At 39.1% G+C, this 61,642-nt stretch overlaps 1 protein-coding gene, 1 long non-coding RNA gene and 1 other non-coding gene across 3 annotated transcripts; 2 read left to right on the forward strand and 1 right to left on the reverse strand.

Moving 5' to 3' along the window:
- Nucleotides 1-36,986: 36,986 nt before the first annotated feature.
- On the reverse strand, nucleotides 36,987-58,348 carry LOC132534624 (uncharacterized). Its single transcript, XR_009546344.1, has 3 exons — nucleotides 57,837-58,348; nucleotides 40,300-40,463; nucleotides 36,987-37,480 (listed from the first exon to the last, which is right to left on the reverse strand). It is a non-coding gene; the product is annotated as an uncharacterized LOC132534624 (long non-coding RNA).
- Nucleotides 43,230-43,291, forward strand: LOC132534789 (U7 small nuclear RNA). The gene has a single exon (XR_009546490.1). It is a non-coding gene; the product is annotated as a U7 small nuclear RNA (small nuclear RNA).
- Nucleotides 43,474-43,867, forward strand: LOC103125442 (protein C10-like). The gene has a single exon (XM_060179204.1). It carries the CDS (start codon nucleotides 43,511-43,513, stop codon nucleotides 43,865-43,867), a length of 357 nt encoding a protein of 118 aa, XP_060035187.1. The 5' UTR covers nucleotides 43,474-43,510.
- Nucleotides 58,349-61,642: the final 3,294 nt, after the last annotated feature.

Raw genomic sequence — 61,642 nt, forward strand, 5'->3', positions numbered from 1 at the left:
ATATTTCCAATCTTTAATATTAATAAATATCAACGGCCTGACTTCACCTATTAAAAGGCACAGAGTACGAAGATGGATGAGAAAACACAACTCAACAATATGTTGTCTACAAGAAACCCACCTAACTCTAGAAGACAAACACAGACTCAAAGTAAATGGATGGAAAACTATCATAGAGGCCAATGACCCACAAAAAATGGCAGGGACAGCTATTCTCATATCTGAGATGATAGACTTTAAGATACTTAAATTTTAAAAAGATAGGGATGGACACTACTTAATACTCAGTGGATCAGTCAATCAAGAGGACTTAACAATTATTAACATCTATGCACCCAATGAGAAGCCATCTTAATATATCAAACATCTACTGAAAGAGCTACAGCAATATATTAACAGCAGCACAGTCATAGTAGGGGACTTCAACACCCCACTCTCTCAACTAGACAGATCATCCAGGCAGAAAAATCAATAAATACATGAATGAGCTAAATTAGGAGATAGATTAACTACAACTATCTGACATTTTCTGAGTCATTCATCCCAAGAAACTGGAAAACATATTCTGCTCAGGTCCACATGGGTCATTCTTGAGCATAGACTATATGTTAGGCCACAAAGACAGCATCATCAAATTCAAGAGCATTGAAATCATCCCAAGCATCTTCTTAGATGTTAAGTTAGTTGTTAAACTGCCGGGCTAGCTTTGCAGGTGGGAGAGAGATGACCAGGGACTCATGGCTGAACTGGGAACACAGTTCCATCTTTATTGAAGAGCGGGGATGCAGTTCAACAATCTAATCTCTAATCACAATTCTCTCCTATATATCTCCTGAGGAGGAAGTGTCAGGAAGAGGAAGTATGTAGGATTTGGGTTGGGAAGAAGGAGAAAGCACGTGAACCAGTAGGGATTGAAACCAGTGAAAACAATGATTATGTAAACAGACCACAGAGTCAAGCAATGCAACAGAAGGGTCTTAGCAGCAGAATATAGAAGCAGACCAACATTAAACTAACACTTAACAATCAGCAAAACATCAGTAATAGTCCCAAAATGTATAAGCTCAACAGTGCACTGCTTAATAACTACTGGGCCAAAGAGGAAATAAAGGAAGAAATCAAAATGTTTTGAGAGTTCAAAGAAAATGAAGACACAAGTTATCAAAATATTTGGGACACAACTAAGGCAGTACTGAGAGGGAAGTTCATAGCCATACAAGCACACATTAAGAAACAAGAAAAGGCACAAATAAACAGCCTGATTGCACATCTTAAAGACCTAGAAGAAGAACAATGGAATCCTAAAGCAACCAGAAGGACAGAAATCACTAATGTTAGGGCAGAAATCAATAACATTGAAAATAATAAAAGCATACAAAAGATCAACAAAAGTAAATGTTGGTTCTTCAAAGAATGAACAAAATCGACAAACCTTTAGCCAGACTCACAAAACAAAAAAGGGAGACGACCCAAATAAATTGAATAGTAAATTAAAGAGGAAATATCACAACAGACACTGCAGAATTTCAACATATCACGTGAGGCTTATATGAACAACTATATTCCACCACGCTAGAGAACCTGGAAGAAATGGACGATTTCCTAGATACCTATGAACTTCTAAAACTAAGTAAAGAGGAATTAGATAACATTAACAGATCCATTACAGCTAATGAAATTGAAACAGTTATCAAAAATCTCCCCAAGATAAAAGTCCTGGACCAGATGGTTTTACAAATGCATTTTACAAAACCTTCAATGAAGAGTTAATACCTCTGATTTTAAAAGTCTTCCAGAATATTGAAGATACTGGAATACTCACTTCTAGCTTCTATGAAGCCAACATCACTTTGATACCAAAAGCAGACAGGAACAAAACAAAAAAGAAAATGACAGACCAATATCTCTGATGAACATTGATGCTAAAATATTGAACAAAATCGTAGCTAACCAGATACAACAGTATATTAAAAAGATTGTTCATCATGACCAAGTGGGATTTAATTTTTGTAAAAAAAGATTGGTTTAGTTTTTGTAAATCAATTACCTTGATCCACCACATCAACAAATGCAAGACCAAAAACGACATGATCATATCAATAGATGCAGAGAAAACCTTTGACAAAAATACAACATCCTTTTATGATCAAAACACTACAAAAATGGAAATATATGGAAAATTCCTGAAGATGATGAAGTCTATAGATAGCAAACCTACAGCCAACATCATACTCAATGGAGAAAAACTGGAAGCATTTCCCCTAGATCAGGTACCACAGTTTTTAGGAGACTAGAACAAATGCTACAAATGTTTATCTGGAACCCAAAAAGACCTAGAACTGGAGGCATCACACTCCCAGATCTCAAATTGTATTATAGGGATATTATAATCAAAACTGCTTGGTACTGTGTCGTATGCTTTACATTGGTTTGTTCTAGCCCTCCCCCACCAAGAGAATTAGATCAGTCCAGTTAGTTTCACGGGCCTGCTTGGCCCCGCCCCGAAGGAACCCCGCGAGAGTTCCACAGTTGGAGAGTTCCAGAGTGACAGAGTTGCAGAATTCGAGAGTAAGAGAGGGTTCCAGAGTTGCAGAGTAAGAGAGAGTGCTTGCGCCGCCGCAAAGAGACAGCAGAGTTCTGTTTGGTGATTAGTTTGGTTTAGTTTATGAATCGTTGTTCCTGAATAAAGAAATAAAGCTTCCCTGCCCAGCCGTTGTCTCCGCGTCTCTGTTACCCGCCCATGAAGCTAGCCCGGCCAACAAGAGCCTCTGAAAATTTTAACAACAGTACTGGAACATAAATAGACATACTAATCAGTGGAATAGAATTGAGGGCCCAGAAGTAAGCCCCCACACCTATGGACATCTAATCTTTGATAAAGTTGCCCAGACTATTAAATGGGGGAAAGATGAGTCTTTTCAACAAATGGTGTTGGAAAAAATGGGTTGAAACATGCAGAAGAATGAAACTGAACCACTATATTTCACCAAATACAAAAGTAAATTTCAAGTGGATTAAGGACTTGGATGTTAGACCATAAACTATGACATACTTAGAGAAAAATATTGGCAGAATTCTTTTCTGCATAAATTTTAAAGACATCGTCAATGAAACCAATCCAATTACAATGAAGACTAAACTAATAACTAATAAGCATAAACCTATGGGAATACATCAAATTAAAAAGCTTCTGCACAGCTAAAGAAACTATTACCCAAACCAAGAGACCCCTCACAGAAAGGGAGATCTTTACATGCCATACATCAGACAAGGGGCTAATAACTAGAATACATAAATAACTTGCCAAACTCAACAACAAGAAAACAAATAACCCCTTACAAAAATGGAGGGGAGGACATGGACAGAATATTCACCACAGAAATGCATGAAAAAATTCTCCAAGTCTTTGATTGCCAGAGAATTGCAAAAAAAAGACAACAATGAAATTCCACCTCACTCCTGTGAGAAAGCCATACATCAGAAAAGGTAACAGCAGCAAATGCTGGAGAGTTTGTAGGGTCAAAGGAACCCTCATGCACTGATGGTGGAATGTAAATTGGTCCAACCACTGTGGAGAACAGTCTGGAGAACTCTCAGAAGACTAGAAATGGATCTAGCCTATAATACTGCAATTCCTCTCCTGGGGATATATCCTAAGGAACCCAACACACCCATCCAAAAAGATAATGTACACATAAGTTCTTGGCAGCACAATTTTTAATAGCCAAAACCTGGAAGCAACCCAGGTGTCCAACAACACATTAGTAGCTGAGCAAGTTTTGGTGTATATACACAATGGAATACTACTCAGCTATAAAGAATGGTGACTTCATTGTTTTCAGTCAATCTTGGACGGAACTTGAAAAATTCATGTTAAGTGAAATAAGTCAAAAACCGAAGGATGAATATGGGGTGATCTCATTCTCAGGCAGAAGATCTCTGTGTTGTTAATAAAACCATGCCAGTTTGGGGCTTCCCCCAAAGGGGTTTGCTTCTTGCTTCTGCAATTCCCACGGGAATTCCAGTCATAGCTATCGATATACAGGATTGTTTTTTCTCTATTCCCTTGCACTGACAAAATTGTAAACGTTCTGCCTTCTCTGTTCCTTCTATTAATAATGCCTGTCCTGCTGAAAGATTTGAGTGGGTGGTACTGCCCCAGGACATGTAATAGTCCTACAATTTGTCAAGAGGCTGTTAAATCTGCTCATTTTCCATATATTCCTAAGGGCCTTAAGGTTTTTCATTATATGGACATCTTAATATGGGGAAAATTAGATATAGATCTCTCTGCTCAACGTGATTTTATCTCCGCCTTAAAGAAAAACAACCTTAATGTAGCTCCTGAGAAGGTACAACTACTTCCTCCTATATCTTTCTTAGGCTCAGAGATTTCTCTAACACAGACTCGTCCCTTAAAACCTGTGTTACTTTTCCTTCTAATCTAACTCTTGCTTCTTTATAAAGTTTTCTTTGAAATATAAATTGGCTGAGGCAGTATCTTTATCTCCCCACTAGTTGCCTCCAACCACTGATCTGTTAAAAGGAGACAAACAGCTCTCCTCAAAGTGTACTTTAACCACCGAAGCCTCCTTAGAGCTAGAAAGGGATAATCAGGATCTCCAGGACATGCATATTTTTAGGTTCTCCTCCTTCTCTCCCATAAATCTTTTGATTTTTAACTCCTCCCCTACTGTGGTGGGGGCTATATATTAGAGTCATAGTGTTCTTGAATGGCTTCATACACCAGTAGGGGGAGCTCCAAGACTTCTTACCAAGATTGATTTCTTGGCATCTATGATTCGCCAAGGAAGAATCAAATCAATTCTTGTCTTAGGAAGGGAACCTGAATCAATTATTCTTCCGTTTTCTGTCACAGATACAGAGTGGCTTATACGCCACCATTCTCATTTTGCCATAAGTTTAATGAGTTTTCCTGAACAATTAGAAAATCATTTTCCTTCTAATAAAGGAAAATGACAGCCTCTTTACCTCTTTTGCCTCTACTAGTACCTAAATTTTTCTCTCAAGATCCCATCCTCTCTGTTCCCACATTTTTTACTGATGGTGACAAGAAGGGAGCTGCTGCCCTCATATATTATACAGATAAACATATATTATACAGATATACATATATTAAACAGATAAACAATCTCTTTACTGAGCTTCCATGTCTCTCTTTACTGAGCTTCCTGATAAATCCCTTCAGTACAAAGAACTTTATGTTGTTCTCCTAGCCATAAAGGCTGTACCAGAACCCTTCAACCTTTTTTCTGACAGTGTGTATACTGTTAACTTACTTCCATGGCTTGCTTGTTCTTATGTGAGAATTGATGACAACCCATTGTATCCTCTCTTAATTCAAATTGCCTCTATGCTCTGTTCTCAAACTCAACCACTGTATGTTCAACACTTTCGTTCCCACAGCCCTCTTCCTGGTCCCCTGTCCGAAGGGAATGCTGCAGCTGACCACCCCTCTTCCTCAGGAATTCTCCTAGCCTCTGTCTCTAATTCTGCTGACTTTCATTCCTTAACCCATGTTAATCTTAAAGGCTTTCAAGCTCTATTTCCTGATATTCCTCTGGCACAGTTGAAATGTACTCTTGCTACATGCTCCTCCTGTGAAGGTCTAATCAAGACATCTGCTGTTCAAACTCTGTAAAGGTTAACCTCTGAGGCTTAAAAGACAATGCTCTTTTCCAAATTGATGTCACCCACTTACCCAACTTTGGCAAACAAAAATATATGTTTGTCTCAACTGATAACTTTTCTAAATTTATGTGGGTGACAGCTCAGACTGGAGAAAGCTCAAAAAAGCTTATAAGCCACATGCTCTACTATTTTGTTGTAATGGGAATACCTCTTCAACTTAAAAAGGACAATGGGTCTGCTTTTACCAGCAAAAAATTTAAAGACTTTTGTTCCCTCTGGAACATTACTCACACTACAGACATTCCCTATAATCCACAGGGACAAGGCATTGTTGAGAGGGCCCATCAAACCCTTAAGGCTCAATTAAATAAAGAACAATGGGGAATATGCCCACCCAATATCCAGATGGCAAAAGCCTTAACTACACTAAACCTCTAATATTTACAAAAACTCGAACCAACCTCCTATTATTCTTCATTGGCAAAAACCATCCATCCTCCCAACTCTTAAGGTCAAGTGGAAAGACCCACTCGATAAAATTTGGAAAGGGCCTGACCCCCTGTTGACCATGGGGAGGGATTTACATAATCATTGTTTTGCCTGATCTATCTTCTTTTTACCTCGAGACCCCCCTGCCTGCAGGGTACATTAATCCTGCCAGTTAAAACCCTAGCAACCATTGCTACAGAAGATTTCTACATTCCCACTCTTCATTTTCTCCTCCCCCTTTCCCAGCCATCTCCATTCCTGACTTTCCACTTCTGGTTTTACCCTATAAAGCCCACTTCTGTTCCTGGTTTCACTCTCTTTTCTCTCCCATGTCCCGACCTGGAGAAGGACTGGCGTGCAAAGTGGAAGGTGGCCACTGAGATTTGGTGCCATGTAGCTTAATCTGTGCTCACACCTGACTCTGGGGCTCCTGCATGAATAAAGATTTATATTGTTGCTGCACAAGCCTGGTTCCTGGATCACCTCTTTCTCGCCAATGATGCTAGCCCGGCAGTCATAGGCCCCTTGAAATATACCCAAAAATAGATTTCTTGGCATTATCCAATATAAAGATCCCAAATCCCAACTGCTATATTCTTACATTTATGTTCTTGGTTATTAAACAAGTTGTTATGCTTTATATCTTGATGCATTTTAGACACCAACCTGACTTCCCTGGGCGGACAACCTCACCAGTGTGTCCTGAAACCCTACCTCCTCAGAACCCTGTCACACTAGGGAAAGACAGAAACAGGCTGTGGGTATGGACTGACCTGTCAACCATTTCCAGTGGGGAAGCAATTACAGAAATCAGACCTCCCACCTTCTGCACCCTAAAATGATTTTTGGTCCATACTCCCAGAGGAATAAAGAATAGGGAATATTCCAATGGAGTTGGTGGGATATGGAAATCTGGTGGAGGGAATTATACCCCTCTTATCCCACAATCTTGTCAAAAATTCTGACTAAAAGAAAAAAAAACAAACTACACACAGGGTTATCTGCTTTGAACAAATATTAATCTAGCTGTGCTAAAAACTTTCTAACTAGAATATATGGCACTAAGTTTGTATTTGTCTTTAAAAACTGCATTATGTTTTAAAATAAGAAACCATAAAGAGTATGGTTCAAGTGAAATAAAGCATTTCTGGAATGAGGCAGTGAAGGAGAAAATAAAATCTTCCACTAATTAAAAATAAAATGTTGAGAGATCACAGAACAGCCTCCAAGATGTCTCAATAATTTTTCCTGATGAGAAAAGTAAAAATTATATAGGCATCTTTAAACTTTATGAGAAATGTTATCACTTAACAGACACTTAAGTATTAATGTGAGTGTTCTGAATTATGTGAGACCCTTTGAAAGAGTCTAATGCTCTAGTTAATCTGGGTTACTATTCTGAAATATGTGTTGTAATATTGTGTTGTAATAGAAACTTTCAGGGCAAACATCATCTTGACTTTTGACATACCCTTGAATGCTAATGTGGATGTTCCAAAATAAGTGAAACCCACTCAGAAGTGTTCTGGTTGATTTTAGCTATTCTGAGAAAATGTGTCATGACATTGTGTTACAGTTGGGAACTTTCACCTGTGATCATTTTAAGTTTGTTATTTGAAAGGTCATTTAAGGTCTTCAAGATAATTTATGGAGAAATACTTCATAAACTAATTTATGGAGAAGTATGTTTATCATAAAAATGAAAAAATGAATAGTTATAAAATTTATGGAAGCTGAGTTCAAGAAAGGACTAATAGGAAGAGTTCCTGTTTAGAATTAAGTAAACTTTTAAGGACACATTTATAGTAACCTTTGTCTCAATTAAATTTTTTTCCAGCTCAATAACTCTTTTTTCTTCTGAGTGTGATTTGTTTCAAATTGGTAGATTACAATATTTGTAAGTAAATTAATATTCTCAATTATATCTCTCTGCTGGAGGTTATTATTTTAACTATATTTTGAAATAATTTTATTACTGCTTTCATATGTTAAAGGACAAAAGCAAAAAGTAAGTCAGTGAGTCCTCTGGAGGCTGTTCTGGCCATCAAGAATGAAGTAAATATATGACAGTCATGCACTTACAGTCAATAAGGACTGAGGGGAAAAAAAAGCTATTGAAAAGACTGTGAATTAGTTGTTAAAGTCAGAGCTCACATATACTGTGTATGAGAAATAAATCATAACTCACTCAATCTGGCCTGTTTGCAAAGGGGACACAGCAAGGGGTACAACATGGCATATAACATGTAGGCATATGGAACATATAACAGAGGCATCTGGAACATAGGGACCTGAAACTTAATCTTCAACATTTATCCAGGATGCATGAAGAATGACTCCCAGAAAACACAGTATTCCTCATCTCACCTTTTCTTTCTTTGAATTTAAGAGGAAATTATTGTTACTTCCTGAAAACTACTTTGAGTGAGCTCCAATCTCAACTCACCAAAGGTTCAGCAGATGAGGACTTCTCCATGACTCCAAATGTTAACTCCTTCCTTCAAGAACTTGTTAAGAAATCTGAGTTTCCTCTAAGAAGTATGTGAAACTATCTACTAGGGACCATTTTTAATGCCTACATGCTGTGTCCAGTTAGTCTAATAGCAACCATGACAAAAAGATCAAAGAAAATTTAATGGACTCCTACTTTGAACTATCACACAGGCATTCTTCTCCCCTTTTAAATCTCTTTCCTCACCTACAAGTGAGTGAGGCAATAGTTTCAGAGTATGTAGCTGGTCATTCTCCTGGGGTTAAACTTTTCCTATATGAAAAAAAAAAAAACTTCTCATTTTTGGATTGCTTTGCAAAGAGTGGTGTTTCTGATTTTGTAAGTAACATTAGCATAACATGCAATTAGTAGGCATTTGTATATGCCTACATTTGATGTATAAATGTGCTTGGATACTTAGTAAGGGTAAGGCAAGCACATAACTTTTTATTTAGATTAACTTAAGTGAAAATAATAACTGACATTTATTTTGTAATCACTGTGTGCACATGTTCAACAGATTATCTCCTTTACTCCTTAAGACTTGGAGGTGATATGGTAGCTGCCATTATTATAAATTAAAAAATAAAACAACACATACATCTAAAAGGATCTATGTATACTTATGTTCATAGTGGCACAATGGGTCATATCCCAAACTTAGAAACAACTTAGGTATCCAACAACAGAGGGGTGGCTGAGAAAGTTGTGATACATGTACACAGTGGAATATTGAACATTATTAAAAATCATGAGTTTACCTTCATCATCTCATCTTAGATAAAGCTTGAAGAAGTCATGTTAAGTGAGATAAACCAGAAAGAGGAGGAATATGGGATGATCTTATTCATAGGCAAGAACTAGAAGAACAAGAATAGAAAGGATAAACACAAAGTAAAACATGGGCTGGTTTCACAAAGGACTCTGGGGAAGAAAGACAGACAGAGGGTTGGAGTGAAGGTGGATTTTCAGGTCCTAGTTACATAATTATGGGAAAGGACCTAAGCTGGGGATGAGAGCGTTTTGTATCCATCAAGGTGAGAAGGGAAATTGTACCCATGTATCAACAGCTATATTGTAAACCATTAACTTCCAAATAAGTAAAATGCAATACCCTAGGTAAGGGATTGTTCAGTCATTCAGCTAGTGAGAATAACAGGGATTAGAGCAGAGATTCTACCTTTCAAATCCATCACTTTAAGCACTGGGTTACAATAAGACTTCTACTCCTCTTATTAACAACATAATCCTTTTAGTATCAGATTTTTGTCACTAAAGCTCACTGCCAGCATGACTTAATCACTCTTGGAGGCCTTTTCCCTCCTTAATTTTGTTAATAAAGATAAAAAATTCAGAAAAGAGAGATAGAGACCAGAGAGAAAGACAGACACCTAACGCACTGCTTCACTGTTCATGAAGCTCACACCTGTAGATGTGAGTTTGAAGCTGGGTCCTTGCACATAGTAAAATCTATCCTCCACTGTGTGTACTACCAACCCATTCCCTCAATCTCTATCTCATTTGATCCTTGAAATCATCTTAGGCAATAATCCTATAGGGTAAGCAAAGTATAGTCATGAAATTGAGACTCAGAATAAGACATGTTCAAGAAGTTTTTATGCCCAATGCATCCCAGTATTGACTCCAGAACTTAGTATTTCATGTATCTTTCATTTATAAACTAATTGTCTTTTGGTTTAAAATATACCAACAGCACTGTGAAAATAAGAGCTAAATCATATACATAGTTCTCCTTTTTTACTGACTATCAGTGTTAATTTTTATTAGTACAGGATATTAGTAGACACAAGAGGAAGGGTATTTCCCTTCCTACTTACACAGCACTACTTTCTCTGTGCCTGGTAGCTCTTGGTTGGTCCAACATGGTCTGGTCAGTGTCCAGTGACTCACAGGGTTTTACAGTAGGTTTTGAGAAATGGAAGCCTCTGTAAACAGCTACCCAAGACATCCAAAAAGGCAGGGTTTCAGAATGTTCCACATGTTGACTAAGCAACTTCATGGGGCTAATGATCCAAGGATCTGTGCATCTGAACCTCAGTCTCAGGGGTAGTGGTTGTTTTTTATATATGGAAATTCTATATTTTTATGGCCTTTTCTGCCTTATTAACCAAACTTCTATGGACTCAATGGAATGATATTCTTTATATTAAGCTTTTCCTGTTCACCAATCTATGTAGCTTTTTAATCTTCATCAATGCTAAACTATTAATTTGCTTCCTTTCAGAATATCTTATGTCAGGTATTAGAATCATGAAATCAAAAGGAAATGGAATACAGGCAAAGAGGAAGAATTATGTTACTAGCTCTGCAATCTCATACGACTTCTTTATTTATGAAAAATATGAAAAAGAGAGGTAGGAGAGATAGGGGAGAGAGATGACATGAACCAGAGCATCACTCTGGAATATCCAGTGTCAGGGACTAAACTTTGGACCCCATTCTTACAAGTGCAGGGCTTTATCCACTGTGATACTTCCTGGCATTTTAATATGAAACCTTTGAAATATAAAAAATAAAAAGATTATATCATAATCTAAAACATTTAAAATATAACTCTATGAACAACAACCAGTATTCATTTCTCTAAAACATCAAACTGATCTGTTATCATGATACAGCATCACACACAACAGACTGATATATGTTAGGATATTAATCCATTAAAACTTCTCCAAGAACAACCACAGTCATTTTAATCTCCCCACTTTAGACAAATGACACTTGCTATTGAGTCAAATGACTCTCAAAAAAATAAGAGATAAACATAAAAAATAAAATAAATTCCAAGTCTTTCTAAATTCACTGTTTTCCTATTGTTTCACTCACAGCTGTGTCTTGAACAAAAACTTTATCCTCTGATAAGATATCTTCAAAGATCAATCAATGGGAGCATGTGCAGGACTATTTGAATATCTGCAAGTATTACTGGGCATTTTATTAGACTTGGTAGTAATGGGCCGGCAAGAGGGAGGGGTGCGGAAGAAGAAGGGCTTTTATGGGAGTAGCTCTCACGAGAATGGGAAGGGGGAGGAGTAACCATAGCACTCCAGGGTAGGATAATAACTCTCGTGAGAAAGGGAAGGGGGAGGAGTAACCAAAGCACTGCAACTATTGTGGGGAATAGACAATGCCCTGAAGGCACAACATGGTGGAACAGGCACTCTGAGAATGTCCCAACACTCGTGGGAACTATCAATAGCCTGAGGGGACAACATGGCAGATGTGACTGCATCTGCACAATTTCCCAGCAAGTTAGCATAATGGGTATGCGAAGAGATTCTCATGCCTGAGGCTCCAAAGTCCCAGGTTCAATTTCCCACACCACTATCAGCCAGAGCTGAGTAGTGCTCTGGTAAAGAGAGAAAGAAAGAAAGAGAGAGAGAGAGAAGTATATAAGGATATATTTCAAAAAAGAAAATATATCAGGAATGGCAAGATAACTCAACTTGATAGTGTGCTTGCTTTGTCATGGCATGACACGGGCTCAAGTCTAGACCTCACTGTTTCACTGCTGTGGTCTCTTTCTCTGTGTTTCTCTACCTTTCTGCCTTTCTGTCTAAAAATGCTAGCGTGGAGTGGTAAAGACACAGTGATGATCAAAATATAAATAAATAAATAATACAATTTCTGGTGGAGTTGAGTAAAAGCCAAAATTGGAAAAAATTCTAATCAGTAAAAAGAAAAAAACAGTATACATAGATGTGAAATTTTCCAAGTGAAATGTGTTATCTATAGGTTGTCAACTTAAACAAAATACTATCATTTCATGAATATAAAGAAGGAATCTAGTTATTTCAGAGTTGGTGTTAAGGATTCATCCAGGAGGAAAAAACAGAACCAACATGAGTTCACTGTTGACCTTTTCTTCACCTTTAATGGGGGCAGAATGTACTTAAAGACTACAGAGGAGAAATTTACATCATGATCAAAGTTTATATCCACACTGACAATGTAGCAGATGTCTGTGAGGACATATGTTTACATCTGGAGATAATAAAAGAATGGTTCAAATTATCCTAAACATTGTCTTTTGGGACAGAAGAGCCATTCTAAGTGACAGGCAGTGAAAAATAAGAAACAGAGGTCTGACCCAGTTTACTATTGTTTAAGTGAGAAGGAACTTCCAGGTTTTCTGTTGTTTCCCACTGAGAAAGGCAGTTGGAGCCTAATAGGAGGAGGGGAGCAACTTTGTAGAGTTGGTCCTGTGACTGAAGCAATTTGGTCCTATGAGTGAAGCAAGTTTCCTGCTCCTAGTCCTAATTTCACAAAGTTTCATCAATTGGTAACAGTCATGTTGAGCACAAGAAAGAAAATAACAGTGGCTAGTATCTTTTTTTTTTTTTTTTTGGTTAGGGTATTAATGAAATACAGTAAATATAGTTTCCGATATATGTGTAAAATTTGTTTTCTGCAAAACACTCTCACCACCAACCTAGCTCCTCCTCAACTCTCTCATAGAAACACACACACACACACACACACACACACACACACACACACACACACACACACACACATGCGTGCACATGCTCCCAGAGTCCTTTACTTTGGTGTAATATATCAAACTGAGTCCAAGTTCTACTTTGTTTACCTTTTTGTGGGGCTATGTGTAAGCTTGATAGAGCTTAGGGAAAACTCCCCCCATCCTTGGATGGAGGTCTGAAAAGACACCCCCTTGTTAGTCTCTCTCACCGAGATGTGGAAAGGGGATAAACAGTCTCTCAGACTTAGTTCTTCCCTTTCAGACTCTCAAGCCCACAGAAACCTCACTGCCTCTCCCCATTAACTGCAGGCCACATGGCTGCCTGCCTTAAGGATCATTAAAAGTTCACACAGTTACCCACAGTTCACACAGTCACCTCACTTTTGATCACTAGAGAAAGCATACTCCATCAAACACCTCTCTGACATCAGTCAGTGAAACTCCAAACTTTATCTCCTTATAGCTTTGATAACTAACATGCTCTGTTTATCTTCTATCTCACCCTACTGCTTTAACCCCTATGTTTCTCTCACATACCTTTGGATAATTAAGTTGTTTGCATCATGGAGAATAATTGTCTTGACCTTTATGTATCTCATCAATTCCTGTCATACTAGCCCCCTACCATAGGGGCAAGCTGACCTTTAAGAAACCTGTAATTTCTGACATATTTGAAAAATGTTCTTTGTCTAAATCTCTATTTAAACCCATGTCCATCTAGCATTAAATGAGAGTGTCCCAATTCTCCCTGGTGTCTCTTGTCTATATTTCACGTTGTCTCTTGAACGAGTGAGAGAAAACCAGTCATTTACCTTCCTTGCTGGAATTCACCTCATGTAAGTGCCAGCACCTTTTCTTTTATTTCTCAACTTCTGTTCATGAGTGAGATTATCCCGTATTAATCCTTCTCTTTCTGGCTTATCTCACTTAATATGACTCTTACTAGTTCCGTCCAAAATAAGGTGAAGGTGAATCCATATTTATTAATCACTAACCATGGGCTATTCTACTTAATCCAAATATAGTCATCTAAACTAGGTGTGAATTTAAAATACTATATTTAGGAGCTGGGTTGTGGCACACTTGATAGGGTGCACATTTTATCAGGTTCAATAACCTTATTTAAAACCCTAGGTCCTCACCTTGCAGAGCAGAAGCTTTACAAGGAGTGAAGCAGTATTGCAAGTATCGTTTTTTTTTTCTCTATCTCCCCTCCCATCTCAACTTGTTCTATGTCTTATCAAATAAAAAAAGAGGAGGAAAACCTTAAACCTATGAGATGAGTCCCTCCAGGTAAGTCTTTCTCTCTAAAGAGGGGTTGAACACAGGAGGACGCATAAATCTCACAAGGTTGACAGCCATTTAAGCCTTCCCTCCTCCACAGAAAGTCCTACATCTTCCCACCTGAGCACGGCACTCTTTAATAACATTTAAGCCTGCTCCATTCTATTTTTCTTTACTGTGTCCATTTAGATATAAAGGGAAAGGAGATGACACTGAGGAATTATTCTGATGCAGTCTCTGCCCCCAGGTTTTACCATGCCCCGCGAAATTCTAGCAGTGCCCCCTTCAACCAATCCTGGCCCCACACGTCACCCCTGGTTGTCGCCCAATAAAAGCCCCCTCACCCCCCCCTCTTTCTGGGGTCTCGGCTCCCCCCTCTCTCTCTTGGTTCCTTCAGCTCTCTCTCAGATCTCTCTCCCTTCTCTCGCCCCGTGGTCAGGAAGTGGGGACAGCCATTGTCAACTGACTCCATGTGGCCTGAGCCACCCCCTCCATCCTATAATAAAGATTTGTGTACCCCACTTGTTCTGGACTTCCTCTCTTCTCCGCGGTGCAGCCCGACACCCGACCACAACAACAACACCCCAGAGACAAGAAATGCCCCATTGTGCACCAAGCCTCCCCTTGGAATCACACTGGCTCTTACTGCTCCCCTACTTGTCCCTTCCTGTTTTGTTATCTGCCAAGCTGTTCCCTCAGGCTCTGCCACTTCCCATGAGAGTTAATAGGGTATTCTCAAGTGCCTTTCCCAACCAATCCTGTCCTGACACGTCACTCCTGGCTGTTGCCCTATAAAAAGCCCTCCTACTTCCGCCCCCCCCTCTCTTGCCCGTTTTTTACCTCGGTGACAGAAGGGCAGTACATGTAGCGGGGGACGGCCATTTTTGGCTAGCTCCACGTGGCCCGAACTGCTGCGCTTTCACCCAACCTTGAGATGGCCGTGCGAATAAAGATTTGCGTTCCCTCTTTGCTTTGGATCTCCTCTCTCTCTTCTCAGTGGAACAGCCCCACACCCACCTGTGGGGTGGGGGGGTATCTATCTCTGTCCTCTCTATCTCCCCCTCCTTTCTCAATTCTCTCTGTCATATCCAATTTTTTAAAAATGGAAAAAATTCCTGCCAAGAGCAGTGGATTCATAGTACTGTCATTAAGCCCCAGCTATAACCCTGGAAGCAAAAAAGAAAACTTAAAATAATAATAATAATAATTTCACACTTCAATAGAATCTGTCAAGATGTCAATATAATACAAAGAGCTCTAGTCCTTTATGGTTCCATAGAAATCTTGGAATTTGTTTGCTGTTCTCCTTCTTTTTGGAAAAAAAAATCATTGAACTCTAAAATTAAAAAAAATTTCAATTGATTTAGTATTGTACTGCTTTTTGAAAAGTAGACATTTTGACAATATTAATTTCCCCATCCATGTATATGGAATAATTTCATCTTTCTTATTTTTCAATAATTTTTATCTTTTAATGGAAACCTTGTGATAGATATTATTAAATGTTTAAAGAACTACAATTTCTCAGCTCTCCGAATGTGTTACCATAACTCCTCTACCACCAAAGCATCAATTATCTTTGGTGAAATATCCACAGTAACCACACCAGGCAGGCAACTTCCTCTTCCCAAGTTCTCCTTAGTAAAATCAGCTCTGTGATCTTGAATTCAGTGCCTTTTTTTTTTTAACATTGTTTGTTCCCTTGTATTGCTAATTTACTCCTAGAAGGGGAAACTTTCATTTTATATGTTTATTTAGCATTTCTTGAAATGCCAGTTTGGTGGTAATTATTATTTTAACTATTGATTGTGTGGAAACCTCTTCATCATTTTTTTCAAATACTAGTCATAACCTAGCCTGACAGGATATTCTTGAGTGGAGATATTTTTCACCTAAAACTATGAATATACACAGCCAGTTCTTTCTAATTTATAGAGTTTCTGTTAACAAATCAGCTGATAATCTTATGGTAGTGCCCTAATAGATTATTCTTGTTTTAAATTTCTCTTCTTTCTCTTTGACCTTTGCCATTTTAGCTATTATCTGTCTTGGTGAGCTTGGGTTCGGATTGTTTGTTTATTTGAAACACTTAGAACTTTTTCTATCTGAGGGTATATAGCACTTTCTTGAGTAGAGAAAATCTTTCAGCTAATATTTCTTCAAATATGAATTAAAACTGTTTATGCCTCCTTCTTATACCCACATGATGTCAATATTGTTTCTGTTGCTCTCCAGTAACTATACTAATTAAATTTTTTTGTTAAGATTTTAAAAAATTGTTTCATTTAACTTACACTCCAGCTTAGTATTTCAGCCTTTGTCTTCTTTCAGCTGGTTTTCTCCTCTTCTGTATTTTTTAAACTCAAGTCACTATAATGTATCGGGATGCGCCGCGGGGGAGAGAAAAGAGATCAGAGTGGAGAAGGAACACAAATTATCCCAACAATAATGTTTATCTCTCTAATTTATATTATATACATATTTTCTTTCACACTTTCTGTCTCTGTTGGTTGTTTCTTTTTTCTACGCAACTTTTTATTTTAGTGAGTATTTTTTTTAAAGATTTTATTTATTTATTAATGAGAAACATAGGAGGAGAGAGAAAGAGCCAGACATCACTCTGGTACATGTGCTGCCGGGGATTGAACTCAGGACCTCATGCTTGAGAGTCCAATACTTTATCCACTGCGCCACCTCCCGGACCACTTAGTGAGTATTTTTAAGGCTATAATGCTGACATTTCTTTGGGGTTTTTTTTTTTTTTTTGGCTTTGGTTTTTGTTTTTATTTTTTTTCTATCTTTTATTTATTTATTAAATAGATACAGTAAGAAACTGAGAAGGAAGGGAGTGTTAGAGAGACAAAGAGACACTTGCAGCCCTGCTTACCACTCGCAAAACTTTCCCTCTATAGGTAGGAACTGAGTCTTGTGAAGTAGAAAAGCATATGAATATAAGTTTATGATTCCCTTAATCCTAATATGCCTTATAGCAACTAGTGACTGCAGCTGCTGTTTCTCCTCCCTCCAAATTCCTATGTAAGGCAGTTAGGGAGGAATCCAGCCTGGCCAGAAAAGATAAGTTTCAGACCTGTAACTAATTCCAATGCTGAGGATCATGTGCTTGCAGTGTGCCAATGAGTAAATTCTCTTTGTAATCAAAATGCAAAATTCTATATAAGCCTGTGTTGTTCCTTTGTTCAGCAGAGAACTTCCTGGAGCAATTCTGATTCCTCACCCATCTGGGTATTAAACTCCCTTCTTTTCACCACATTCAGTTCTGGTCTCATGTTTGGAGATAATGTCTGCAACACTCGAACCTGGGTCCTTACGCACTGTAACATGTTCTCAACCAGGTGCACCACCACACAGCCCCCTGACATTTCTTTTGTAATGTTATAATTTTCTTATTTGTTTACTATTTTCTTCAAGTTGCTATCTTCACCCATCAATTTTAGCAATTTCCCAATATGTTTTATGATCCATGAGGCAGAGAGGCAGTGGCCATATTTGAAAGAACCCGGCCAGTGACCAGGGTTTCACAGATACTAGTGCTTGGTTGAGGGTTGAGCACTAAGGTTGAGTCAACTAGAATTGACTAGAATGACTAGAATTTTGAAGTTGTAGAACCGGTATTTGAACCGACTATGACAATCTCTGGGTAGTAAATGGAGTGCTTCTCTTGAAAAATAAATTCCAGTAAGCCCATGTCCACAAGACCGGTCTCAGCAAAATGTTTCAGGTCAACAGGAAGGCTTCCACTATAACCCTCAAAAGTCATTTATAGCTTTCATTTCCTGTTTCCTTTTGTAAAATTATAATGGGAGTTGGTGCTGAATTTGGAAACCTATCTATGTCCTACTTAATAAAGTCCTTTATCATATGTAGCCGATCATACTATAGGTCCAAGTGAGGTGATAATTTTTATCTTGACAACTGAAAAAGAGCAAGAATATGTTTTTTTCAAAATAAAATAATATGAAGAAATTAGCATTCAACACTGATTCATTTTAAGATGTAATTATATCTCTGATACAATAACTACTTATCAAATTCTTACTATGCATTAGACTCATTTATTTTTAATTTTTCAGTTCAGTTTCACAACTCTTCTGTTTCCACTCTGAACATACCATGAAAAGATGTTCTGTAGTCTGAGACCATTAATTTAAGCCTACCATTTTCTTTAAACCTTCACAAAGTCCTATGAGGTAGGACTTTTTGCAAGCAGTTTACTAGTAGCCATTTACCAGCTGATTTATCTATTTCACTTGACTTCTTTTTTTAAAGATTTTATTTATTTATTAATGAGAAACATAGGAGGAGAGGAAAAGAGCCAAACATCACTCTGGTACATGTGATGCTGGGGACTAAACTCAGGACCTTATGCTTGAGAGTCTGATGCTTTATGCACCAACTCCTAGACCACTATTTCACTTGATTTTCATACCTAGTTTGAAAATTAAGTGCAATAGCAATATAGCCTATAGACAAAATTTGTAAGACACTGAAAGCAGTGTCCAGTACAACACCCATGCTCCCTAAAGCTAAATTATTATCACCATTACTTTTTTATATTACTGCTACTTCAGTTGTCATTTTATTGCCATATCATGGATGAACCTCAGAAAAGTTAAGCCACCTTAATTTTTCTTAAAGTCATCCCAATAGCTAAAAAGTAGAATAATTTACAAAAGGCAAACTCATTATACAAATCCTCATACCTTTTCTATAGTAGTTGAATGTCACAGCATTGATTTTTAGATATGTGGTAATATTCTGAACAAACCTGTGTAATCTTACTTGCCTCTAAATCTTACACTGACTTCCCTCTTTCTGTGCTGCAGGCATGATAGACTTATTTTACCCTTTGCAAATCAGTTTTCTTACTGTCCTCAAACTATTGTACAGGCCCCATTGTGTCTGAAGCACTTACTCTCTTATACTGCTCATCTTTTTTCAGAACCTCATTTCATCTACTCTTTAGGACAGTTCTGAAAGTAATAATTGTCACATAGGTAGGTTGGATCTGAGTGAAAAGCAAACAGATACAGAACAACAAAAACAATAAAGGATGGGGGGGAAGTGCAGTAACACCTAAGAAGAACCAACAGCTTCTGTAGAACTATGCTACACTTTGGGAGAACAAAGGACAATTATCATGCAATGGGAAGTCCCTGATTTGGACTGGGACATGGAGGAACCTTAGTGAAACTTGGAACTCATGGCCTAACCAGTTCACAGAAACAGAACAAAGAACTGGTGAGTACAAAAGGCACAGAACAGAAGGATGCATCATAAAACACAACTCAACCAACCATATGTTATTTACTGAAGTCCTTTCTAGTTCAGCAGGACAAATACAGGTACAAAGGTGAAAGGTTGGAAAATCATACAAGTTAATAGAGAAAAAAAAGAATAAAGAAGGAAAGAAAAAAAGAAGAAACAAAAGGGGGAGAAAAAAAGAAAAAATAAGGAAAGTATGAGGGTAGGGATGGTATACTTGTATCTGGCACAACAGACTTTAAGATGGGCAAAATAATAAATAATAGGGATATTATATATTATAGATCATATTATACTTAACCCTAATAAGTTATAATGGATTAAGAGTATTTACTGAGCACTGAATAAAACCCTCTAAACCTGAAATACAATTCAAATAGCCATTCTCAATTTCCATTTCCTGCTTCACAATGATCTTTGTGTTGTACTTGCTTTTTGTTTTAGCACCTAATGAAAATCCAACTTCACAAAATCATATGGTATAACAGAAAAGGATATGTTGTTATTCTAATATTGAAATTAAAGTACCTTGAGCTGGAGACAGTGCACAAAACCACCATAAACCAGAGCTTAACAGTGCTTTGGTGTCTCTTCCTCTGAACCTTTCTCTCTGTATCTCTCACATTAAAATATATAAATAAATAAAATAATTTTAAAAGAAAAAAATCAGGGCCATTTAAATCATTCTAAGAATCTATTCAGGTCACAGTAGAATTAAACTAATAATGAAGCACTGAAAGTAAGTCCAAAAAAACCTCTTAAATATGGAGACTCAATACCATGCTCCTTAACAACTATTGAGAAAATGAAGATATCAAAGAGGTAATTAAGGGAGTTGGGCGATAGTGCAGTAGGTAAAGCACACGTGGCACGAAGTGCAAGGATAAGATAATTGCAAAGATAAGGATACAGGTTCGAGCCCTTGGCTCCCCACCTGCAGAGGAGTTGCTTCACAGGTGGTGAAGCAGGTCTGTACGTGTCTATCTTTCTCTACCTTTTCTGTCTTCCCCTCCTCTCTCCATTTCTCTCTGTCCTATCTAAAGATGATGACATTAATAAGAATAACAACTATAACAATAAAAAAGAGGTAATTAAAATTTTTCTAGTAGCAAATAAAACTGAAGATAAAAGAAACTATAACTCTTGAGACATATATAAGATAGTAGTTAGAGGGAAATTCACAGAGATAGTGGAAGACATCTGGAAACAAGAGAAAGCACAAAAAAGAATCTACAAAAAGACACACAAAAAAATGGAAAAAGTATTTCATGCTCATGGAGTCAAAGTATTAACTTCATCTTATAATTAAAATGCTACAAAAATGGGAATATATTGAAAATTCCTCAAAATAGTGGAATCCATATATAGCAAACCTACAGCTAACATCATACTCAATGGTAAAAAACTGGCAGCATTTCCCCTCAGATCAGGTACTAGACTGGCTACGGAAGAAGGGCAAACGCTAGAAGAAAGGTACTAGACAGGGCTGCCCACAATCACCATTACTATGCAACATAGTGTTGGAAGTTCTTGCGATAGCAATCAAGCAGGAGCAAGGAACTGAAGGGATAGAGAATGGAAGAGAAGTCAAACTCTCCCTATTTGCAGATGACATGATAGTATACACAGAAAAACCTAAAGAATCCAGCATGAAGCTCTTGGAAATTATCAGGCAATAGAGTAAGGTGTTGGGCTACAAAGTTAACATATAAAAGTCTGTGTCATTCCTTTATGCAAATACTAAATCAGAAGAAAAAAATCCAGAAATCAATCAATTTTACTATAGCAACAAAACAATAAAATATCTAGAAATAAACCTAGCCAAAGAAGTGAAAGATTTGTATACTGAAAAATGTTAAGTCACTATTAAAGGAAATAGAAAAAGACACAAAAAAGTTGAAAGATAGTCCATGTTTATGGGTAGGAAGAAGTAACATCTGTCGTATGCTTTACATTGGTTTGTTCTAGCCCTCCCCCCGCCAAGAGAATTGGATCAGGCCTGCTAATTTTGCGGGCCCGCTTGGCCCCGCCCCAAAGGAACCCCGGGAGAGGGTTCCTGAGTTCGAGAGTGCCAGAGTTCCTGAGTTCCTGAGTTCGAGAGTGCGAGAGTTCCTGAGTTCGAGAGTTTCAGGGTTACAGAGTAAGAGAGAGTCCCAGAGAGACAGAGTTCCTGGGTTCCTGAGTTCCAGAGTAAGAGAGAGTGCTTGCGCTGCCGCAAAGAGACAGCCGAGTTCTGTTTGGTGATTAGTTTGTCTTAGTTTGTGAATCGTTGTTCCTGAATAAAGAAATACAGCTTCCCTGCCCAGCCGTGGTCTCCGCGTCTCTGTTACCCGCCGTGAAGCCAGCCAGCCCGGCCAGAGCCGTCCGAAATTTTAACAACAAACATCATCAAAATAAATATACTTCCCAGAGCCATATAAAAATTTAATGTAATATACTACCCATCAAGATCTCAACCAATTTTTTAGACAATAGAACAAAAGCTACAAATGTTTATCTGGAACCAGAAAAGACCTAGAATTTCCAAAACTATCTAGAGAAGAAAGAACAGAACTGGAGACACCAAACTCCCAGATTTTAAATTGTATTATAGGGCCATTGTAATCAAAACTGCTTGGTATAAATGGACAGAAATAACCCATACACATCTTTGAGAAGGGTGCCCTGACTATTATATGGGGGAGAGGAGAGTCTCTTCAACAACTAGTGTTGGAAAAATTAGGCAGAAACATGCAGATAAATGAAATTGAACCACTATATTTTATCAAACACAAAGGTAAGTTCCAAGTGGATCAAGGACTTGGCTGTTAGACCAGAAATTACCAAATATTTAGAGGAAAATATTGGCAGAAATCTTTTCCATCTAAATTTTAAAGGCATTTTCAATGATACAAATCCAATTACAAAGACTAAATAAAAAATAAACCAATAAGACTTCTCAATTGAAAAGACATCAAATTGAAAAGCTTCTGCACAGCAAAAGAAGCCACCACTCAAAGAGACCTCCCCAAAACTGGGGCAAGATCTTTACATCAGACAAGAGGCTAATAATCAAAATATATAAAGAGTTCACCAAATTTAGCAATAAGAAAACAAATGACCCCACATGGGGTCATTGAACAGAATACTCACCCAAGAAGATATCCAAAAGGCCAACAAAAATATTAAAAAATGTTCCAGATCATTGACTGTCAGTGAAATGAAAGTAAAGACAACAGTGAGATACCATTTCAGTCCTGTGAGAATGTCAAACATCAGAAAAGATAGCAACAACAAATGCTGGGGAGGTTGTGGGAAGAAACCTCCTGCAGTGCTGGTGGGAATGTAAATTGGTCCAACCCTTGTGGAGAGCAGTCTGGAGAACTCTCAGAAGCCTAGAAGTGGACCTACCTTATAACCCTGCAATTCCTCTCCTAGGGAGATATCCTAAGGAACCAAACACACCCATCCGAAAAGATTTGTGTATACCTATGTTCATAGCAGCACAATTTGTCCAAGCCAAAACCTGGAAGCAACCCAGGTGTCCAACAACAGATGAGTGGCTGAGCAAGTTGACTACTCAGCTGTAAAAAATGGTAGTGCAGTAGGTTAAGTGCATAGGCACTGAAGTGCAAGGACCAGCGTAAAGATCTCAGTTCAAGGCCCCAGCTCCCCACCTGCATGGGGGTCACTTCACAGGTGGTGAAGCAGGTCTGCAGGCGTCTACTTTTCTCTCCCCCCCTCTGTCTTCCCTTCTTCTCTCCATTTCTCTCTGTCCTATCCAACAGTTATATCAATAACAACAGTAATAATAATCACAACAATGATAGAACAACAAGGGCAACAAAAAGGGGGTTGGAGAAGCCTCCAGGAGCAGTGGGCTCATGCAGGCACCGACCACCAGAGATAACCCTGGAGGCCAAAAAAAAGAAAGAAAAAAAATGGTGAACTTTTTTCACCCCATCTTGGATGGAGCTTAAAGAAATCATGTTAAGTGAGATAAGCCAGAAGCAAAAGGATGAATATGGGATGATCTCAGTCATAGACAGAAGTTGAAAAACAAGATCAGAAGAGAAAACACTAATCAGAACTTGGATTGGAGTTGGTGTATTGCACCAAAGTGAAAGACTCTGGAGTGAAGGGAAGGGTTCAGGTCCCGGATCATGATGACCTAGTGGGGGTTGAATTGTTATGTGGAAAATTGGGAAATGTTATGCATGTACAAACTACTGTATTTTAGCATCAATTGTAAACCATTAATCCCTCAATAAAGAAATTTTGAAAAATAAAAGATGGAAACAACAGGTATTGGTGAGGATATGGGGTGGGTGGGGGGAACCTGTCTACATTGCTTATGGGAATGGAAATTTGTCCAACCCAGGTATGGACCTACTCTATGACCCAGAATTCCTCTCCTGGGACTAAAATAAAAAATAGAAACTTGAATAAATACACAAAGTATATAGCAGCACAGTTTTATAGCCCAAACCTGGAAGCAACACAGATGCCCAACAACAGATCAATGATTAAGAAAGGTATGGTACATATACACAATGGAATACTACTGAGATGTTAAAAATGATGAAGTCTAGGACCACGCAGTGGCTCACCCAGTTAAGCACATATGTTACCATGTGCAAGGACCTGGATTTGAAACCCTGCTCCCTACCTGGACAAGGGGAAGCTTCTCTAGCAGGTCTGCTGGTGTCTAGCTTTCTCTCCCACTCTCTATCTCCCCTTCCTCTATCAACTTATTTTTGTCAGATCCAATAATAAAAAAGATATTTAAAAAAAAAAGAGAAATGGTAAACATAAAGTAAAGCTTGGACTGGCTGTGGTGTGTTGTGCCAAAGCAAAGGGGAAAGAAGGAATGGGCAAAATAATGGAGAGAGCATTGGGATACAGGTGCACAATGAAGGAAAAAGACCTAAATTGGGGGTAAGAATATTTTGCTGACACCTGTCACAGGGAGATAATAAACTGTAGCCTTGTGCCAACAACTTTATGTAATCCATCACCCCCTATACAATGATTTGAATAAAAAGCAAACAAAAAAACCCTGAATTTGCTATTCTCTTAGTTTTAGTTTAACTCAGATTTCAAAGTGTGATTATTTTTAAAATTACTGATTATTTTATTACATTACTTAAAATAGTCCTGATTTCAAGAATTAATACTATCACAGGTGTACAATTCCACATCTCCCCCCAAGACAGGTTTCCTAAAAACCCACTCTCCATCAAACCGTCATCTTACAGCATTATGCCAGGGATTACTCAGTTCAAGCTTGAATACATTTTCTTTTCAAAAACATTTTCCACCTCACAAGTTTATTTGGGGGGATTAAAATCCAATCTCTTAACAACTCTAGACAATATATCTGACAATATTTCCAAGTAGTTCTCTTAGATAATAATGTGTGGACATTCACTACACAACATTACAGCATGTATATCTATAAAACAGCGGTATTTTCTGTAGTCAACACCTTACTTATAGTATCTGTTAAATTATATTTACTATAACTCAGTGAATTTTAGATTATTAGTACTCATCGTTAATAGTTACTTAAATAATTTCATTAGAAGCTGCTAATTGGAAGTTAGGAACAGGAAAAAGATGGAGTAGACAATACTACTTGCTTCAATTATTTTTCCTGCCTTAATGCATTTCTTGTGACACTGGGTTTAGCCACATGACCTGCTTTGCTGATGCATGAAATATAAGCCAAAGTCATGCCATCTATGAGTTAAATTTTTAAGATTTGTGCAGACTTCTATGACTATTTTTACCCTCTGCTATGAAATTTCTCATTTTTAAAAAAGGTTTGCTCTTACAAAGTATGTCCTAAAAATCAAGACACAACATATAGGGTGAAAACTATATGGGAGAAAATGAAAACCTTTGTTTTTTTAACTAGCTCTGAGGCTATAAATATTTGGCACTGCTATATAACCTAGTGAAACCAGGATATGATTACTTATAATATTCTGTGCTCACAAGTTTATCTTTTATTTACTCAGAATTATCATAGAATCATAAGCATAGGTCTTGAAGAAACCTTGGTATGTAGCTTCTATCCTATGAAAAAACATCTAATCCTTTCCTTCCATTTGTAAGAGAGATACCAGAGACCTAGAGAGCATTAACAATATATTTATCAATTTGAAAATTTATAAATTTGCTAATTATGAACACTATGTGAATATCATATATGCTTATTTAAAATTAATGCTATTGCAATTTTTATTCTTCAATTAAATTAAAAGGAAATATGTTAGACAAAATGTGAAATTGTCATAATGTATTACCTGTGTAAAATGTTTTTCATGATAACTCACACATTTTTTTCCAGTAGTGATGTTTTATTTGCTGAGAGCTATTCCATTCTCTTTCTTTGGGTTTAAAATTTCAACTTTGATGGAGCTAGATCACAACTTAACATACATCAAAATTAAGTAAAAAACCTGGACATTAGGTCTGAAAGAATAAAATACATAGAAAAATATATTGGTGAAGCATTTAAGAACCTTGATATCAAAGAAGTATTTGGATATTCAACCTTTTAGTGAAACTAAAACAAGATTAAATGAATGGGATTACATAAAATTAAAAATTTTCTTTGTTCTTTATATTTTTATTTGACAGTACAGAAAAATTGAGAAGGGAGGAGAGGTAGAGAGGAAGAGAGAAAGATAGACACCTGCACCTCATAAAGCAGATCCCCTGTAAGTGAGGAACAAAGCTTGAATCCAGATCCTTGCACTTAGTATTATGTGCACCACTGCCCACCCCCTTGAAATTAAAAATTTTCTACACATCAAAAGAAACTCCACAAGGACCAGGTAAAGATCCCGGTTAAAGCCCCCAGGTCCCCTCTGCAGGGGGGGTCACTTCAGAGGCAGCAAAGCAGGTCTGCAGGTATCTGTCTTTCTCTCCCCTTTTCTGTCTCCCCTCCTCTCCATTTCTCTCTGTCCTATCCAACAACAATGACAGCAATAACAACAATGATAATAACTGCAATAAAGATAAAACTTCAAGGGCAACAAAAGGGAAAAAATAGTCCCCAGGAGCAGCAGATTTATAGTGCAGGCACCAAGTTCCAGCAATAACCTTGGAGGCAAAAAAAAAAAAAAAAATTCCACAAGGCAAAACAGGCAACCTAGTGACTGGAAAAAAATATATATGCACATCACATGTCTGACACGCAGTTAATAATCAAACATCTACAAAGAAACAGCTCAACAAAAATAAAATTAAAATTAATTAATTAAAAAGTGGGCAAAAAAGATGATAGTTTCCTAAAGAAGAAATACAAGCATATGAGAGAATGCCCCACTCATCATTAGAGAAATACAAATTAAAAACCTATTTCCTTACCAATGGAGGAAATGGGATGTGGAAATCTGGTGGTGGGAATCATGTGGAATTGTACCCCTCCTATGCTATGGTCTTGTCAATCATTATTAAGTCAATAAAAAATCTTTAAAAAACTACATTGATATTTCACCTAACGCCTGTGAGAATAACAAACATCAAAACATGAAATGATAAGCTAGAGAGGACTTGGAGAAAGAAGAACTCTGTTGCACTGCTGGTGGGAATGCAAACTGGTGCAGCGACTATGGAAAACAGTATGGAGAATCCTTAAGCAAACAGAAATGGAAATATACTATGATACAACAATACCAGAGGAAATGAAAACACTAATTTGAAGGAGCATATGAAACTCTATGTTGATAGCTATATAATTCACTGTAGCCAAAATATAGAAGCAAACTGTTCACTGACAGATGACTGGATATAGAGGTTATACTATGTAAAAAAGTCAATACATTTAAAGAAGTAAAAATATTATTTTCTTACATTAATAATCACATAAGAAATTTACAACATTTTCTAGAAGGATTTATTTTTTATCTTGTAAAAAAAATTATTATGTGCCTTAGGTCAGACTGATGGAGTAAACAGCTAATTGTATTTATATATTTTCTTCAAGTTTTCCCTAATCCAGCTTTCTAGCCCTGTCTTCAACTCTGACACCATCTTCCCAGATAATATTTTTAGCCTACCTCCATGTTACTCAGACAATAATAACAAAAGTCATAGGCCCCTAGGAACATACCTGAAATAAACTTCCTAGCTTTTTACCACTCTAAAATATTTTTCTCACTTGCTCTGTACTCAGTACTTTCTGGTTCTTATTTATTAAACATTTTGTGCTTCCTCATAACTTTACCACCTCTCAGCCACCAAGTTGCAGATACTACCATAATACCATTTGGAACTCTAAGGGGAGAGACATTAACAATGTGTCCCAGAACATCACCTCTCCAGTGCCCTACCCCACTAGGTAAAGACAGAAAAAGCTTGGAGTATGGATCAACCTGCCAATGCCATGTCCAGCACAGAAACAATTACAGAAGCCACCCCAACAAGAATTTTTGTCTAGCCTTCCAAAGGGGGAGAAATGTCAGGGGAAGATGTCCAATTCCATCAGGGCTCAGAAAGAGAAGAGGAAAAAAGGAAAGGCATTTAGAAGTAGTAATAACTGTGTGACTTAAAAAGGAAAACAGGACCATAGGAAAAAATGGCAAAAATATATATGATTGATAGAGAGATGGATAGATGATAAACAAATAGTTATAGAATAACAGTCAACCCATATCTGTGATCTTAGGAGAACCACTGCAGTTTGCAATGGAGAGAATGGGGACACAGAACTCTGGTGGTGGGAACAGTGTGGAATTTTATACCATTATTTTGTATATCACTAATAAAAACAAAAATTAAAACACTTTATTATTTTTTTATATATACAGTAAGACAGGTAAAGAAACAGTAGGGGGAGTCGGGCGGTGGCGCAGCGGGTTAAGCACTCATGGCACAAAGCGCAAGGACCAGGATAAGGATCCCGGTTTGAGCCCCTGGCTCCCCCCCACCTGCAGGGGAATCACTTCACAGGCTTCACAAGCGGTGAAGCAAGTCTGCAGGTGTCTATCTTTTTCTACCCCTCTCTATCTTCCCCTCCTCTCTCCATTTCTCTCTGTCCTATCCAAAAACAACAACATCAATAACCACAACAATGTTAATAAGGGCAACGAAGTAGAAAATAAATATAAAAAAATTAAAAAAAATAAACAGTAGGAAAGATACCATAGCACTGAAACTTCTTCCAATATGGTAGGGCCAGGTGGAAAGCATACACACTATCTAAGTGTGCTAACTTTTAGACCCTCTACTACAAGGATTAATTGTGAATACCACAATTTTATATGTTTCTACACATGCGGAATGTTAAATAGATAAATATACTCTAATGAAGAACATTAGCCCCATCTGGCCTATTGAACAAACAATTATTTCTCTATCTTGACTGAGAGATTGGATAAATAAGAATATATTTAATCTTTATAAGTTCTATTTGTTTTCTATACCCTAAATAGACTTGAAAGAAAATATTATTTTTTCTAAATATTTTTATTATTGGATAGAGACAAAAAGAAATTGAGAGAGGATATGGAGATAGGAAGAGAGAGACAGAGAGGCACCTGCAGCACTGCTTTACCACTCATGAAGCTTTCTCCCTGAAAGTGGGAACCAAAGGCTTGAGCCTACATCCTTGTGCACTGTAATGTGTGTGTTTAACCAGGTGCACCACTGCCTGGCCCCCAGCAAAGTATTCTTTAAAATAACTATTTCTAAAAGACTATTGAGATGTAGCTACAAATGACTTTCCTAATTTGTGGTTGCTATAGTAAGAGTCATTTCTTAAAAATCCTTCACAATAAGTCAATGCAACAAGTTCACAAAGTTTACTATAAAGTATTCTCATAATAACCAATCCTAAAATGATGAATCATAGAAATGTCTCATTCCAATAAAATTCTCTCCTTGGAGGCAGAGCCAAAATGGTGACTTGGAGTCAACACCTGGTGTCAGCTCTGCAAGGAAGCTGCTTTCAACCTGGGAATCTCTGGAAAGGACAGGATTTTTGAGCCAGTGGCAGAAGGAGAGCAGGGGGTGGTCATGGTGACACCAAGAGTCTTAAAGCCCACTTTTGGGCTGGAAAACAGAGGCCATAGGAGGACAAAGAAAATGAGAATTTTTGCCTTGGCTATTTCTGAACTCACCTTCCTCCCACCCCAAAACCAGTCCCTGCTGGCTGGGCAGCTGATCCTTGAAAACTTCCTGTGGAGCTAATTTCTTTAGCAAGATTCCTGGCTCAGCAGGGGTATCTCCCCCAAGAAAAGCCTTTTTTCTTCTTTTTGAAGGGGGCTGGAGCTCTATCTGAGTGACAGAATACCTAACCAATCAGGACACAAGCCCTGCCTGGGAAAGATTAGCTATCTGCCTCTGGAGATTGTTTGATAATTACCTCTTCTGTTTGTCTTTGCTTGGTTTAGGAAGGGAACCAGGGGGAGTCAGGCGGTAGCACAGTGGGTTAAGCACATGTGTCCCAAAGCAAGGAACAGCATAAAGATCCTGGTTTGAACCCTGGGCTTCCCACCTACAGGAGCTTCCTTTCACAGGCAGTGAAGCAGGTCTGCTGGTGTCTGTCTTTGTCTTCCCCTCCTCTCTCCATTTCTCTCTGTCCTCTCTAACAATGACAACATCAACTACAACAACAATAACTAAAACAACAAGGGCAACAAAAGGGAAAAATAAATACAAGCAAATATTAAAATATTTAAAAAAAAGAAGGAAGGGAACCAGGCTGTGTGCAGCCAATCTGGATCTGTCTAAGCTGCAGAATGACTGTTAGGGTTTTTTATTCTATTTTATTTTATTATTATATGTATGTGTCTCTTTTCCCTCCTCTTCAGATTGACCAAAATTAACTGTTGTTGCTTTTTCCAATGATAGGTGACTGGGTGTGCTATTCATCCTGGGAGGAACTTGCTGTCTCTCTCTTTTTTCTCCACCTTCCTTTTTCTCTCTTCCTAGCTAATCCAAAATCTCTTTCTATTCATTGCTTTTTTTTTTCCTCTTCTTTCTTCTTTTTCTTTCTTAATTCACTGTGAATTATCTTGTGGAAGAAGTCTGACTGACTCGGAGTAGACTCTGTGTGTGTGTGCACGCACGTGTTTCTTTTCTCCTTTTCTTTCTCCTCTCACTATCTCTAGAATAAATAGTGGACACTTGATTTCCATAATTGCCTGGTCTTGTTTTGTCTTTTTTCCTTTCTTTTCATTTTCTTTTTCTTATGGTTTTGTTGTTTCTGTTCTTGGACTAGAGGTGTTGTTTAAGTAACTAATTTTGTTTGAACTGCATCAATTCTTGCTCCAGTAACTACTGTTGTATTTTCTGAGATTTGTGACTGCATTTGTGAAAAGACTTTAGTTTAGCATGGCTTGTACTCAAAACACAATAACTGAAGAATGACAGGTCCTAAAAATACAAACCACATAAATAAAACAAAAATGGTTAAATCAAGAGCAAATAAAACTGCTACTACAAAGAATCAGGACAGAACCATGGAAGAAATTCTGAATAAGTCAGAAGTAACTATAGATAAGAAAAGTATCCAAATAATAATTGAACTATTAATCACAAAAATGAGGAAAACTATTGAGGAAAAAGGTTATCATAAATAGGGAAACAACAGATGAGACTCTCAAGGAAAATACTAGCTACCTTGAGGTAATTAAAGAACTGAAAGCTAAAATAGCTGAGCTAAAAGCCCAATTAGAAGAACAGCTAGTACTATAACTAAACTGAAGAAGAAAGCTGAAGGAAGGGAAAGCAGACTAACAGAAGCAGAAAAAAGAATTAGACAGAGGATAAGCTAGATAAAACTAAAAAGGAGGTAAAAGAACTAAAAAATAGATTGAGAAACACTGAAAACAATAACAGAGACAAAATGGGATGATCTCAAAAGACGTAACATTCATATAATTCACCTACCAGAGGAAGAAAGAGAGGAAATGGAAGTAAACATCCTTGATAAAATCATAGAAAAAAACTTCTCAGCTCTCAACAAAGGACATGAAAGTTCAAGAGGCCCAGAGAGTCCAAAACAGAATCAACCCAGACCTGAAGGCAACAAGACACATCAGAGTTACAATGCAAGGAAGAATCCTAAGGGCTGCAAGAAAAAACAAAGGAAAACCCATAAGACTATCAGCAGACTTCTCCACTCAAACTCTAAAAACTAGAAGAGAATGGCAAGATTATCTATCGAGCCCTGAATGAAAAATGGTTTCAACCAAGGAAAATATATACTGCCAGACTTTCATTCAGAGCAGATGGAGGGATAAAAACCTTCTCAGACAAGCAACAGTTAAAGGAGACAACCATTATCAAGCCTGCCCTCGAAGAGGTTCTAAAACACCTCCTATAAACAAGAACATCACCATAATGCTTACCACATATTAGAGAAAATTAAAAAAATGTTGAATAATGGCACTGCAGTACCTTAAATCCATAATATCAATAAATGTCAAAGGCTTAAATTTACCCATTAAAAGGCATAGAGTGGGAGGATAGATCAGAAAACATAACCCAACCATATACTGCTTGCAAGAATACCACCTGACCCAACATGACAAACACAGACTTAAAGTGAAAGGATAGGGGCTGGGTGGTGGCACACCTGGTTGAGCACATGTATTACAATGTTCAGGGACCCAGGTTCAAGCCCCTGCTCCGCATATGCATATGCAGGAGGAAACTTTGCAAGTGGTGAAGTAGTGCTGCAGGTAGGTGTCTCTCTGTCTCTCTCCCTCTCTATCACCCTCTTGATATCTGGCTGTCTCTATCCAATAAATAAAGATAATAAAAAATAAATAAATAAAGTGAAAAAAGATGGAAAAACCTATCAAACAGGCTAATGGACCAAAAAAAAAAAAGGCAGGAACGGCCATTATCATCTCTGACACAATAGACTTTAAATTAAATAAAGTAATAAAAGAGAGGCAAGACCATTACATAATGATTAAAGGATCAATCAATCAAGAATATTTACAATTATTAAGAATTATCTCTGCACCTAATGAGGGTGCATCTAAATATTTCAAACACCTACTGAAAGAACTACAAAAATATATCAAAATAATACAATGATAATGGGAGAGTTCAAAACTCCACTCTCGAACTTTGACAGGTCAGTTAAGCAGAGAATCAACAATGAAACAAGAGAATTAATCCAAGAGATAGACAGACTAAACCTCCTGGACATTTTCAGAGTTCTTCACCCCCAAAACTGGAATACACATTCTTTTCCAATCCAAACAGCACATCCTCAAGGACAGACCACATATTAGGCCACAAAGACAGTATCAACAAATTCAAGAACATTAAAAGCATCCCAAGCTTCATCTCAGACCACGGTGGAGTAAAGCTAATAATCCATAACAAACAGGAAATTACTAAAAGTCACAAAATTTGGAAACTCAACAACATGCTGGTTAATAACCACTGGGTCAAAGAGGCACTCAAGCAAGAAATTCAAATCTTACTAGAAACAAATGAAAATGAAGAAAGCTACCAAAACATTTGCGACACAGCTAAACCAGTATTCAGAGGGAAACTCATACAAGCACACATTAGAGAACAGGAAAGAGCTCAAGTAAAAGAACTCACTGTAGGCCTTAAGGACTTAGAAGTAGAGGAACAAAGGAACCTTAAGGAAACCAGAAGGACCGAAATCACTAAAATTAGAACAGAAATGAACAGTATCAAAAATAAGAGAACCATACAAAAGATTAAAGAAGCCAAATGTTGGTTCTTTGAAAAATTAAACAAAATTGACAAACTTACAAAGTCCTTTGGTGGAAGGTATAATGTTGATGTACACTCCTATTAACTTGTAGTTTTATAAATCACTAATTAACATGAGAAAGGGAAAAAATATTGAATGTTTCAAACTTTTTAATGCACACACCATAGGCTGAGTATATCTTCCTTCAATCTAAGCATTTAAGACTTCAAACATGTAATGAGACTGAATTTTAAAAGTGGGCTCAAATTATTAATACATTTCTAAGAATGACTTGTTCTTTGTAATGTTGACTCTCCTAAAAGTTTAAACAAGGGAAAACAGAAGAAACAGGTGGTGTTACTTTATAAGACACAGCTATATATAAAGTCAAAGTACATAAATTATAGTGATCTTGTGTATGATACAGAAAATCCTAGTCAGATTTTCAAAATGAATCCAATCACCAAATAATTTAATTAGAGCAATAATTATTTTTGCCTTCTTAAATTCTAAGACATCAGGAACCTCCCATTTCCTCTATAAATCCCATATTTCCCTCAGTCCTGGAACCTCTAGGGCGGGGCTCACACTCCTACATGATTCTCTCATTTCATACCAACTGATGATGCATCTCTTGATCCCAACTTAATCAATACAGCCAGTACCATCTTGGCATGTTTCACTTTGGACTGTGTCCAGAGACGACAGGCATAAAACATCAACCCTCATTAATAGGATGAGACATTTCCTTTCTCATACAACTCCTTAATTATATTTCTGGTGGTTCACTTCCTAAGAAAGCCCCAAAACCTAGATTCAGACCAAGTCCCATGAGAATGGGAATATATATACACATGTATCCATAAAAGAAAATTATATACCTGAAAGCAAAAGTGCACAATAGTTTGCAGCAAGTCAATAAATGAAGTGAGCAAGCAGAAAGACCAAAAAAGACATCATAAATTTCCTAATGAAACAGTGTCTACTTAGACCTAGGTACCCTCCTCGTCTACTTCCTATTATACTTTCCTCACTCACTCCTAAGCTAACCTTACCAAAGTAAGGACCACAAAAGCTGAATAAGTGCAAGAGACTGGCATACTTTGATGACTATGAGTCACTATGAGGACACCCATCAGCTGAGACCCTAGTCAGGGAGTCCTAGGATTCCCACACACACATTGACCTCCAATAGATCCTTCTCTCCATTGTAACTGGCTATCTCCATCAGGAACAACACAATGGAGCTCTCTTTAGGCCCTCATATGACCTTGTCCTCAATGTGGATCAACAATGGTACAGAATGTTCCATCCTCTGAAGGGAAGTAGGATAACATAATTTCTCCACCACCTGAGGAAGATGGGTCCTGAAATTGGGGCAGCTTGGAACATTCCTTCTCATGACCACAGAATATAAGCTCAGACCTATAGGGATGAAGAAGTTACATAGGCTCCTAAGCTCAATATGGGCCCTAGATCAAATTGATGGGGTTTACAGTCAAGAATATTTATACAACTTTACCATATTTTGGAGTTACTCTCTTCCCTAATCCAGCTTTCTAGTCCTATTTCCAGCCATGACACCATATCCCCAGACATTAACTTGGGTCCACCTGCATATCAAAGGTCAGGTTTAGGAAAAAAACTATAGTATAGTCATGGGCCCTTTGAAATATAACTAAAATAGGTCTACTAGCTATCTCCAAAAGAGACCCCAAATCTTCATCTGCAATATTCCAGCCTTTAGGTCCATGATTAGTCAACAATGTATTTGGCTTTATGCTAACTCTTTTTCAGCCACCAGGTTCCAGATGCTAACATGATGTCAACTGGACTTCCCTGGGCAGATGACCCCACCAATGTGTCCTGGAGTCCCGCTTCCCCAGACAGAGCTCTGTCCCACTAGGGAAAGAGAGAGACAGGCATGGAATATGGATCGACCTGTCAAATGCCCATGTTGAGCTGGGAAGCAATTACAGAAGTCAGACATTCCACCTTCTGTACCCCATAATGACCCTGGGTCCAAACTCCCAGAGGGTTAAAGAATAGGATAGCTATCAGGGGAGGAGATGGGATACAGAGTTCTGGTGATGGGAATTGTGTGGTAGTGTACCTCTCTTATCCTATGGTTTTATCAGTGTTTCAATTTTATAAATACAATTTAAAAAAAAAGTCAAAATCAGAAAAAAAAAATCTAATAGAGCAAAACAAAAAATTATCTTCTTTAACCACTAAATTCAATTGATTCCATAAATTATAATCTTTTTCCTGGTTATTTTATTTGTTTGTGTTTTGTTCACTGGGACCTCAATTGGCCAGACTAACTTTTCCAAACCGAAAGAGATAGAAATTAAGGGTTAGAGAGAAATACCACAGTACCAATGATACCATAGCACCCAACCTTCCTTCAGTGCTGTAAGGGACTGGCTCCAACCTGGGCCATATCCATGACAAAACAAGCACATGAAACCTGTTTGGGGAAGGTTGTGTCTCACCTGGTAGAGTGCATGCAGTATCATATGTAGAAATCCTAGGTATAAGCCCCTTGCCCTCATCTATGAGGAGGGAATTTCATTAGTAGAACAATGCTACAGCCATCTCCCCCCCTTTCTCTACCTCTCTCCCTTTCTCTCTCTCTCTCTCTCTGTCTTACATTTCATTTTAAAGAAGAATGGCTTCTCAGAATGGTGGAGTTGTGCAAGCACCTGATCTACCAATAACTCTGGTGGGGAAAAATAGGGCAGGAGAAGAGACCATAGTGAAATACCCAGAAAAGTGTACAGATTATGTTGCCCTAGTTTCTAGGTTAAAGCTCTTGTCCACACCTGAAGGTTGTAAGTTTTAAGAGTTGTGGAACAGTGATCTGGGAGATGGCACAGTGGATAAAGTATTGGGCTCTTGAGAATGAAGTCCTGCGTTCAATCCCCAGCAGCATATGTACCAGAGTGATGGCTGGTTCATTATGTCTCTCCTCCTACCTTTCTCATGAATAAATAAATAAATTCTTGGAAAAAAAAAGTTGTGGAGCAGTGCTGCAGGGTGAAAATAGGAGGAGGAGAAGAAAGAGGGAAAAGTTACTGTTACTCAGTAGTAACTACCTCAGTATAACCCTGGTGGCACAAAAAGAAAAGAAAAACAAACAAACAAAAAAAGCCGAAAGAAAAACCTGCTTTGCAAGATTATAGAGACATCTGAAAACAATTGAAAGTAACTTCATTGGAAATGTTTCCCAGCTTAGGAACAAGAAGGTAGTATCTCTTCCTAAACTCCTATTTTAGCAGTTTCATGTCACATGTTCTTATCTAAAGGAAATAAAGAGTGCTGGGCAAACAACATAAAGAATGTTCCCCTGATTGCAGAGCAAAACATTTATTTTCTGCAAAAGATAGTTTAGCATAGAAGGTCACTCTTCACCTATTCAAATAATAACAAACTACTAAACACAACTAAGTGCATTATCTCTGTGTTTATTTTCTGAGCAGCATGTGAAGTCACTTCTGCATGAATGCTGTCACAGAAAGCAGTTTTGCCTGTTAAGAGAACAGAATTCAGAGTATGATCACTTGTTCCTGGCCCCCATGGCCATCATTGCATAACCTTAAGCAATACATTTCTATGTGCCTTAGTTTCTTCTACTAATTAATGTAATACATAAAAAATGACATTTTACATTTTGTAAATTAATTTTGAGATTGTCAAGTACAGTAAATTAGGGTACCATCTGTAACTCAAGCTGTTCACCTTCTTTTCTAAATAATTCCTTCAGAAAAAAAGAAATGCTATGTTTTAAAATACTGGTCATTCTTATCACCACAGTGTTCTCAATAATGTTCTCAAGATTGATTGTGTGCAAAATTTGTGATAACCTGCATTTTCAGTAGTGGAAAGAAAATTGAGAGAACAAGGAGGATGGTCACTGTTTCCACAATCTGCTTTGAGTTGATCTAGGAAAGCCTACTAAAAAATTTCCTTCTATCCATTTTACTTCCAGGCCCCACTTAAAAAAAGTTCTCAAGAGACTTCCAGAGGCAGGGCTACAGAGTAGCAGCAGCTGCATTTCACGCACCCTGGTCAACGAGCAATAGCAGAGTATCACCTGAGAATGCAAAAAGACAAGACTAGGATTACTTTGGGAATCCAACAAGTCATGGGTGAGTACAAACATGGTTCATGGACAGAGAGGGGCCTAAGAGATAATTCTGGGGCAAAAACCCATATCTACTCAGCAGTGGCTCCTAACATTCTGACAATTTGCCAATAGAGGCACCGCATCTGATTAGAGTTTTATCAACAAAAAGACTGCTAAATGGAGGAGAGGACCACCTAAGGCTCACCAAATGAAACGGGGAGTCTCCACTGCCACTGTCCCTTAGAGACTGGAGCAACAGCAGGGAGGCCCTGTGCTGACATGGGGTGGGGGTGGGGGGATGAGGAGAAAGAGAACTGACCAGGAAACTGAGGAAATGATCTACACCCAGTGGACTACATGTGGGGCTGTATAGTGGGAGCCTTTCAAATTGTTCTCTTAATAGACTGGGAGAAATAGCAAATAACTGACTCAATATCCACAGAGTACAAGTGGGATTTATTTAGAAACTCACAAAGCCAATGAATGCTACCCAGCTTGGTTCTGGCTACTGGCAAAACAGCCAAATTGAGCCCAGAGCTTTGGACCCTTGGGGAATGTGAGTCTCTTTGTATAACCACTGTGATATCTATCCCCCACGCTGTTTTATATTTTGATCAGAAGTGAGTAATTAAGTCAAAAAATCTATTTATAGTTAAAAAGCCTTAAGGCTGCCATAGTCTACAGGAAAGATAAAGAACATAAGAGGGATAACAGCCACTGTGTTGCATTTCAAGGATTGAGATAACATTGAAACAACTGTTAAATTCCACAACTGTGAACTCTTTAAGTACCATACTTAGACACAAGTCAATCCAGTCAAGTGTGATTAGTGGATTGAAAAGTAGTGAAAGAGACTTCATAAAACCATACACAATGGAAAATCCAAGAAGAAATATTAGAGTAATGAACCAGGACAAAAGCCCAGACGTTTTAGTCACTACCAAGCCAACCCATCACATGGGGCCCTAGTCAAGGAGTCCTGGGATTCCCACACAGACATGAAGGGCCAAGACTTTAAATTGATCCCACTAACCTATATGCTGAAAGCATTCCCCCTCAGAACGAGGACTAGACAGGGCTATATATTATTACTATTACTCTTCAACACAGTATTGGAAGTTTTCACCATAGCAATCAGGCAACAGAACTAAATCAAAGGAATACAGATTAGAAGGGAAGAACTCAAGCCCTCACTATTTGCAGATGATATGATAGTGTACATAGAAAAACCAAAAGAATCCAGCAAAAAGCTACTGGAAATTATGAGGAAATATAGCAAGGTGTCAGGCCACAAAATCAGTGTACAAAAATCAGTGGCATTTCTTTATGCAAACACTATGTTGGAAGAAGAGGATATCCAGAAATCACTCCCATTCACTGTTGCAGCAAAATAAATAAATACCTAGAAACCTGACCAAAGAAGTGAAAGACTTGTATAATGAAAACTATGAGTTACTAATCAATGAAACCAAGAAATGGAAAGACATCCTATGCTCATGGACTGGAAAACATAATATCATCAAAATGAATATTATCCTCAGAGCCATCTACAAATTTAATGTGATGCCCATCAAAGTTCCAACAAGCTTCCTTAAGAAAATAGAACAAAAATTACAATCATTTATCTGGAATCAAAAACACCTAGAATCACCAAAACAATCCTGAGGAAAAGAAACAGACATGGAAGCATCACACTCCCAGATCTCAAACTATATTATAAGGCCATCATCTTCAAAACAACTGGGTACTGGAATAAAAATAGGCACACAGACCAGTGGAACAGAATTGAAAGCCCAGAACTAAACCCCCACACCTATGACCATTTAATGTTTGTTAAGAGGCCCCAAAGTATTAAATAGAGGAAGAAGGCTATCTTCAATAAATGGTGCTGGGAAAACTGGGTTGAAACATGCAGAAGAATGAAACTGAACCACTTTGTCTCGCCAGAAACAAAAGTCAATCCAAATGTATCAAGACCTGGATGTTAGCCCAGAAATGATCAAATACTTAGAGTAAAACATCAGTGGAACACTTTCCCACCTAAACCTCAAGGACATCTTTGATGATACAAACCCAATTGCAAGGAAGACTAAAGCAAAAACAAATCAATAGGAATACATAAAATTGAAAAGCTTCTGCACAGCCAAAGAAACCATCACACAAAGAGACCCCTCAAAAAATGGGAGAAGATATTCACATGCCATACATCAGATAAGAAACTAATCACCAAAATATACAAAGAGCCCACCAACAAAAAAAGCAAATGATGCCATCCAAATATGGGCAGAGGATATGAACAGAATAATCACTACAGAAGAGATCCAAAAGGCTAACAAACACATGAAAAATTGCTCTAGGTCACTGATAATCAGAGAAATGCAAATAAAGATAACACTGAGATACCACCTCACTCCTGTGAGAATGGCATCCTTCAAAAAGGACAGCAGCAACAAATGCTGGAGAGGCTGTGGAGACAGAGGAACACTTCTGCACTGCTGGTAGGAATGTAAATTGGTCTAGTCTCTGTGGAGAGCAGTCTGGAGAACTCTCACCAGGCTAGATATGGACCTTCCATAAGATCCAGTAATTCCTCTCCTGGGGACATACCCCAAGGACTCCATAACACCGCAAAAATAAATGTGTACACCTATGTTCATAGCAGGACAATTCATAATAGCTAAAACCTGGAAGTAACTCAGGTGCCCAACAGCAGATGAGTGGCTGAGAAAGGTGTGGTGTATATACACAATGGAATATTAAGTATTTATTAAGAACAATGAACCCACCTTCTCTGACCTGCCAGGACAGCCTGAGGGTGCTTCTTCCCGAGCACGTGCTCTCTGGGTTGGAGAGAACTCGACTGGAGCCAACCTAGGCTGCTGCGTGGGAGACGGATCAGGAACTCATGTTGGGCTAGCGTCGCAGGAGAGAGACTCAGGGACTTGTGAAGCTGGAAGGCAATACAATGTGTGTTTAATCAGAAAAGATTCTTTTATACATCCCAAGAAGGAAGTGGTAAGGTATGACTAGGAGAGGGGGCGGAGCGAAGAGTGTGAACAAGTGGGGATTAAACCAATGCCCTGTGGACAGGGCAGGTCTCAGGTAAAACAGTGATTATGTAAATAGACCACAGTGTTAATCAATGGAGCTGGAGTACTTCCTAACACTGACCCATCTTGGATGGAGCTAGAAGAAATCATGTTACTTGAGCTAAATCAGACAAAGATGAGTATGGGATGATCCCACTCATAAACAGAAATTGAGAAAGAAGAACAGAAAGGGAACCTCAGAACAGAATCTGACTGAGTTTGAGTAGGGCACCAAAGTAAAAATCTCTGGGTAGAGGATGAGGGTAGATGTTCAGTTACATGGGAGAGTTGGGGGGGGTGGTGGAATGGGATGGGACACAGTTTTTGGTGGTGGGAATAGTGTTTATGTACACTCCTATTAACATTTAGTTGTATAACTCATCATTTAATTAATATGAGAAGGGGAAATTGATTAAATTACTAAAACTCTTTAATTCTCAGAACATACCATAGGCTGAGTCTTTGAAATGTTGACACTCCCAAAAGCTTAGACCAGGGAGACAGGAAGCAAACAGTGGTGTTACACTATAAGACACAGCTATATACAAATAATGTCAAATGACATAAATTACCATGATGCTGTGTATGATACAGCAAATCCTAACAATGGGATCTGCAAAATGAACCCAACTGCCAAATAATTTGATTACAACAATAACTATCTATTTCCTTATTAAACCCTAAGACAGCAGGAACCTCCCACTTCCTCTATAGAGCCTATATTCCCCCAGTCCTGGAGCCCCATCAGCTGGGGCCCTAGTCAGGGAGTTCTGAGATTCCCACACACACATGATGGGCCTAGATCTCCAATGGATCCTTCTCTACATTGTCACTGGTCATCTCCACTTGGAACAACACAATAGACCACTTTGTAGGCCTCCACAGAATTTTGCCCTCAATGTGGATCAACAATGGTATAGAATATTCCATCCTTTGAAGTGAGGCTGGATAATCTACTCTACCACCTGAGGAAGATGGGTCCTAAAATTAGGGAAGCTTGGAACATTCCTAATCATGACCACAGAATATGAGCTCAGAACTACATGGATGCAAAGGTTACAAAGGTCCTAAGCTGAATATGGGCCCCAGATCCAATAGATGAGGTTTACAGTCAACAGTATTTATATACCTTTCCCATATTCAGGAACTACTCTGTTCCTTGATTCAGCTTTCTGGTCCTTTTTCCAGCCATGATATCATGTCTCTAGACAATAACTTGGATCCACCTTCATATCAGATTTCAGTCTCAGAAAAAAAAAAGAAAGAAAGAAAGAAAAAAAGAACAAATAGTATAGTCATGGCACTTTGGAATATATCTAAAATCGGTCTACTATCTACAAAATGGAGACCCCCAAATCTTCATCTGAACTATTCCAACCTTTAGGTTCATGATTAGTCAACAATTTGTTTGGATTTATATGCTAACTCTTTTTTCAGCCACCAGGTTCCAGATGCTAACATGATGCCAACTGGACTTCCCTGGGCAGACGACCCCACCAATGTGTCCTAGAGCCCAGTTCCCCAGAGCCTTGCTCCACTGGGGAAAGAGAGAGCCATGCTGGGGGGTATGGATTGACCTGCCAACACCCATGTTCAGCAGGGAAGCAATTATAGAATCCAGACCTTCCACCTTCTGCACCCCATAATGACCCTGGGTCCATAATCCTAGAGTGTTAAAGAATAGGAATGCAGGAATCAGGCGGTGGTGCAGTGGGTTAAGTGCACGTGGCACAAAGCGCAAGGACCAGCTTAAGAATCCCAGTTCGATCCCCCAGCTCCCCACCTGTAGGGGAGTCGCTTAACAATCGGTGAAGCAGGTCTGCAGGTGTCTTTCTCTACCCCTCTCTGTCTTCCCCTGCTCTTTCCATTTCTTTCTGTCCTATCCAACAATGACATAAATAACCACAACAATGTTAAACAACAGAGTTCTGGTGGTGGGAATTGTATGGAGTTTACCCCTCTTTTCCTATGGTATTTGTGTTTCTTTTATATAAATAAAAATAAAAACAATAAAAAAGAAAATCATCACATGCCATTTATCAGACAAGAGAGCGAAAACCAAAATAAACAAAGCACTCACCAAAATTAGCAACAAAAAAGCAAGTGACCCCATTCAAAATGGGCAGAGGATATGAACAAAATATTCAGTACAGAAGAGATCCAAAAGGCTAAGGGACACATGAAAAATTGCACCAGGTCACTGATTGCCAGACAAATGCAAAAAAAGACAACACTGAGATACCACCTCACCCCTGTGAGAATGTCATACATCAAAACTGATAACAGCAATAAATTCTGGACTGCTGGACATGTTGTGGGGACAAAGGAACCCTCCTACACTGCTGGTGAGAATGTAAATTGGTCCAGCCTTGTGGAGAGCAGTCTGGATAAGTCTCACAAGGTTATAACCAGACCTCCCATATGACCCAGTAATTTCTCTCCTAGGGACATATCCTAAGGACTTCTAACACCCAACTAAAAAGATAGGTGTATACCTATGTTCATAGCAGCACAATAAGTAATTGTTAAATCCTGGAAGCAAACCAGATGCCCAAGAACTAATGAATGGCTGAGAAAGCTGTGGTATATATACACAATAGAATACTATGCAGCAATTAAGAACAATGGAGTGTGACATCTCTTTTAGAATTTGTCTAGCAGGTCTTCTTGTCTCTACCAGAATCCCCCTCCCCAGGCACGTTTTACTTAACAATGGATTACTGTATCTCATGCAGTCTCTTTCCCAGTGTTGTGTGTCCGGCTCTAGGTTTCAGGGTGGGTATATTGTGCCAGTGGGTGGCTACTGGCTTGAGGACAGCCATTCCCTTTCTGCCTCCATCTCCCTGCATGGTCCTCTTCTGAGCTAGCCTCTCTTTGCTCCCGCTGCACGTGTAGTTTTCATGGCCCCATGGCATCTGCCTCATCGCAGCCAGTGACCATGAATGCCAAGCAGGCCAAGGTGGTCCTGGCCAAGGTGATCCAGGCATTTTTAGCCCCAGAGAATGCCGTACAAATGGATGAGGCCTGGGGCAACTTGTGCAATGACATAGGCAAGATGCTGCAGTTCGTGCTGCTGGTGGCCACGCAGATTCAGCAGGAGGTTATCAAAGCCTATGGCTTCAGCTGCAACAGGGAAGGTGTCCTGAAGTTTTCCCACTTGGTCAAGTCCTATGAAGCCCAGGACCCTGAGATTGCCAGCCTGAAGGCTCTGTTCCTGCCACCCATGGTGACACTGGAGGCAGCATGGCTGCCTCCTGAGGGTTAGCCTCCCCCCTCCCCAACCCAGGGAAGACTGAGGATAATAACCTTGTCTGTGACTTGGAAAGAAAAAAAAACCACCTTCTCTGACCCATTTTGGAGAGAACTAGATGTTAAGTGAGATAAGTTAGAAAGACAAAGACAAGTATGGGATGATCCCACTCATAAAAAGAAGTTGAGAAAGGGAAACTAAAAGCCAAATCTGACTGCATTTGGAATGTGACACCAAAGTAAAAATCTCTGAGTGGAGGGTGAGGTAGATGTTCAGCTTCACGGAGGGTGGGGGGAGGAGTGGGAATGGTGTTAATATTCACTCCTATTAACTTATAAACCACTTTAATAACTTATAAACCACTTTAACTATTATAAACCACTATTAACCTTAAACCACTACTGAATTTATATGAGTGGGGAAAAATGGATTGAATGTCTCAAACTTTTTGTTGCATAGACCATAGCTCTGAGCATATGTTCTATCAATCGAAGCTTAAGACTGCAAATTGGCAATCAGATTGAATTTTAACAGTAGGTTCAAATTGTTAATACATTTCTAACAATGACTTGTTCTTTGAAATATGAAATCTCCTAAAAGCTCAGGGAGAACAGAAGCAACCAGTGGTGTTCCTTTATAAGATACAAATATAATGTGTATAGCATAATAGGACATATATTATGGTGAGGTCTTGTATGCTACAGAAAATGCTAACAATGAGATTTTCAAAGTTAGCCCAGTTTCCAAATGATCTGATTATAGCTGTAACTATGTATTGCCTTCTTAAACCTTAAGAGAGCAGGAACCTTCCCCTTTCTCTATAAAGCCCATAATTCTCTCAGTCCTGAAATCTCTAGGGTCGGGCTCACTTTCTGGTATGCTTCTCCCAATTAATACCAACTGATACTGCACCTGCTGACCCCAACTAATCAATGCAACCAGCACCACGTTGGCATGTTTCACTTTGGACTGCCTCCAGAGACATACGGCTAGGAATGTTAATTCTTCAGCTTTCTTACTCTGTTGAGACCTTTCCTAGCTCACGGGACTCCTTAATTCCTGTTCAGGTGGTACACTTCTTAACAAACCTCAAAACCTAGATATAGACCAGGGCCCATGAGATAGGGCATAAGTACATGTATCCATAACTTACAGTAAAACATATATGTTAAAGCAAAAGTGCACAGTAGTTTTCAGTGAGTCAATAAATGTACCAAGCAAGCAGAAAGTCCTAAAAAGACACCATCTGTGGGGGATTCCGGAAGATGGTGGAATGAGAAGCTGCTAGTGGCTTGACCTCCAACTATATCTACTGGAAACAGTAGGATTTTTTGCCATTAGTAGGACAATCAATACGGGATCCTAGCAGTGACACCAAGGAGATGACTATAACTCAATTTGGGTTAGAAACTAGAGTAAAAAGAAAGGGAAAAAAATTTTTTTAATTATTATTCCCGAAGCGCACCTCCTCACCCATCCTCCCCCATAACCAGTCCCTGGGGGCCAGAAATCAACTCCTAGCAGACTCCCCTGCTGAGCTTCTTTCTTTACCAAGATTCCTGTCCCACCAGGGGGTGTCATTCATTCTAATTCTATTCCCTTCTGAAACCTTTGGCCTTTTTTCTTTCTAAGTAGCCAATCAGCTGCCTCTCCTCAGGGGGCCTGAGGCAATCTGGAGCCATCCAAGCTGAAGACAGGACAGATTTTTTACTCTGTTCTATTTTATTATCAATACAAGATAAACATGTGTCCCTTTCCCCCTCTCCTTCAGGTTGACCAGAATTAACTCTTAGTGTATTTTCCATTGCGAGGGGACTCAGTGTCTTATTCACTCCTAAAATAACTTGTTTCACTCTACATACCGCACCTACCCATTCTCTCCCTCCAACCCCCGCATAGCTAATTAAATAATAAATAAATAAATAAAAATCTTTCCTTTCACTCCTCTTTTATTACTGTTCTTTTATACCTTTTTCTTTTTTCTCTCTCTCTTTTTTGTTCTTTTTCTCATTCATGTCATCCTTTCTTCCATCCTCCTTCAGCTTTCTGAATTCACTGATACACGTTTGTGATTTGGGGGAAGAAATCTGACTCAGAGTGGACTCTCTCTGCGTGTATCTCTGCTCTACTTCCCTTTCTCCTCTAGCTACCCCTAGAATATACAGTGGATAGCAGATTTCAATAACTGTCTATTCCTGCTATTCTTGTCTAGTTCTGAGTTGGGTTTTTTTTTTTTTTTTTTTACTTTCTTAATCAGCTGCCTCTGCTCAGGAGTCTTAAGGAAATCTGGTACAGGTTTTTTACCCTGTTCTATTTTATGATTAATATTATATAAAGGTGTATCTCTCCCCCCCCCTCTTTTAGGTTGACCAGAATTAACTCTTAGGGTATCTTTCATTGTTATTAGGCAATATAGCAAGGTGTCAGGCTACAAAATCAATGTACAAAAATCAGTGGCATTTCTTTATGCAAACACTAAATCTGAAGAAGAAGACATCCAGAAATCGCTCCCATTTACTGTTTCAGCAAAATCAATCAAATACCTAGGAATAAAGCTGACCAAAGAAATGAAAGACTTGTATACTGAAAACTATGAGTCGCTACGCAAGGAAATAGAAACTGATACCAAGAAATTGAAAGACATCCCATGCTCATGGATTGGAAGAATAAATATCATCAAAATGAATATTCTCCCCAGAGCCATATACAAATTTAATGCAATACCTATCAAAGTTCCACCAAGCTTCTTTAAGAGAATAGAACGAACACTACAATCATTTATCGGGAACCTGAAAACACCTAGAATCTCTAAAGCCATCTTGAAGAAAAGAAACAGAAATGGAGGCATCACACTCCAAGATCTCAAACTATATATTAATGCCATCATCATCAAAACAGCATGGTACTGGAACAAAAATAGGCACACAGACCAGTGGAACAGAATTGAAAGCCCAGAAATAAATCCTCACACCCATGGACATCTAATCTTTGATAAGGGGGCCCAAAGCATTAAATGGAAGAAGGAGGCTCTCTTCAATAAATGGTGCTGGGATAACTGGGCTGAAACATGCAGAAGAATGAAATTAAACCACCTTGTCTCACCAGAAACAAAAATCAACTCCAAATGGATCAAAGACCTGGATGTTAGACCAGAAACAATCAAATACTTAGAGGAAAACATTGGTGAAACACTTTCCCACCTACACCTCAAGGACATCTTTGAAGAAAAAAACCCAATCACAAGAAAGACTAAAGCAGAAACAAACCAATGGGACTACATCAAATTGAAAAGCTTGTGCACAAAGAAACTATTAAACAAAGAGACCCCTCACAGAATGGAAGAAGATCTTCACATGCCATACATCAGACAAGAGACTAATCACCAAAATATATAAAGAGCTCAGCAAACATAGCAACAGAAAAGCAAATGACCCCGTCCAAAAATGGGCAGAGGATATCAACAAGACATTCACTTCAGAGGAGATCCAAAAGGCTAACAAACGTATGAAAAACTGCTCTAGGTCACTAATTGTCAGAGAAATGCAAATTAAGACAACAATGAGATACCATCTCACTCCTGTAAGAATGGCATACATCAAAAAGGACAGCAGCAACAAATGCTGGAGAGGATGTGGGGACAGAGGAGCCCTTTTGCATTGCTGGTGGGAATGTAAATAGGTACAGTCTCTGTGGAGAGCAGTCTGGAAAACTCTAACAAGGCTAGACATGGACCTTCCATAAGATCCAGTAATTCCTCTCCTGGGGTTATACACCAAGGACTCCATAACACCCAACCAAAAAGAGGTCTGTACTCCTATGTTCATAGCAGCACAATTCATAATAGCTAAAACCTGAAAGCAACCCAGGTGCCCAACAACAGATGAGTGGCTGAGAAAGCTGTGGTATATATACACAATGGAATATTATGCAGCTATCAAGAACAATGAACCCACCTTCTCTGACCCATCTTGGACAGAGCTAGAAGGAATTATGTTAAGTGAGCTAAGTCAGAAAGATAAAGATGAGTACGGGATGATCCCACTCATCAACAGAAGTTGAGTAAGAAGATCTGAAAGGGAAACTAAAAGCAGGATCTGACTAAATTGAAAGTAGGACACCAAAATAAAAACCCTGTGGTGAGGGGTAGACATGCAGCTTCCTGGGCCTGTGGGGGGTGGGTTGGATGGGACGCAGCCATTTGGTGGTGGGAATGGTGTTTATGTAGGCTCCTAGTAAAGTGCAGTCATATAAATCACTAGTTAATTAATATGAGAGGGGAAAAATTAATTGTATGTCTCAAATTTGTTAAAACACACTTAGTCTTCTTAATATATAGGCTGTGTGTCTGATATGCAGACTCTCTCAAAAGCCTAGACCAAGTAGATCAGTGGCAATCAGTGGTACAGCTATTTACAAGCTACTGGGTACTATACAGCAAAACCTAACAAAAGTCTTCAAAGTCAACCCAATTACCAAATAATGTGATGATAACATTAACTATCCATTGTTTCTTTGAATCCTAAGACAGCATGAACCTCACATCTCCACTATAGAGCCTATATTTCTCCCAGTCCTGGAACCTTAAGATACGGCCCACTTTCCCACATGCCTTTCCCAATCCATATCAAATAATATTGCATCAGCCGATCACAACCTAATCAACGCAATGATTGCCACCTCAACATGCAGCTCAAACTGTGTCCAGAGAATTCAGGTGTGGAATGACAACCCTTCAGCTTCATTACTCGGGTGAGAACTTTCCTTTCATAGTATTCTCTAATTCCATCCCAGGTGGAATTCTAACAAAGTCCCAAAACCTAGATATACACCGGTTTCTGTGAGAGAGAGCATATGGTCACACGTATCCATAAACAAGTGCAAAATATATACCTGAAATCAGAAGTGCACTAGAGTTTGAAGTGAGTTCCCCCCCCCAACACTTCCTCTCCACTCTTCCAACCTTTGGGTCCATGATTACTCAACAATTTGTTTGGCTTTGTATGTTAACTCTCTTTTCAGCCTCCAGGTTCCAGATGCCATCAGGATGCCGACTAGACTTCCCTGGACTGAAGACCCCACCAATGTGTCCTGGAGCTCCGCTTCGCAAGAGATCCACCCTACTAGGGAAAGAGAGAGGCAGACTGGGCATATGGACCAACCAGTCAATTTCAATGTTCAGCGGGGAAGCAATTACAGAAGCTAGATCTTCCACCTTCTGCAACCCACGACCCTGGGTCCATGCTCCCAGAGGGATAGAGAATGGGAAAGCTATCAGGGGAGGGGATGGGATATGGAGATTGGGTGGTGGGAACTGTGTGGAGTTGTACCCCTTCTACCCTATGGTTTTGTTAATTTATCCTTTCTTAAGTAAAAAATAAATAAAAATAATAGAATACATTGTCAAAAAAAAAAAAGACACCATATATACCTAATGAAATAGTTTCTACTCAGACCTAGATATCCTCCTCACCTATCTCGTATTACATGTCCCGAAATCACTACAAAGCTAACCTTGTCATACGAAAATAAGGACTACAGGGCTGAGTGGTGGCGCACCTGGTTGAACACACATATTACAATGTGCAAGCACCTGGGTTCTAGCCCTTGGTCCCCACCTGCAGTGGAAAAGTTTGGCAAGTGGTGAAGCAGTGTTGCAGGTGTCTTTCTATCACCCCCTTCCCTCTTGATTTCTGTGTGTCTACTATATAAATAAATAAGTTAATAAATAAATACATAAATAAATAAAGACTACAAATGCTGAATAATGGCAAGAGACAGGCATACTTTAATGATAACTCTTTAGTCACTATCTGGCTATGCCATCACCTTGGGCCTTGGTCAGAAGTCCTGGGATTCCCACACAGACATGGTGGGCCTAGACCTCTAACAGATCCTTCTCACCAATGTCACTGTTCATCTCCATCAGGAACAACACAATAGATACCTTTATAGATCCCCATAGGACCTTGCCCTCAATGTGAATTGTTGGTATTCTTCATAGTGGTTTGGCCCCCTTCCCCCCCATCTCTAGTTGATTGTGGTTTAGTCCTGCTAGTTTGGCGGCCTGCTTGTCCCCGCCCCAGGAAGGAACCCCGACAGAGTTCCAGAGGGATAGAGTTCGAGAGGAGGCAGGAGAGTTCTGTTTGGTGATTAGTTTGGGTTAGTTTATGAATCGTTATTCCTGAATAAAGAAATACAGCTTCCCTGCCTAGCCATGTGTCTCTGGTCATCTCTGTTACCCGCCCGTGAAGCTAGCCTGGCCAGCTGGAGCCTCCGAAAATAAATAACAGTGAATAAACAAGGGTAGGGAATGTTCCATTCTCCAGATAGAGGTTGGATACCATATTCTACCTGTCACCTGAGGATGATGGGTCCTGAAATCAGTGTACCCTGGAATGTTCCTAGTCGAGACCACAGAATACCAGACCAGACCTACAGGGATGCAGAGGTTATGTAGGCTCCTGTGCTGACAATGGGCCTCAAATCAAATCTATAGGGGTTATAGGGTTTTTTTTTGTTTGTTTTTTTTTTTAGATTTTATCTATTTATGAGAAAGATAGGATGAGAGAGAAAGAACCAGACATCACTCTGGTACATGTGCAGCCAGGGATGAATCTCAGGACCTCAAGCTTGAGCTTCCAAAGCTTTATTACTGCGCCTCCTCCCAGACCACCAGTTAACAATATTTATACACCTTTCCCATATTTGGGGGCTACTCTCTTCCCTGAGCCAGCTTTCTAGTCCTTTTTTCCAACTATGACACTATATCCCCAGACAATAACTTAGGTCATCTGCATGTTAGATTTCAAACTCAAACAAAAACTAGTAAGGTCATGGGCCCCTTCAAATATACTTAAAATAGACCTACTAGCTTTTTCCAAAACAAGAGACCCCCAAATCTTCATCTGCAATATTCTTGCCTTTAGGTTCATTATTAGTCAACAATTTTTTCTCCCTTATATCTTAACTCTTTCCTCAGCCACCAGTTTCCAAACACTATCATGATGCCAACCAAACTTCCCTGAGCAGATGACCCCACCAATGTGTCCTAGAGCCCCACCTCCCTAGATCCCTGGATCCCTACCCCACTAGGGAAAGAGAGAGACTGGATGGGACAATGGATCAACTTGTCAATGCCCATGTTTAGTAGGGAAGCAATTACAGAAGCCAGACCTACCACCCTTGTATAATGATCCTGGGTCCATACTCCCAGAGGGACAAAGAACAGGAAAGCTTTCAAGGGATGGAATTAGATAAGGAGTTCTGGTGATGGGAATTATATGTAATTGTACCCCTCTTTTAAAAGAAAAAAAGATACATTTGCATAATATATTTAAAAGATAGGGAAAATGTCCAAAGGCAAACCAAAGGAAAAGATTTACTTCTTATGTGGATAAGCAGTAAGAACTTGAGATAGAAGAAATGATTCATTTTCTTAAGTAGCATGGTCTTATTTAGAAGGCATGCTTCACATGTTGGCAGTGGTCCAGTCTAAGACTAAAGTAGGTATCCCTGAGTTCCCGGTGGCCATCTCTGATGCTCCTCTTCCATTGGGTGATGGAGGTGATTTTTTTAAACCTAAAAAAAGTGGTTTATGTTGATATGGAATCAATCCTCAAGACTTTTTTTTACTAGTTTCTTTCCATTAACAACATCTTTTCAAAAGCCCTATACTAGGACAACAACTTCAGTATCTCTACACAGAGGATTTAAACAATTGCTTTGATATACTACCATGATTCCATCCTAACTTTTCTGGGCAGACAATTTCACCAGTGTGTCCTGGAATCTCACACCTCCAGGGATCTACACCACTAAGGAAAGAGAGACAGGCTGGGGGTATGGATCAACTTGCCAACGCCCAAGTCCAGCAGAGATGCAATTCCAGAAGCCAGAAATCCTAGCTTCTGCATCTCAAAAACAACTCTGATCCATACTCCCAGTGGGGAAGAAGTGATAGGAGGAAGAAGATAAGAGGACTCTGAACTCCAGCTCCATCAGGTCCCAGAGAAAGAGAACAAAAAGGGGAGAGATATTTGGATGAAGTAATAGGGTTATGTGTGGCTTGGAGGGGAAGAGAAGACTGGACATGGAAAGAAAAGGGGACAATTACATACAAATGTAGACAGATAGTTGTAGATATGATGGTTTGCTCATGTCTGCAACCTTAAGAAAACCATGGTGGACTACCATGAAGGGATCAAGGATTCAGAACTCTTGGTGGTTGGAACGGTGTGAAATTGGACCCTTGTTGACATGTAATTTTATAAATTAATATTGGATCACTAATAAAAAGAGAAAAGGCAAACAGAAAAAAATAAAATAAAACTCAAAGTAAAATAAATTCAGATTACAAAATCATTATTAATTCTGATTCTAATTCCTATATTATTCAAAAGAACTGAGATATAGAGTATTTATACTGTCTTTCCACAATCATCTAGTTGCTAGAAACATTAGGGTTGAAGTCTCCTCACTGATTACTAAAACATTATTTCTTCAATAAATTATATCAATCCCTTTCATTTTTATGCATTTTTTCTAATTATATTTATTATGTAGAGACAGCCAGAAATCAAGACAGAAGGGAGAGATAGAGAGAGGAAGAGACAGAGACACCTGCAGCCTTGCTTCTCCCCTGCAGGTGGGGACCAGGGGCTTGAATCCAGGTTCTTGCACACTATAACACTGTCTGGCCCCTGTGAATAATAATCTCTACACTTACATGCCTTTTGAAAAAAAAAAAAAAACCCATTCTGGAAAGTTTACATAACGCATCAACCTGATCTTCCTTCAGTCTAAAAAAAAAAAAAAAAGTCATCCAAGAAGAAATGAAATGAATAGGTGGACCACAGAGAATCTCAGGGTAGAGGGGCCAGGTAGTGATACACCTGGTTCAAGCCCCTGGTCCCCACCTGAAGGGGACAAAGCTTCACAAGTGGTGAAGTAGAGCTGCAAGTGTCTTTGTCTCTTTCCCTCTCTATCTCCCCCTCCACTTTCAATGTTTCTCTGTCTCTATCCAATAACAAATAAATTTTTTTAGAAATATTAATAAAGGTGGAATTTTAGGGAAGCAAAATGTTTAATGTTCATAGTGATATATCATTATACTTTTGTTCAAATAAATAGAATATACAAACCAAGTGGATCTTAAGGTAAACTATGAACTTTGAATGATTATGATGATTTAACATTGGTTTACCTTTTGTAGAAACTGTGCTTTTCCAAATTTGGAAGGCACCAGAAAAAACCAGGTACTCTTTCTCTTATCCGAGAGAGAAGAGGAAAAGGAAAGAAACCTAGATGTAATAGGTGTAGGAACAATTTAGAAAGGAAGTCAAGAAAGGACTATTGATATATATATATATATATATATATATATATATATATATATATATATATATATATATATGATAGATCTATATCAGTGACTTTGGGAGAATTACTGCAGTTTCTGGTGGAGGGAATGAGGACACAGAACTCCGGTGGTGGAAACTGTGGAATTGCTACCTTATAATTTTGTAAACCAATATTAAATCACTAATTAAAAAAGGTGTAACAGACAAACTTAAATTTCTGATATAAGTATGAGAAACACAAATATAGAAAGTGCAGTAGTCTTTAATGATATTACAGGAAAATATGGTATGTGCACAGTAATAGAGGCCTGGTTAAGGAACTGCAACTATTCTGATATTGCAGAAATAAAAGTGTGAAGAGGAACTGCTTGCAATAAACCACAAAACCAAGACAATTTAGTTTCTTTAATGAAGTACTAGATTGTAAACAGTGTGTTTAAAAAATGAATTATCATAACAGATTAGCACTTAGAGAACTAATGCTATGGCAATAATTGGGAGACAGCCAGTTAGAAGGATGCTGTTCTCACCTATAAGATATTACTTTAATTGAAGCACAGACAGTGGAAGAGGAGACAGTGGGAATGGAAAAGGCAAATCAGAATAAAAATGAACTAGTAAGATCTAAAGGATCTGTAAATACTACAGCAGCAGGAATCTATAGTTGTTCTTTTTGTGTTTGTATGTTTGTGTTTTGCCAGCTTCTACACTTGGGCTGATACTACCAGCAGAGACAAGAATATAGACAAAGTCTTACACTTGAACAAAATATACCTTATATAAAGTATATAGCTAAGTTTAAACTCTAAAAGGAAAAATATCCTACCAAATAATGTGATGATAACATTAACTATCGATTGTCTTTTTGAACCCTAAGACAGCAGGAACCTCACATCTCCACTATAGAGCCCCTACTTCCCCCAGTCCTGGAACCCTTGGATAGGGCCCACTTTCCCGTATGCGTCTCCCAATCCATACCAAATAATATTACATCCGCCGATCACAACCTAACCAACGCAACGATCGCCACCTCAACATGCTTCACCTCAGACTGTGTCCAGAGACTTCACGAGTGGAATGACAACCCTTCAGCTTCATTACTCGGGTGAGACCTTTCCTTTTATAGTACACTCTAATTTCATCTCAGGTGGTTCACTTTCTAACAAAGTCCCATAACCTAGATATACACCAGTTTCTGTGAGAGAGAGCTTATGTTCACACGTATCCATAAACTACTGCAAAATATATACCTGAAAGCAGAAGTACACTAGAGTTTGCAGTGAGTACCTCCCTAACACTTCCTCTCCACTATTCCAAGCTTTGGGTTCATGATTGCTCAACAATTTGTTTGGCTTCATCTGTTAACTCTCTTTTCAATCACCAGGTTCCAGATGCCACCAGGATGCTGGCCAGGCTTCCCTGGATTGAAGACCCCACCAATATGTCCTGGAGCTCAGCTTCCCCAGAGACACACCCTACTAGGGAAAGAGAGAGGCAGACTGGGAGTATGGACCGACCAGTCAATGCCCATGTTCAGCGGGGAAGCAATTACAGAAGCCAGACCTTCTACCTTCTGCAACCCTCAATGACACTGGGTCCATGCTCCCAGAGGGATAGAGAATGGGAAAGCTATCAGGGGAGGGGGTGGGTTATGGAGATTGGGTGGTGGGAATTGTGTGGAGTTGTACCCCTCCTACCTTATGGTTTTGTTAATTAATCCTTTCTTAAAAAAAAAAAAAGGAAAAATATCCAAATGGGATACACATTTCCTATCTCTGGATAGGCCTAATCACAGTTCCTCCCACTGTTCCTGAAATACAGAATAGCTTTTGATTGGGGATGAAAAGGGAATTATTGAGGGAGTCAGGTGGTAGCGCATCCCGTTAAGCGCAGGTGGCAAAAAGCCCAAGGACTGGCCTAAGAATCCCGGTTCTAGCTTCCAGCTCCCCACCTACAGGGGAGTTGCTTCACAGCCAGCGAAGCAGGTCTGCAGGTGTCTGTCTTTCTCTCCCCCTCTGTCTTCCCCTCCTCTCTCCATTTCTCTCTGTCCTATCCAACAACGATGACATCATCAACAACAACAATAATAACTACAACAATGAAACAAGGGAAACAAAAGAGAAAATAAATAAATAAATGAAAAATAACCATAAAGAAAAGGGAATTATTTACAAGAAACAGGAAGCCTAAACCAGCACTATTTGTGAATATAAATCTTAATTTACTTTGGTGCAATATTCCAAACTCATTTGACCTGAGTTTAGAGTATTGCACCAAAATAAAAAAACTGAAAGGGGGAGGGGGAGGTTTTCAACTCCACTATAGGGGGGGAGGGGGAAGGGGGGAGGGCCACAGACCTTAGTGGTGGGAATGCTGATAATATATATTCCTATTAATTTATGGTCTTATAAATCATTATTTAATCAATATGAGAGAGAAAAAATAGATTGAATATCTCAAGCTTTTAAATGCATAGATTTCACTTTTGAGTATATATTCCTTTCATCTAAGCATTTAAGGATTCAAATTAGTAAATTAACTGAATTCTAGCACTGAACTTAAATTGTTAATGCATTTCTAATAACTTTTTTTTTAATAACAAATTATCTATAATCTTAGACCAGGGAGACCAAAAGCAACTGGTCCTGTCACTATCTAAGATACAGTCATTTGTAAAAAGCATTAAATGACACATGTCATGATACGGTCTTGTATCATACAGTAAATTCTAGCCATGGAATTTTCAAAGTAAACCAAGTTCCCAAATAACTTGGTTATATTAATAATATCTATTGCCTTCTTAAACTCTAATACAGCAAGAAAACTTCCTCATTCTCTGTAAAACCCATATTTCTCCCAGTCCTGGAACCGCTGGGTTTTTGCTTATTTTCCTTCACACTCCTCTTATTCCATACCATTTGATGCTCCATCTACTGATCTCAACCAAATCAATTCAACCAGTGCCACCTTGACATGTTTCACTTCAGACTGTTTCCAGAGATGCCAGACCTGTGATAACAACCCTTCAGTTCCAGTACCCGGGTAAGACCTTTCCTAATTCATAATACTCCTTAATTCCATTTAGAGTGGCACACTTCCTAACAAAGGTACAGAACCTAGAATATAGACCAGGGCCCATGAGATAGGGCACATGTGCACATGTTTGGGGAAATATACACCTAAAATAAAAGTGTGCAATAGTCTGTGGTGACTCAATAAATGCAGCAAGTAGAAAGACTTAACAAAGACACCATAAAGTACTTATTCAAATATTTTCTACTTAGACCTAGATACCCTTCTCACTTCTTCCTATTCCACTCCCCTCAGTCACTGTAAGTTAAAGTAAGAACTATAAAAGCTGGATAAGAGCAAGAGACCAGCACACTTTAATGATGGCCCTTTTGGTCACTATCAAGCTACCCCATCATCTAGGGCCCTAGACAGGAAATTCTTAGATTCCCACAGTCATGATAGGCCTAGACCCCTAACAGACCCCTCTCTTTGAGCCCGGGCTCCCCACCTGCAGAGCGTCACTTCACAAGCAGTGAAGCAATGTCTGTCTTTCTCTCCCCCTCTCTGCCCTCCCCTCCTCTCTCCATTTCTCTCTGTCCTATCCAACAATGATGACATCAATAACAATAACAAAAATAATAATAACTGCAACAATGTAAAAAAAACAAACAGGACAACAAAAGGGGAAAAAAAAGCTTCCAGGAACTGTGTATTCATGGTGCAGGCACCGAGCTCCAGCAACATTTACACTCAAAAAATCAAAATAATGGAACTATATGAAGAGATTACAAAATGTCAATGCAAAATAAATCTATTCCATCAGTTAAAAGATCAAAATGCCCTCACATAAAATCAAAATATCAGATCTACTTGGAAATATTTAAAATGAAAATCAATGAAGACAATTCTAAATATGTGCTAAATGTAGGCAGTGCTATAATAAACTAAGTAAGTGAGTCAACAGAAGAATCCGCCCATAAATGAACAAAGTGAAATAAACAGATGGACAAAAGAGGTAATTCTACATCAGCCTTTGACAACAACACCAATGCACAGAAACCACACTTCCTCCTCACAGTCTGATTTTCCCAGCCTCCAGGGAGGACTAATTGTCACCCTACATGGCAGTTGATGCAGACTCAAAACAACATGCCACCCAGGAAAGCTCTTTCTTGACCCATGTCCATCACTGCCCCTATGACTGCTGATCTACATCAAGTCTCTGACTCAAAGAAGTCATTATTCCATCTCATATGGGCCAGAATTGGGCCGTATTTGACAGCTTTCTTCAGGGTAAATGTGGCAGTCTGCCCTGCCCTAGATACCCGCCCCTCTCATTCAAAGGTTATCAGGAAAAGAGACATACAGCGTTGCCCTGAAATGGACAGCACTAGACGTTTATAGTAAAACCCTCTAAGGAGGAAGAGAATACCAAGGCTCAAGAGGAAGGGGAGGAGGGGAAGAAGATGGGAAAGTAGGAAGAGGGAGGACGGAGGAAAGGGGGAGGAGGGGGGAGGGGACAAGAGGGGGGGAAGAGGAGGAGAAGGGGGAAGAAGAGGAGAGGATGGAGGGGAAGGAGGGGAGAGGGAGTATGCTAGTTGGAGCAACTCTACCTGTGCTTTGAAGATATCACGTGACAACTTGCTTTTGGGACAATTTCATCTTCTGTGAAGAGGAAATTTCTGAAAACACCGATTGATTTCTTCTTCTGTTGGAGCCTCAAAAAAAAAAAAAAGCAAGTCTTCTTTTGCAAATTCTGAAATCCCGAAACCTCTAAGGGGGAGCTTTCTGATCTTTTCCTGTATTGGCCAGTGGGATATATGTGTGATGATATACATGCACATTTCACAACTCCAATGAGCTTGAGAATTTTCACTGGAAGAGTAGAAGAGTATTGCTCTACCAGCAAATCAGCAAATGTGATGTGTAGGTTGCAAACTATCAGTGAGGATGTTGCTTGCCATGGTGGTTTGTCAATTCTCCACTCAGTTCTCCCCCTGAAGCAAGGTTCTCACTATCTCAACCATCTTTGGCCACAGAACAGCCAGGTAGGTGGAGTAACGGATTTGAGGATTATTTAAATCCCTCAGGGCGCCAGCGGGAGAGGGGGTAGTGAGCATGCGTAGTGCCAGTGGGGCACCACACATGCGCAGTGGTGTGCAGGGCGGCGCGCAGGGCTTGCTGGGAGCCCAGGAGGTCGTGGATACCGCCTATGTGTTTGCTTTAGCCCAGCTAGGTTGCGTGGGGGAGGTCTGGCCCTGAGCCTGGAAGTGGGTGGGCACAGGGAGCAGGGCGGCATAGTGGGGAGGGAGGCTGGGCCCCTGCAAGGGATAGTTGGGCTGCTGTTAATGTCCCAGCAGGGCGTTTGCCCAGGGAAAGGGGTGTGGAGAGGAGCAGAGGGGGTTTGCTTTTGCTCTGGGGCAGCACAGGAGCTGGGAAGAGGCTTGTGTTTCCTTCTGCGATTTTGCCTGTCCTCACTTGGCCCACCGCGGCCTTCCGGGAGGTTGAAGCTGATGTGGTTCCCCCAGGGGCATTCTCTGACCTGGGCTGTGCTGGCCGGGCGGGAGGTGGCTTTCCTTGTTCCCAAGGCCTGTCCCATGCCCAGCGCTCTTGAACCCTGCACGGCCTGGGAATTATGCCTGCCTTTCCTACTCTTTTTCCCACCCTCCTGTTCATGACTGCTCACAGATGTGCTCAGGCTCCTTTGAAAAGTACTCATTTATTGCCCCTCTTTTGTCACTATCCTTTCTTGTTCCTACTTTGTTCAGGATAAGTTGGGTGAATGTTTTAGGATTGCTTTCACAATATGTAGTATACTAGGTTTGAATCCATTACTTGGACCCGTTTATCCTTTCTATTCTATTTGTTAGTTATTAGTGAGACTTTCACATCCACTTAAATTTGTCTTTAGGCTACCAGCAATCCTAAACTTTCTGTTGTCATGTAAATAAATGTTCCCTGACCTTTCCCCTTTAAAGTACCAAAAACCTAGTGAGTGAAAAGGCAAAAGAGTAGGGCAGTAACTGGTGAGATAAGATAAAATGTGAGTAATTTATCTTAATTTTAATTCCTTCTGGAAACTAAAGTCTCTTCTAAAGTTAGGAAATGTTTTACAACTTTAAAACTACATGTAACAAGAACTTTCTGACAAATTTCACTTTGTTTTAATAGAGAACATGTAATACTTAAAATAATGCATTCTGGTTATGCCATATACTGTATACTTTGAGATTGGAAATTTCATAAATCAGTAATGTTTCTCTTTGTGCAAGTATATAAGAAATAGAGAATGCCAGTTTTTGCATGAACCATGTGGAGCAAATAAATTTTGAAGTATAACATCAACTGCTTTCATGTGAAAATGTCTGTACTTTACATCTCTTGATTGAGTCCTACTTGGATTCAATTCACAAAAATCCTATGGATGACATTCTTAATATTATGTCCTAGTGAGTAAGATGATTTGTATATTATTATTGAATTCACATGCGAAAAGGTAGCTGAGGAATACTTATACCCCTACCGAATGATTTAAACAAGGGATTTCTTTGAAGATTTTCTCAGCCTTTCAGAATGGGTTTAGAATTTCTTCAGAAGTTGTTTCTTTTCTGTTTTAAAGAAATTAAAGTTCATGGAGATAACAGGTCCTGCAATATACCTATGTCTAAACTTTGGTATAATAATGTTTTTTAAAAGGCTGTTTACTTTAGAACAGTCTTCATGTTATGGTGATTATTCACAGATATTTTCATTGGTCTCAGGATTTTGCTGAATTTATTTTACATTGATTATTTTCTTTTTTATTATTTTTATTTATATTATTTTTTTTTTTATTATTTTCTGTATTCCATCCCCTGCCCTGACAGCTTTCCTATTTTTAACCCTCTGGGAGTATGAACCCAAGGTCATTGTGGGATGCAGAAGGTGGAAGGTCTGGCTTCTGTAATTGCTTCCCCGCTGAACACGGGTATTGACAGGTCGATCCATACACCTAGCCTGTCTTTTTCTTTCCTTAGTGGGGCAGGGCTCTGGGGAAGCTGAGCTCCAGGACACAGTGGTGGGCTTGTCTGCACAGGCAAGTCTGGTTGGCATCATGTTAGCATCTTGAACCTGGTGGCTAAAAAAGAGTTAACATAAAGCCAACTACATTGTTGACTAATCATGAATCTAAAGGCTGGAATATTGCTCAAGAATATTTTGGGGTCTCTGTTTTGAAGATAGCTAGTAGGCCTATTTTAGTTATTTTCCAAAGGGCCCATGACTATACTAGTTTTTTCCTGAGCCTAATCTCTGATATGCAGGTGGACCCAAGTTATTGTCTGGGGAGATAATGTCATGGCTGGGAAAAGTGCTAGAAAGCTGGATCAGGGAGGAGAGTAGCTCCCAAATATGGGAAAGGTGTAGAAATATTGTTGACTGTAAACCCCATCTATTTGATCTGGGGCCTATGTAACCTCTGCATCCCTATAGATCTGAGCTCACATTCTGTGGTCATGTGTAGGAATGTTCCAAGCTGCCCCAATTTTAGGACCCATCTTCCTCAGGTGGTAGATAGAGTATGTTATCCAGCCTCCCTTCAGAGGATGGAACATTCTCTACTATTGTTGATCCACATTGAGGACAAGGTCCTATGGGGGCCCATGAAGGGGCCTATTGTGTTGTTCCCGATGGAGATGACCAGTGGCAGTGGAGAGAGAGGTCTACTGGAGGTTTAGGCCCATCATGTCTGTGTCAGAATCTCAGGACTCCCTGACTAGGGCCCTAGCTGATAGGGTGTCCTGATAGTGACTGAAGAGTCATTATTAAAGTATGCCAGTCTCTTGCCCATTATTCAGCTTTTTTAGTCCTTACTTTGATAAGGCTAGGTTTGGAGTGACTGAAGGAAGTGTAATAAGAAGTGAGGAGAGTATCTAGGTCTCAGTAGAAACTATTTCATTAGGAACTTTATGGTGTCTTTTTAGGTCTTTCTACTTGCTTTCTGCATATAATGACTCACTGCAGACTATTTTGCACTTTTGCTTTCAGGTATATATTTTGCTCTAATTTATGGATACATGTGTACATATACCCTGTGTACATATACCCTGTCTCATGGGACCTGTTCTATATCTAGCACTGCAAAAATGGTATCATCTGTTTTCCATCTACACCATGCCTCGGCCTCGCGTGAGCTTAATGTGCAGCTTGGCGATACGAGAATCCGGCATGAAGTCCAGCCAGTCTGTCTTGGCGTTACTCTCGATCGCACTCTGTCATTTCACAAACATCTCATAAATACTGCAGCAAAGGTGGGCGCGAGGAATAACATCATTGCAAGACTGGCCAGCTCCTCATGGGGCGCGAGCGCTTCCACACTACGATCATCATCTCTGGCATTATGCTATTCCACTGCAGAATACTGTGCCCCAGTATGGTTCCG

Source organism: Erinaceus europaeus, chromosome 19, assembly GCF_950295315.1.
Source record: "Erinaceus europaeus chromosome 19, mEriEur2.1, whole genome shotgun sequence".
NCBI lineage: Eukaryota > Metazoa > Chordata > Mammalia > Eulipotyphla > Erinaceidae > Erinaceus > Erinaceus europaeus.

What these genes read in the sequence shown, in the direction of transcription:
- LOC103125442 (XM_060179204.1), top strand. Translation starts at nt 43,511, where the DNA reads ATGGCATCTGCCTCATCGCAGCCAGTGACCATGAATGCCAAGCAGGCC.